General features: G+C 34.4%; 1 protein-coding gene and 1 long non-coding RNA gene across 2 annotated transcripts; both read right to left on the bottom strand.

The window, feature by feature from the left end:
• Positions 1-30743: 30743 nt before the first annotated feature.
• Positions 30744-44874, bottom strand: LOC123527731 (uncharacterized). Its single transcript, XM_045307368.2, has 6 exons — positions 44784-44874; positions 44393-44461; positions 35515-35850; positions 35143-35273; positions 32894-33122; positions 30744-32419 (listed from the first exon to the last, which is right to left on the bottom strand). Exons 2-6 carry the CDS (start codon positions 44451-44453, stop codon positions 32280-32282), a joined length of 897 nt encoding a protein of 298 aa, XP_045163303.2. The 5' UTR covers positions 44454-44461; positions 44784-44874; the 3' UTR covers positions 30744-32279.
• Positions 44875-55550: 10676 nt separating this feature from the next.
• Positions 55551-58668, bottom strand: LOC123528327 (uncharacterized). Its single transcript, XR_006681962.2, has 4 exons — positions 58590-58668; positions 57627-57715; positions 56651-57289; positions 55551-55654 (listed from the first exon to the last, which is right to left on the bottom strand). It is a non-coding gene; the product is annotated as an uncharacterized LOC123528327 (long non-coding RNA).
• Positions 58669-67161: the final 8493 nt, after the last annotated feature.

Here is a 67161-nt window from a genome sequence, read left to right as displayed (position 1 = left end):
ATTATGCAGACAAGGTCAAAATGAAACCACTATCGTGCAGACAAGAAATTGTTGACCTACGGACGGACGCACGGACGCACGGACGCACGGACACACGACGGACGAAGGGTGATCACAAAAGCTCACCTTGTCACTATGTGACAGGTGAGCTAAAAATGACGGACGGAACACAGATGATACATGAAAATTTGATGAAAAAAAAAGATGATGTAAGTATATTTACTTCTACAAGTTCATTTTCAAACGTTATACTCAGAATGTGTAATGCTCTTGTTTTCCCGCATGAGGGCAATAAATTGGATAACAAAGAAAGGACGTGTTCATCTGAATCTTTGTTATAGGATAATTATGGTCTACAATAATACGTTTCGGTACGTTTTAGAATAGAGTGAAGACTGTCATACAAGTCAGTTTTGGACGAACGGACCGACGATTGGCAAAAGACCATGCTAAAAGCTGCATAAGTGATTTTTTCAGGTGAGCTAAAATTCATTTCCTATCATGTGCATTTCTATGATATATTTTCAGGGCCTGCTAATCAACATTGAAGAAATGCTCTCGATTCTATGGATGTCACTGGTGACAGCAGGTGTGCCGGGATGCCAGAAACAGTTGCACAAGCTACAATATCTTATAATGGACGCTGATGGATATGACAGATATAAACCTTGCAGATTTTGTTTTCTTGGTGCTGTGTACGGTTACAGGTGGAAAATAATTTGGTTAGAAGTTTCGCAGAATAATAACAACCCTTCCTTTCTATGTATTATTTCGTAGCACTGGAGATGCTTAGAATTGTCCCTAGAATCTTCCGCTGTGACAAGTGAACGGAACATTCCACCTCAACAGTTCTCCAGCCCTTCTGTGTGTCTGGTCACAAAAGTTGTATTTATGGAAAACGTGTTTCTAATCAAAGAATAGAGGCTTGTTTGGGAAGTTTAAGACGTCAATGAATACAATGGTGGATTTGCTTATTTAAAGATCGGAAGGACAGTAACGAATATGATGAACTGAATCCTTTACATGTGAAATGTTTAAAGTTTTGTTACACAGAGCTCGACCGATTAACTGTTAACTGGAATCTGCATTCCATAGACATACAAAACAATTCTGAAACACCGAATGGAAAGCCCGATTTAATGTCCCGAAGTATTTGATGATCATGGTTTTGGCAAGAAAGTTGCATAAGAAGATATCTATATATTCTGTGAAATGTGTGGTTCCCATAGGAAGATATGTAGTCGAGACTTTGAATGTCTTGTAAGACTGCTCAAACTTAGTGTTCAAATTTCCATACATGTACAAGATGCTATACAGATAGCTATTAACAAATTGTTGAAAAAAAAACTGATTAAATCACTTGTCATAATAAAAGGATTTCTCATTTCATCGTGCCTTTTTTCCATTGCATGTTATTGATGACTGTGACGCACAATTTTCACTATTCGTCACTCTGATATTAGGATGCTGCAAGTGAATTTGCATTCACCGAAAAAAAGCTTTTGGTAGTATTATATATATATTATATTACCTGGCTGCTTGGTTATTTCCTTTAGAATACTGCAAACCTTTTATATGTAACTTTTAGCGTTAAATGGCAAACAAACTGTAGTAGTGAATATGTATACAATGGTCTACTCAATTTGCGATAAAAGTATAGATCTGTATTAGTTTTTGGGCTTGAAAACTCAAAGGCCAAAGGGGCATAACTTTATAAGAATGACAAAAAAAGTGTTGCGAAAACAGTTGCAAGTGTCGAAGATAAATGTTCAAAAGTTGATGTAGCTGTTATTTGTATCAGCCTTTTAAATCGTTTTTTTTTTCATCATATTTCTAAAGGGGCATACATCTTTCAAAGTAAAGACAAGACTAAAGATACTTTTACTTGTGGCAAATGTTCGGACAGGGAAACAAGTGTGTGACCGTTTGATAACATTCACCTGTAGCAACAGTCACTACATCAACATTTTTAATTTGAAGCGGGACATTAATCTGTGAAAATAAAGGTACTATCGGATATGATACAGATTTGGTGGGGGACACTTCTATGAAGCTTGAAGCAATTCCTTTGCCTCAGGAAAAGTGCATATAAATTTAATCTGGGCTTACGCAAAACATTGCTTTGTAGCAACAATGGCACGTACGCTTACGTCATCGAAAATCTCAACTGAAAAAGGGACACTAAACTGCCGAAGTGATGTAGGTTTAGTTTTTAAATGTCTATGTATGGTTTGGAGCAGCTATTGATACTGGAGAAGTTATAAATACACTGGAAGAAAACTTAAGTGCTTAGTGCAGCGCGAACTGCGACATCCTGCTAACGTCTTCATCAGCTTTTGCATATACGTAATTTCGTATTAGGTATTTCATCTTATAACTTATGTCTTATGACTTATGTACTTTCTATTGTGGCTATCGTCTTTTGTAATAAATATAGTATATAGTCTGTATAAATATAGTATAATTACAAACATAAGTTAGTGCAAGGAACACCAACTGTGCAGTTCACAAATGATGATGCACAAGACCTGTGTCCAAAGCCCTATCAGTGCAACTGCGCATTTGATGTTTGCACTAACTTTAGCTTTTATCTTTTTACTACCCTCGAATACTCCGTTTTGCGGCAGAGTGAAAGAATCGTAACCACCGAATAGCCCAGCATGTATCCTGACAAATATCAATTCCTAGAGTTTTACAAGATGAAATCTTTCCAACACTAGATACCAGCAATAGAGTAGTTTTGATCCCGAGCATTGCGTAATATCGTGTAAATGGGCCAAAGTCATCCTCATATAAAACAAGGTGTCAGTTACAACTGGTACTGATGGGCTAGTATGTCCAGAAAAGGTGAATAAACTGTCCACCGTAGTATGACGTGAAAGCCAACATTAATTACACTTGCTTGTAAACCTGTGCAGTTTAAATGGAAACGTAGGTGCGAAAAGAAATTTATTAATAGTAACATAGTAACTTTTTTTTACCTTGTCAAAATGAACCGAACCTGCTAAAGTCTTTTTCGTTTTGAGTGTCTATTAATTTAATTAAACCTAATATTCAGTAGCTTTAGGCAATCTTCTACCTAATTTGAATATATATATTAATGTCACGTTACATTGTATGTACACTGATGAGGCGATAAGCGAAACTAGTTTCTATTTTTATAATTAAATACTGTTGGAAAGGCATGTGAAGTCATTTTATTTATTTGATTTATAGACTTCCATCTTGTGCCGAGTCTTTTCATTGTCAAGTATATATATATATATGATACACGGTAACATCTGTGTTAAGCAAAAACATATTAAACAGGTCAAGTGTCATCATTGAAACAAAAATGTTGGATGGTTTTACAAGAATGATGTGGACCCCGTTTAATGCTGATCCGCCAAACGCTTCAAGGAAAATAAATATTCAAAGATATTTATTTCTTTAGCTCTGGTAGCCCCTTATACTATAAACGATTATACCAGATCAAGTGCTTCATCAGAAGAAGTTGTTGAAAAGTATTTCTATATCTCTCTCGAAGGGCCCCAAAAAGGGGACAAGTGCCCCCGTTTAAACAAGTAAAGAAAAGACCCAAAAAAGATGCTACAAACAAAGTTTGATGAAGATCCAGCAAGGACATCATGAAAAAAAAAATGTTTAAATGTATTTCTATGTTTAACTCTAGCGGCCCCTGCAAGGGGGGCAATGCGCTTTTAGAACTAATTTGGAAGATGACCTTACACATGTAATGATGCTACAGGCCAAGTTTAATCAAGATCCATCATGCTGTTCATAGCAGAATGTTTCCCGCTTGATTGAGAACTAGGCCAATCTAACGTTTAATAAGTAACACGTAAGATATAATACCTCAGAGGTAATACGTAACATGTAAGAGGTAATTAACACGTAACACATAATATGTCATACATAAGAGGTAATGGATAAAAAATAAGACAAAATGTCCCACGTTACGGTAATAGACATTTGTGAATGAAGACGAAGTGGAGTCTGAACACCTAAGACGATTGACTTTTAAAGGGGGCAGTCTCAATATAATTTGATTATATGATGTGCGGTAGGACAACGATTTTGCTTAGTATGCCACACTGAGCGGGGGCTGGGAGTGGGGGTGGGGGGCGGGGGATATGTTAGGTTTTGTCTGCATTACACACATCGCCAATAGTAGTGAACGCCGTCACGAAATTGTATAAGCATGTTATTCAACATTAGGAGTTGCACACCCGAGGTTTTAGCACAGTTGAGTACAAAGTGCTTAATGTGAGCTTCTGGTAGCACTGTGTCCATCGTCCGTCTTGTTCGTCGTTCACAATGTCACATTTAATACTCTAGATGCTACAATATTAGCCCAATCGAAATAAAACTTAGTCAGAATGTTTCTGTTAAGAAACTCTTGGCAGATTGTGAACCTGGGTCTTCTTGGCTCAAACACGAGGTCAAATCATAAAAAAAATCCTTGTTTACGCACCAGATTCCATTTTGTCTATTGGATCTATATCAGACCTGGTCAGAATGTTTGCCTTTATAAAATCTACATCAAGTTTGAAACTTGATTCTTGGATCAAAAATTAATGCCACTAGGTAAAGTCATAGAAAAACATTGTTAACACACTGGAGGCCATGATTTATATTCGATCTGTATGAACTTTGTTAGAATATTTGACTTTATAAAATCTAGATCTAGTTTGAAAAAAAAACAAAGACAAATATAAAACAGGGAATGCCACGTGCCAAAAACGCAGCCTCCCCCAAACGAAACCCACAGCAAGCAGACGTGCAAACCACAAGCACACACACACATACACATACACGCGCACACACACAAAGCCAAACCGTATCATGTGGCATTAGAATTTAGTTCATGAGGTTGCATCATAGAAAAAAACATTGTTAACACTTTAGAGGCAATATTTTCTGCTGAATCTAGAGAAACCGGGTCTTAATGTTTGCCTTTATCTAATGCAGGTTAACATTGAAACTTGGTCAAAAAGACCAGAGCTATGTATGAAACATAGCCATAACCAAGTTTGTCTTAACCAAGTCTAGGTAAAGATAGAAACTTGGTCATCTGGCGAGAAAAGCTAGGTCAGTCAGTTAGATAATAGAAAACCATCATTAACACTTTCTACAAGAAACTTTGTCATAATATTTCTCTTTATACTTACAGAGCAAGTTTAAAATAGGGTTATCTGGAATATGAAAATAATTTACTGAGCCAAAACGTACCTCTCTTAAGATAGATATATTTTCTACCTGATCTACATACAAATGGTCAGGAAGTTTTTTCAATAAAATCTGGTTCACATCTTAAACTCGGTTATCTTGATTTACTAACTAGGTCACCATGTCAAATCATAGAAAAATATTCTTTACTCTATAGAGGCAATATTTTCTATTTGGTTAAAATGTATGACACTTGGTCAGAATATCTGTCGTCAGGAATTCAAAGTTTTAATTTAAATATTGTGTTATCTGGGATTAAAAACTAGGTCACTAGACAAATGATAGGAACACTTGGTTAACCATCTAGAGATCAAGTAGCCTACTTTTGACCAAGTTTCAAATTCGTCCGACATTTATTAAGACAAACATTCTAACAGTTGCAATACCATTGGCCTACAATTGTGATCTCTGGAGTGTTCAAAGCGAAACTGTTTACGTCGGACGACGGACACAGGGCGACACCCTGACCACTTTGTCATAGATGCATAATTCTTAGTGTTCAAGAACATTTCATTACAGTGTTAGGACGGTAGGTCAAATACTTTTGGCGATATGTGTATGACAAATTTTCTCAGACGGACGGACGGATAGACAAAGTCAAATCTATATCTCCCGTCTAATAGTCAGACTTTATCACCTATATGGGCATATTTTTCTTAACGCACACAATATAATTAAATTATGTTGAGATGGTCCCCTTGAAATAACGATCGTTCAAGGTGTTCACAGTCCACTTCGTCTTAATTTGCAAATGTCTAATACAAAGACATGGAGCAATTTGCTTTCAAAAATATAATAGTTACGCGTTATGCATGAGTACAGTAGATATGGTTAAGCGAGAATGAAAATATCCTGAAACAAGTGTCGCTGAGAGAAATCCTTAAACCACCTTTACTCAAGGGAAACAACCCGTCGATAGAATATGAGCTGTTTAGTGAACACAGTTTGTCAATTCCTGTTATTTCAAAGCAACAATTTATGTTACCAGCAATACAGGATAAAACAGTCATGAATGTAGCATTCACGCGCCCTGCAGTTGTTTTTTTTTTTTTTTTTTTTTTGATTTCTCTCATATTTCTAGACAATTGCTGTATACTTTGACACATATGTATTTGCTGCGGAGACTCTTTTCAAAAGATGCTTTATCAATATATTTCCCCTCAGTTCTATTTGTTTCCGCAGGGAATTATACATAATTTAACTGCAACTACTGCCAGCAGTTATAGCAGTTAATCGCTAAATCTTTCAGCAGGTCTTCAATTCAATATTCAATTACTACGTTATCTTGGTAATTGAACAAAGGAGTGATGAAAAGGAGCAAAAATGTACGGCTAGGCAACAAACCAAGTAAGGGGGCATCAAATTCGGCGACGAACGGATATTCGCGATTTGTCTTGGCGGCGTCCAGTCCCGTAACTGTACCCGGCTTCCCATCGGATGGGCGTTGAAGAAGGGGTGGACGCTCACCACACCCAGGTGGTGTCCATCCTTGGAAGACTCTTCTTACCGAGGAAGGATGTGCTGATGTGTTTGGCCATAAACGCTTCAAAATGCTTTTAACTCCAGCAGTTGATTGCGTAGGCGTAACCGTAGAAGAAACAGGGGTCCCACCTACTGGTCGTTTTAGATGGGATCCGTGCATGCACAACGGGCATACCAACCACCATGGAAAACTCGTGAGGAGTAATCAAATTCAACCCTAAATGGCTATTTGCGATTTTTCAATACAACGTTACTGTTACTGTAGAAGAACTCGGGGTCCCACCGGGCGGGCGTTGTTAAGACGGAGGACGCCCACACCCAGGTGGTGGCCATGCTGGTAAATCTCTTGCTACCTAGCAAGGATGGGTTGATGCTGTTGGCCATAAACGCTTTGAAACGCTTTTTTGTGTTTGCGTAACAATAAAAGAAACAGGGGTCCCACCTGGTGGTCATTGTAGAGGAGGTCCGTGCATGTTGACCCGCCATACCAGCCACCACGGGAAAACTCTTGTTTTGTCGTGAGCAAGTCAATCGCAAAAATCTGCCATGGCAAAGTATTATCATGGCAAATATTCTAAAAATTCATGGCAAATTGAAATTTGACAAATACAAAAACAGCCTGTCTGACGCTTTAGTGCGGGGCGGGAAACACGACAAAACGACAGCTCGACAGAAATAACAATATATAAATACACGAAATGACGATAAATGTAGCCAGCTCGACATATTTCTTTTTTATTTTATTTTCTTTTTTTCTTTTTTTGGTTAAAATAAAAGTGCCGTTCTAGTGTGTTTAGTCGAGCTGTCGTATTACCGTGTCATCTACCCGCCAACATTGAAGAACGAAACTTCTTTTATTTGTCCTGTTGTTGTGCTGCGTTTCTGACGGGTCGAATGCACGCAAATACGGCAGCTCAACAGAATTTGCACGAAAAAAACGTCGCATGGTTAGTAAATCCTAAATGATAGCAGTACACAAAAAAATCTTATGAAAGGATAAATGTGTTCAATTGTTCTGTGTTGATTCTAAATGGAACATTAATGGATGTAGTGGCGTTGTAAACTACGTTAAGGTCAGTACTTTTATCTTACATACAAGTAAACGATGATAAGCAGCGCATAAAGAAATATGAGATATTGTGATTTCATGGATTTCATGAATATTGCGCCGCTAATGTCGCACAAAATTTCCACTGCATAACTCGTGCATAACTGTTTTAACTGATGTTATTATATAAATATCATATGGCAACGTGTGTGACATTGATATTGTCAACCAGAGGGGAAATGTCACCCGAGGCGAAAGCCGAGTGGTGACATTCTGTTTCGAGGGTTGACAATATCAATGTCACACACGCTGCCATATGACATTTATTTTATTATACCGAACTAAATTTAGTACTTTCTCGGTAATGGGATTTTATCATAGTAGACAAAAGTGAGGTATAACAATTCAATTTATTATACCTCTCTTTTGTCTACAATGATAAAATTGCATTACTCGAGAAAGAGATATTTTTTCTATCAAAAACATTTCAACCTTTTTGACACCTGACCAAGCGAAAGTGACTGTCAGGTCATGTGACCGCGCTGATATTTTGAATGTCATAAAAGGGCAATTAACTGCTTCACATTTTTAGCCATATTATTGCCTCCCTTGTACACTCCTATTAGTGACGTTCAATGTGTACACAGGCGATTACCGCGCTGAAGATGAAACTGTTAAATTAAATGATTTAAAATCATTTTTAAACATTTTTTATGTACAAAATTTTGTTCGGTATAATAAAATAAACATCATATGGCAGCCTATGTCGCCTCGGGTGACATTTTGCCCTAGGGTTGACAATATCAATGTCACACATGCTGCCATATGATAACTATATAGTATACTTGACAGGACTAAATAGTTTAAAATTAGATATCTGTAATATTATTTGGCGCTTGTCCAATTACTCTAACACAACAATGGCAGGTGCGAATAATTACGAAGCTGCGCCGTTACATTCAATAACGCAGTAAGACAAATTTGAAATTTGTGGACGACGAATGAATTTGATACACATGAATTCGAATAAATACACAATTTTCTGTCAAGGATCAAATGATAGATAAAAGAAATAGCTCGTAGCATTTGTAAGATGATGACAACGATATAAAACTAGTGAAAGTAATCGACGCGATCGTAAAGAATAACCTATTTATATCAATAATTTAATTAGAATTCTTAAATCCATTTTGGTAAAAACATATAAGTTCCTATCAAGACAAGCTTTAAACTGTGACGTTTTAAGAAAATTTGAAATAAACGGATTTTATAACTTACATATATTTCGGACAGAAATAATTTCGGATAACTTTTTTCTAAATGGTTAAATAATAAGTGGTCTTAAATTCACGTATCTTTCGTAGCGCGAAATACGCGAAAATTCGTCCTGCGTGAACAAAAATTATTTCACAGTATTTTTCAAATAATGGATGGCAGTCAGTGCTAGTTGGCGCACGTATTTAAATGGAAGCCGAAAACGGAGCGTGCGCCGATTAGCACTGACTGTCGTTCGTTACTTGAAAAATATACAAATGATATGACAGATATTTATTTGTAAACTCTATAGTCCTGTCGAGTATACACTTAAATAACATCAGTTATTTGCTGCGTCACTTATTTTCGAAATAATAAAAAAGTTCGCGATTTTCTGAGACAACCCTCGTATAGTGGTCATTCTTAGGTTTTATTCGTTTTCGATGTGCGGGCGGGGGAGTGGGGGCATATTTTACAGTTTACTACTTCCTATGTGAGGAATATGTTGTGTGCAGCTCAAACTTGCGTTAGTTGTTTACTAGAGGACACATTTGTAGCAGTAAATATTTTTATACCATGTTTTAAATTTTTACCAGAATAGTTGTAGAAGGGAAAGTGTTAGAAGTAGCATACATAAATTTCAATTATACTGCTTTGTGATGTCCTCGACTCAACTTATATCCCTTAAATGATTCGTTTTCAAAGAAAACACATCTTTAATCTTAAACTGGAACCAAACATTTCATACCATTTTTATAAACAAATATAAATACGGTAGCCTAAACTTCGAGTTATAATCATTTGTGTAACCAAAAGCCGACCGCTATCGTTCGAAAAGTCGTACAATATATCACCGCAGATATGTTGTCTTCTTATGAGCCAAATAATAAACACATTATAGCAGTTTTAAACTACAAACCTAATAAGTTTGTTCTTTTACCTGGTTTCATGTTTGCATAAATCAACTAAAAAGCAAGCCATAATGTGTATGATAACAGTAAAGAACTGACAAAATCAACTCAGTGTAATGACCTAAGACTGAATGTTCATCTAAGAAAAAAGGTATGAACGCCATTTGCTTATCTCTGGATAGAGGTGCTTCAAAGAGAACAGCGAGGTAAAAGTTGTGAAGTAAGTTTAATGTGCAATTCGGTAAAAATGATTTAATACAAGTGCCTAGAAAAATAATACAATCATAATTTACTGATACAAACTCAGACTTGGTGACTCCATTTAATTTGCATGATATTGCGCATGTTATTACAGTCAGGTATTTACATTTTTGTGAGCAGAATAAATTACTTTTTAATATGTACTGGACACTGTTTCCAACGGTATATCTTAAATCGAGTACTAAAGGTGACGCATAGTTATGTATTTGTCTTTTATTATACCTAATAGATGTTCACCGCCGTTTGAATACATCTGCGGATGTCTCTAAATTGCTTTTTGTACTTTCAGCATGTGTAAATGTTGAGTTCTGCTCAACCCGGGGCTAGAGGGCGTGGACGGTAGCATGCATTTCCACTACCGTCCATGAACAGGCTCAATCAAACCGAGCCTGCAACATTTTCATTTTTGTCGTGTTGAGCGACTTTTCTCTTATTTTAAATGGTGCACCATTAACCAGCTTTAACTCCCGCACTGGTGCTTTTGCTAACTGACCGTTCCAACGCCATGACTCAGTTTGTTCCGTCATATATTTGTTTGTTACTACCCTCTAATATATGTTTAATTTTTTTCTACGTTTGCTCTACGAGGGGACCTAAGTAAATGTTGAGACTAACGCGCTGCTGTAAAAACAATTACAGCTACAAGTTCGGCTATGTTTTTCTCTTTAGAATTTAAATGAAACTAATAAGCTACAGTAGTTACTGAGTGTTTTACTTTATGAGTGAATATACATACATAGTACAAAAACTGAAAGCGATGCATTTGCTTGTCATTACAGGCTTTCTCCAACTGTTTCGTTCATTACATTTGTTTGCAATATTTCTTGATAACGACGTAACTGTCAATTTGTGACTTTGTTCTGTCCGCTTAGTCCAGCTATAGTTGGGCTTAGGTTGTCCGTTTGAATAACATACTACAGTATCACCAAGAAAGGCACGACTGACATGATGACAATAAGAGGACCGTTGATATCGAAATTAAAATGGGGTTGTTGGCGGATCTGAAACGTTAGAATATATATCTACCATCAACTTACATTCACCATAATTACAAGTGTACGGTTTAAAGCGGTAAATGACGACACATTATCAAACAAATTTGTAATGGTAACAACTATAGAATAAATACAAAAATGTAGAACTTAGATAACACTTTCATGTCCACATAGGAGTCATTAGATACAATATCTCCACTTGAAACATTCATTGCATTTTCCGCTATGCAAAAAGTAACGTCTGAACGTTGACAATATTAAGTGCTTACTTTATTGATTTCTCCATCTGGCACTGCCTATTTGAGACAATGGAGTTGGATTTTTATTACAACTTATAAGACATAAACGCTTTATCAATTATGTCAGTTATTAGATAATAAAGCATGTCAGTTTTAGCAAATACCTTTTAGTTATGTAAACTAACTTACAAAATATGTCCACATAAACAACTACAATCACTACTGGATGCACATACCATTAAACATGGTTTAAAACCCTGTAAAATATCCATTTAAATAGGAAAAACCGTTAATTAACCCCATTAGTTCTTGCATCACTTTATTTAACAGGTTTCACAATATTAACGGGTTACATGTTGAAATACCATTAAAACACCCATTTTTGACCATGAATCATGCCATTTGAAATTTAGTTTGGTAGCTAAAAAAGTTAATGGCTTTGAAAAACTAGTGAAATTCTGTATATTTTGAATTTAACAGGATTATTCATGGCCCTTAAATTTGATTTAATGCCAATTAAATGTTCAGGTTCTGTACGATTTCATTTAAGAGTAAACTAAATGACCCTTAACAGCAATGTGGTGCCCATTAAATCTTACATTCTGTAAAATGTGATTCGTATATTTTCTTATTTTTTTGGCTTTTGGCTTGCACTCCCATTGAATGCTTATAATTCCAGTCCCATATTGTTCTAAAATGGACTTTAATCACAAAAAATACATACTACGCACACATCGTCTATAATATATCATGATGTTATATTTAGTTGCATTAAAGTTATTTCCCATTGATGCAGTTACGCCATTTTTTTTTTCAAATGTTTGCCAAATTGTGTTCCTACAAAATTTCGGATTTATTTCAATAAAAGTCGGATTGATAACATCAATCTACATTATTTTGGTATGGGTAAATACGTATTGATGCATGCCACTTTTTCTGTTTTTTGATGTTCCTGTCCAAATAAACAGCATTTGTATACGAAAATGGGTGGGGTAAGGAATTTACATTATAAAATGTGTTCAGACCAGTTAAGATTTTCTAATTTTCCAATCCTTGAGTAGAAAACTAAGGTTTATAGAGACGTGAGCAGTATACATGATTGTGAAGATTTACAGTCTGATTTAAATTCATTTGGGGCATGGGCAGATAAATCACTTCTTCGTTCCAATGAATTAAAGAGTGTGGTACGCTTGACTGGGGAGGAGGGAAGTTACTTGTGATGCAATCCCTCAAATATTTGCTCTTAGCTGTTTAAGTGCATGCACCAGAGCACAAAGTACTGAAGTAGAGCTAAATTGTGATTGCCCATTGTGCGCTGACATTGTCATCAACAGTTGCTTTTTGAATACACCTGATACCTAATGTCTGTACCAATAAAAACTTGGTCAGAATGTTTGTCAATATTATAATGTTGAATAGTTGAAACTACCCACATGGTCACTTGATCTATTAAACCGGTACCTATAAACCCTTTTCAGTACAACATAATACAATATAATATCCATTTATTTTCTCATTTCACATGAACATATGACAGAATAAGGATACAATATGATAAATGTTTGTACGAGGCTGTTACATGTGTTTATATTACAAAATAATGAGAGAAAAAAGAAGAAACAAATATTCTTCTAGCATTTTACAAAATGGTTCATATGTATAGATACTATTACATGTGTAGTAATACGTAGTTTAAATCAATATGGCAAATATAAATATGAAGTTGATTATCTTAAGATGTCTAACTCTGATGGCAAATTCTTATGGCCCTTAATTTGATATACCATTAAAATATTACGAACCCATTAAAATTGAATCTGACATATTTAATGAGACCATTAATCAACTTTTTAATAACTAACGGCCATTAACAGGGTATTGAAAAATTAATGGTCCCATTAGTTATTACTAATTAATGTGAAATTAAGGGGTACTTTTTAATGGCACATTAATTTCCTGCCAATTAAAATATTTCATGGATTTTTAAGGAGCCTGTTTTCTTATTTTAATGGTTTATTTTATTAATAAGCATCTTTTTATGGCCATCAAAGTCATTTTAACAAGGTATATTTTACCAGGGTTTTAATATACTTATTTCACCGCTTTTTAATATATGGCACTAAAACTATGGTCATGAAAATCCCATTAAATAGTAAGAAGTAATGGGTGAATTTTAATGGTGACCTGTTAAAACTGTTAAAAACGTTTGAAAAAATTCAGGCCAATTTCATGACCCTTTTAATGGCATGTGCATCCAGTAGTGAATATCACTTCCAGTGTCGATATGCATTGAACTGCATATGCAAGAACCCATCTTATTCCTAGATGTTGTCCATGTTACTTCCTCAACTGTGACTGTTTTTCCATCATTCAAGATTACAAGATTTCCAATATTTCGTTAAACCATTTCCAACTAACGGTTGCTAATGGATTACCACCACATACAGAACAAGAGAGTGTTCTCTATTACTTGGTATATGTTGTCGTTATGAGGACCTTAAATGACATTTAGGCTATCAGTTAGATCTGAAGATTACGTTGAAATACAAAGCGTGACACAAAATATCCTAAATTAATTGTTAGCTTGTTTGTTTTGGGTTTAACGCCGTTTTTCAATAGTATTTCAGTCATATAACGGTGGGCAGTTAACCTAACCAGTATTCCTGGATTCTTTACCAGTACAAACCTGTTCTCCGCAAGTAAATGCCAACTTCCCCACAGGAATCAGAGGTGGAGGTCTAATGATTTCAGAAACAATGTTGTTTATCAAATAGTCACGGAGAACATACGCCCAACCCGAAGATCGAACTCACGACCCCGCGATCCGTAGACCAACGCTCTACCTACTGAGCTAAGCGGGCGGGCTTCCTGTATTAAAGCAGATTTACATTTACAAAAATAGGACAGTAAGAAGTACATATATTTCACATTTCTCAACATAACGATCAAACTAGCACTCTGTTGTGTGCATATCTACACTTGATTTTTCTTAATTCAATGGTATTGTTCTTGTTGTTTCAACTTGCATAGACTACAAGACAGAGATAATGGATGCATTATTATGTATATAAACCATAGTTCGTGCCTATATGCACCGAAAGGCAATACGATGTAAGATTGTTACCAAAAAGGTAAAACAAGACAAAATAACAAAATTTTTACAGAAAATAATCTCATGAAAACAGTCTGTTGTTTTGTTGTTGTTGTTATTTTTGCTAAATAAATGCATAATATATATCTATTTAGCGATCTATATTTTAGTCAATGTGCAACATGATATTCAAATATAAAAAAAAGGTATCTCAAATTTTGATTTTAAACTGATAACAAATGAATTCATATCTGATATCACCTATTTAGGTCAAATTTTTTGATATGTAAACACGAATATATATTACACTTACAATTATTACATTTGCTTATATTCACTTAAAGCCCTGCTCCGCTGCTATTCAAATTCTTTTGTGTGTATGCAACCCATGAATACAATAGGTAACAGGTAATGGCCACATGCCACACTTTAGCAGGCAAAACCACAGGTATTTCATATAGAATTTTATATAGAATAGACTTTATTTTGACAGGCGTCACTGTTCGTAGTCAGGATTTTCATGCTTTTTCAGTGACAATTCAAGGTTAAAAGGTAGGACGGGAGCAGGGCTTTAAAGTTCCACCACGACCTCGTGACCTACTTTTCTCACCCACATAAACTTCATGAAAATCATTCTTATAATACAGGTAATAAACAGCTACACTCAACAAAATTCCTAATTCGTCAGTTTATATTGTATTACTATTTTGTTTATTTACAAGACATTTCGCATACCGACATTTGAATAGGTACTGCAGCTAATTATTGATTTATTTTTGACCGACTCACGGCCAGCGTAACCGCATTAAGCGTTTTGATCAATATTGCATATTCTGCACGTACAGGGCTTGTTAGGGAACACTTTTGGCATTACTGACGAAAGTCCTACTAGAAAAACACATATCATTGTGAAATTGACACAAGAGCAACGCGTCCGGGCTGCCGGAATTTTACAACAAAATTCAAAATCGGTCAATTCAATGTATTGTCTTTGGGTTAAATTTGCCAAAAGAGCGCAGATGGTAGATAACTAACGATTGAAGGTTCTTGTACTAAACGGAAATAAGGTTAAAAATGGAAATAACCATCCAAGTAATAGCTACAAACAAATTATATCAAAATTCTTTTGAAATTGCAAAAATAATTACACACGTGTCGTAAATGTGTCCCGGCTAGCAACATTCCGACAACTCGATCGCGTTGCTCCTGTGTCAATTTCACCATGATATGTGTTTTTCTAGTAGGACTTTCGTCAGTAATGGCACTAGTGTAAACGAACACGTGCATGTTGGTGCATATGCCCTGCACGTGCAAAATATGTAATGTTAGTCAAAACGCCTAATGCATTTACTTGTGAGTCGCCAAAAATAAATTAATAATTAGCTGCAGTACCTATTCAAATGTCGGTATGTGAAATTGTGTGTGAATACATGCTTTATTAACAAAATAGTTATACAATATAAACTGACCAATTAGGAATTTTGTTGAGTGTATGCTACAAGTTTTCAGGTGGACCATTTAGGCCCTTCCTGAATAAATGTCATCAGCAAACTTATTCATTAGTTTTTTTGTTTCAGCATAGTTTCAAAAATATAGATGAATAACTATCTTACATTGTAGAAACAAAATGTGACTAAAATCTAGTTAAATACACTGATTTATGTACATATTCCTAATTAAATTCAATAAAATGTTAAGACATTAAACACATTGTCTTGGCCTAATATATGTCTCTGTCAATTTGAAACAAAATTCTTGTATATCTCGTATTTTTCATGCAAATCATGTATAATTATCGTCATGGAAATACAAAAGAATACAGTTATTTTGTGGCGCGTCTTTAAGGATAATGATTGCTATAAATTATGCACTAGTCAAAGAGGTTTCAATTATTTTGAAAAATGTATTCTTAAGTATTGCTGTATTCACGGGGGAGGAAGTGTTACACGAAGGATGTAGTTCTTCTGATAACCTGTCATGTTTTCTTCTGATAACTGTTACGGAGTTCCGGGAAAACGTTACAGAATTCTTCTGATATCTGTATGACAAAACAATGAATCGGTCGACGAAATGGTAATTATCAATCTTTAGAAAGAGAGAATGGGGTGTACTGTAAAACTAAGGTCTGATGATCAAAGTTGCCTAACGTGTTGTGTTATGCCTTAGAAAAAAAACTGTTAAGTCTAATAATCAGCGCCACTTCTTTGAAATCAAGACATTTTGAGTAAAATGTCGAAATCGTTTGCTTATTCATACATATTTATCTACTCATTTACGTTCTTTATCCTCACCACACGCAATAGCCTAATTTTAGTGCAAAGCTGCAAACTTAAACCACTATTCAACAATTTTGTGCCCGATTTTTCAAATGTTACGGAGTTCAGGTGTTAACTCTGAAGATGTCACAGAGTTCTTATGATAACTTTTGTTACTGCCAGGATGTTTTTTGAGCTATGTTAAGATACCTTTTAGCTAATTTTATTATTTAGAAAGGGTGTTAATCATGTTCATGTTCTAATGTAATATCCACGTCACAGTATTGTGGTTAAATAATGTATGATGTGAGTCTTTTGTAAAGTCTAAAACTATGTGCAGTATAATGACATATATATAGTAAAATACGAATAGGTAACAAATGCAGTAAATTGTATTGTTCATGCTATCAATGGATGTGCCAATGTTCGTGAACAACGGTTTAGTGGATTCCGTTTGGAATGATCACTGAATTAAAATCAAATCCTAAATGCTGAATTTACAACATTGAGGCCTTGTGGCAAAATTAAACCATGCGTGACTATATAATGACAGGAAGGAAATGATTCTAAATTAAAATTGTTATTGTATGATATTTGTTGATTAGGGATCATAATTTGCCATGCGACAGTAGATTATACTCCATAATCAACAAAAATCATACAATAACTAATTAATACGTAAACGGCGACAAGAAAGTATACTAAAATAGAAAAAAAGTGTAAACTTCACAGGTCACTCAACACGACAAAAACGAAAATGTTGCAAGCTCGGTTTGACTGAGCCTGTTCATGGACGGTAGTGGAAATGCATGCTACCGTCCACGCCCTCTAGCCCCGGGTTGAGCAGAACTCAACATTTACACATGCTAAAAGTACAAAAAGCAATTTAGAGACATAAAACACACCAAACTTATAGGTTCAAATGTACATGACAATATACATATGATTTATGAAGGATAATTGTGTGTATGCGATTTTGTTAATTATCGCATGGCCATTTTCATTAAGTTATAGACCCAAAATATTTGACCTTAATCCGAACGCTTTCGCATACTATGTATACAGTTGTATTCATATCAATAGATTTTCATAAAGAATGTAATAATGATAATAGTAATGCTATATATTATCAGTAACATAATTATAATTTTACCATCATAATTCTTCTAATCCTTCATATAGTAGAATTTTAAAAATTGACGCTGAAAGAATACAGTCACAATGCGACATTACCCAGAAGGTGAATTTAAATGTGACTGGCGTAAATTCTTAATTGATATTATCATAGCATCTTACAGATTGCATATAATTTTCAATGCGCTAAATACTGCGTACCAAAAAGAGGCTTTTCATCCTTATACATGCAAACACTATTTGTCTTAAAGAATATTATAATGCATATTAATGTAAATTTTAAAGTGCTATCTATATCAATCCTTCACCAGAAACGACCTTTGCGTTTGCTAAAATGCTACAAGATGAATAGAAGTGCATTTTGAGTTTAGTTGGAAATATTATTAAGTAAGAGGAATAGTTAGCTAGATCATCATCACCTTTAAAAGTAACATCTAGTTAGAATTAAAATATAACCCTAAAACGTTATCATTGGAACTCAAAAACACACATACCATACATCATATAACCACAATACTGTGCCTTGGATAAATATTTTACATTAGAACATGATTAACACCCTTTCAAAATAATAAAATTAGCTAAAAGGTATCTTAACATAGCTCAAGAAACACCCTGGCAGTAAGAAAGTTTATCAGAAGAACTCTGTGAAATCTTCAGAGTTATCACCTGAACTCCGTAACATTTGAAAAATCGGGCACAAAATTGTTGAACAGTGGTTTAAGTTTGCAGCTTTGCACTAAAATTTAGGCTATTGCGTTTGGTGAGGATAAAGAACGTGAATGAGTAGATAAATATGTATGAATAAGCAAACGATTTCGACATTTTACTCAAAATGTCTTGATTTCAAAGAAGTGGCGCTGATTATTAGACTTAACAGTTTTTTCTAACACATAGCACAAATCATTAGGCAACCTTGATCATCAAACTTTAGTTTTACATCCCATTCTCTCTTTTTAAAGATTGATAATTACCATTTTGCCGACCGATTCCTTGTTTTGTCATACAGATATCAGAAGAATTCTGTAACGTTTTCCCGGAACTCCGTAACAGTTATCAGAAGAAAACATGACAGGTTATCAGAAGAACTCCGTCCTTCGTGTAACACTTCCTCCCCCGTGGTATTGCAACTCACAAACAAGTAAATGAAGCACATAAGATACAGTTTTTATCATTTGCCTGTTATTTATTTATGATAGTTTTTCTTATCAGGTATATTTATTTTTAAGGATCAAATTATACTGCTTTTTGGCTTTTCCGATTATAAATGCTGTCTTTGCAAAACATGTATTACATTTATCAATGACTGCGTATACAACAGTACATATTTTGTACCTATATAAAGGTAGCGCTAGAAATTTGATCAGACTATTACACATTGACAAAACAAAACAAGAAATGATAAGATCCAAAAGTCACAGTCGTATTCTAAGAAAGTAGGCCCTAAAGGGAAACCCATTATCTGTTCATACATGGATGTGATCATAATAGATATGTACACAAAAATGCAAGGACAGTGTAAAACATTGATAGTGTAAAGGACTGAACACAAACCTTTAACATATTAAACTGATACCGTATTGCTCTCAATATTTGTTTGCCGATAGCTCCATGTTTCACCATGATTTTATGCGTTCAAGTTTTTTCAATGTTAAAGAAAAGGTTATTTCGTGACATGTCCATTTAATAGATTCGTATTGTTTAAAAAAAGCCAGCAGCAACACACTTTTCATCAACTTTGACTATGACAGGATTAGTAAATGCAGCAGAATAAATTCATCTTGAGCTTGTTACTTCTTCTGTGGCTTCATACCAACACGTTTATGTAACATTTCCGTTCTCTATAATTTCTGCTACTTCAGGTGTCAATTTAACATTCTGGCAGAAAACCCCTGGTTATATATAAAATGATTTGAATTACAGCAGTAAATAATTAAGAAATAATTAATAGCAAAACCATGTTTTAACACTTATCTATACACGAAGGGCGGGTCGTCGTCGGGCGTAATAATCTTACGATTGCGCATTCCGAGTGAAATTATTTCGAACGATGTATAACCGCCCGAGTGTATAAAGTGTATAAATAGTGTTCAAACACGATTTGCTATAAATTGTTTCGATTTTGATATGTCTTTTATTGTTGAATTTATATGAAATATGCTAGAAATATTTCTTCGCGCATGCATTGCGCCAAATTATAGGTCGCCGCAGCAGGACCGGAAATAGTAATACGTCTTGCGGAAGAGTTCAATTTAATTATTCTGCAAAGCGAATATCCAACTCAGTATGTGTGTATATATATCTAGACAGTTGTGCAATGTGACATTTCATTCCAAACATTCTATTAAGGTAGTTATGCACGTTTGATGAGCCGCGAGTAATGGCGTAACGTCATTTATCCGAAAAACGTAGAATAATGCCTGAATTCAGCGTACAGAAATTAAAATTATTTTATGAATTAATGGCAGCCTGTGAGTAAATTTGGTTTGACACGTTAAATAATTCAAAATAATGCCTTAAAATTAGAGTGAAATGTGTGGTTCACATTAATCATTGTCAAATATCACACGGACCTATACATTTTATTTTACCACTATTTTATAGGCCACGTGTGTATATACAATCGTAAGATGTTTCATTAAAATCTACATTGAAGACACATTTCTATTCGCGAAAATGTTCTGGCAAAAAAAAAAGCACGACCCTTTCTTTTTTATTTGCTGAATTTACTAAAGTTACCGAAGTTTTGAAAAATTTGAGTTTATAAGACTTCTACATTGCAGAAAAAAAATTCAATCTGAACGTGCAGAACTACCTTAAGTTAAACATTTGATCGAATTCAAAAGTGCTATTTCTAGATGTATACATGGTGCTAAATCATGACGTCAACATGATATTGTTGTGATGATTTAAGCATTGCTCGTCATATCATTGCACTAGATATATATTCTAGAAAGAAATACAAATCGATATTTAAGTAATTTGGCCTTATCAGATAAATTCCCTGAATACTTTCGTCTAAATTTTACAGCTATAGAAACAGATATGTCTGTTAATAATTGATCCACTTTGCATGTTTAAAAATTCAGCGTGATGGAGAATTGTAAACGTATTAATATGTATACATACAATGGTACACATTAATGTACACAACTTTTCTTGTTAAAATAGAACTATAGTATTGTACACACTGTTGCCTTGTGTTGCTAGTACAGTACAACAAGGTACATACATGCTACATAATATGTCAGGAATTTCTTCGCTTTAAACTTCTACAGGTCCTATCAACAGATATACTGAATGGCTGAAGTAGAACATTTAACTGCACTGAGTACTAACCGTTGAGCAAAATGATACATGATTTGGTAGAAATAATTCCATTTAATTCATCTCACAATTAAATTATTTCAATACTTTTTCCTGTGACAACATGGGGAAACCGCTCGCTTAGCTCAATAGGGACAGCTTAGATCGCTGAATCATCGGGCCGCCGGGCTCGATCCTCAGGTGAGGTGTATATTCCCTGCGTCGATTTGATATGAGAAATTGCATCTAAAGTCATTCATCATTCACCTCAGTCTGATTCATATGAAAAAGTATGCAGTTTCTTGTGGAGAACAATCAGTACAGTAACAGAATCCTGGAAAGCTAGTACGGTTAGTTTCCCACCGTTGCATAATCTTAAAACAGTTGAAAATTGCGATAAATTACCCCAAACCTAGAACAGAGAAGTCTGCCTTAAGTCCCCTTTCCCAACCCTCGAAAACTGATTGAAATACCGATGAACAGAATTATGTTATTCAAACATACGACTAGATTTCAAAAGGCAAATTCGCGTGAGTTATCTTACAGTAAATCATCGATTGTATTTGTTTGTTTGTTTTAATATGGCATTTATAAATAAAGTTGCGCTTTTGCATGAGGTAGTCCCTTCTAGTCATAGTTTAGAATATTCTACTACGAATATTTTTCACAATAAACTTGCCTGACATCAGGCACAAAGTACACCAAATAAACCACTTGCAAAATTGTGCAAATAGTTTTTCTAGTATCATATTGTTTAGAATATTTCCATATTTACATTTCCTTTAAATACACAAATCCTATAGATCGAGCACTTTTCGTTCTTGTTAGGATATTTCTCTACTGATTTATATATGCAATATTTCTTTCTTATTTGTATCTCAAACGGAGATGCATACCTGTGTTGGTAGATAAAGACAACCACTTTCAACTTATTTTTTTTCGTTTGCTTTGACAAATACGATAATAATAAATTACCAATAACGATACTGATTATATAAAAATGTTAATAATATTAATGATCATGTTGACATTGTTTCCGTATCCGATGGAAGTTGAATACAGAACTTTTTATTCGTTAAAGTTAAAGCCTGTATCTAAACAGAAATCGTAAGTATATAATAACAATAGTTATGATAATGAAATTAATCACGCTAATAACAAAATGGAATATTTTGATTGCATATTAATTGAATATTTGATTAATACAGACAGCACAAAAAATACGACAACAAACGTATTAATAAATAAATCATGTCTCTTTAATATTCCAATTGGTTGAACAAAATCATGAGTATATGAAATTGGGATGTTTCCCTTCTGTGTAACAAATGAGTGTCAATAGTATAGTCGGCACAGAGTTGCGGGATTGGGGATTGGCGTTACGTCACGCGTGACCCCGCCCCATGATCTTGTTTTTGGCCATTACGAACAATGGAGGAGTGCTCCACTCTGATGTGAGTCATCTAGGTCAAGGTCTATTCTGACAATGGAGGGTAGGTTAGACATCAAAGAAACCCCCCAACTCGTCAAAGCTACCAATATTAGGCGAATCATCGATATCATCGATATCCCTAATTCGAAGCGGGTGAGTCACTCCTTGACACGTCAAAACACTTTCAGTGACATCACCAAACCTCCATTTTAATTATCCGATCTAATTCACTATTTTATTATTAAATATAAGTTAAATGGTGTTCAAAAATGTATCGGTTTCAAATGAGTGCATGGTCTAGTTTCATTGAGCATGTTGAGAGCACACAAGAGTGTCTATTTTCAAAAAACGAAATTCAGAAAACAAAGATGACCCGACAAGATGTTTGTCCATGTAGAGTCACCATACCATTATCGTTGTTTTTTCATTGTTACGCATACAATTAATCCAAATGATTATAGTTAAGCTAAAACAGTTATTAAATCTTTCGTAATTTTCAATCTCAACAGTCATAGAAAACTGAAAGTCTTAAGGGTCATAATAATCTAAACAAAACTCTAATTACAAACGGAAAAGCATTATTTTATATTTTTGTTATTTATTATTACTATTTGTGTAAAAAAAATTTTTTTCATGTTCTTAATATCTTTCGAATGTTCATCAGCTGTTCCATACACAATTTAATGTTGTTGACAACTATATTCATTTTTACGATGTTGGCCTAATATACTTAGCATGAATGGAACTTGCAAAGGATGAGAATGGAACATGCAAAGGATGAGAAAAGATCTAAAAGATACCTAAGTTTCCTAGTGGTAGGACATTAGTAGTATACAGCGGCCCGTTGGGGAATTTGCCTGCAGCCCTGCAGCCCGTCACGTGACCCTATGACGTCACCAATGACTGCGCAAGAACAGTGGGGAGGGTATCCTATGACCGCGCAGGAACAATGGGGTGGTATCCTATGACTGCGCACGAACAATAGGAGCCTCGGAGGCGAGGTTATCACGTTACGCGGAAAAACCCATGACGTCACAATCGCGCAACAAGATGGCGAACAGGTCAATGCCCTAGAACAATGAAGGTCATCCATTACGTCATGACCGCACCCAACATTCCAAAATAACAATAGAGACTAGGTGAGTCAATCGGAAATTCCCGTGACGTCACGGCTGCACCCAACATTCCGTTACCACCCAGATCCTCTATTGTTAGACAATAGAGGATATTATATAACGGTATTCTTTTTATTGTCAGCCTAGTTTTATTTTTCATCGTCAATATTTCATTTTTTTATCTATAATCATTTCTTAATCTATTTTCTATTGTCCTATCATAAAAGAATTGTATGGACATAAACCTCACCCAATTTCACTTTATATTACGAGATATCAATTACAATCAAATTTATTCAATTTAGCCCATTAATTGATATACAATACCCGCGGATCAAATGACAAAGTGGCCACGGTCTTTTCACAATTGACTATTAAATCCATCTCAGTTATACTGTGTGCGGTAAGGCGGAACATGATCTCTTCTAAAATATAACTGGCGAAAAAAGTCAACATCCTTTGTAGTTGTTAATGTTACTTTATTTTGTTTTACACTTGTTGTTATTTTATCTTTTACTTCTTTCAGGTGAGTCTAACCCGTGTCAATTACATTGTAAGCGATGAGGCAAATCAAGCCAATTAGTATATATAAACATTAAGTTACAATAGTAAAAAGCTCGAAAAAAAAAGCAGTCAATTTAATAAATTGATATAAGAACCACGATATTATTGAACTCATTGAGAAAATGTTTTTAAATTTGTTTAACGTAACTTTTATTTCTCATTATATCTGAAATACCAGATAATTATAGGTAAATTTCAATTTTGACACGTGACTAGTATCCTATTCAATTACCTGTTAGTAGACATTTGCGAATTAAGTCTACGTGGACTGTGAACACCTAATACGATAGATTTTTCAAGGGGACCGTCTCAACATGATTATTTTAATTTATGTGTGGTAGGAAAACATTCCTATAATGATGGTAAGGTCTGGCTTGTTATGTTACCGCAGAGGATAAGATTTGGATTTGTCAGTCCGTCCGTCTGTTCGCCAGAGAAATGTGTTGTTATATATATCGCAAAAAGTATTTGATCTAGCGTCATAACACTTTCCTGAAATGTTCTTCAATATAATAAGTTGCGTATCTGCGACAAAGTTGAAAAGATGAGCAAGTCTGATCGCAATGTATCCGTATTCAATCGTCATCGTCGTCCGACATGAAAAAAATCTAAACTGGTTCAGCGTGGATCAAAATGTAGGTCAGCGGGTAAAACATTGTGAAAACTGTAGAAAACGTAATATCTTGCGTCTCAATTCCATTGTTGTTATTATACGCCCGAAGGGACGTATTTTGTAATACCCCAGGTGTTCATCTGGCCGTCTGTCTATCTCTCTGTCTGTCTGTGTGTCCGTATCTCCGTTAGCAATTTCGTGTCGAATCCGCTCTGTAACTCGTGAACCCCTTGAAGGATTTCAAACAAACTTGATTTATTTATTTTATTCATTTATTTGGGTTTTACGGTGCACCAACACAGTATAGGTTATATGGCGCCAAACAGGACTACAAGTTTTGGTTTCACATCTCATTTACATCGAAATAAAAACATGATGTATGGAATCAAAATTTGCATACCTGCTGGAATCACAGAGTTACAGCAAAACCAAGTGTAAAGACCCTATTAATCGCCTCTTACGATCATACAAGGATAAGGCAGTGGTTCCAGTTTTTTTCATACACAGATCGTCCCAGAACCACATGGGACTTCAAGCAGTTCAAGAGTTACCTAAGAGTGACATTGACCTCGTAGCGAGCCATCCAAAACATGCGCTCTGCACGTCTCGTTGTGGTGGACATTTGTGCAATGTTTCTTTAAAATCCTTTACACAGATCAAGAGTTACAGAGCGGTCACGAAACAAAGTCATATGACCTTGACCCCTAAGTGTGACCTTGACTTTAAAGCGAGCCACCTGATACAGGCGCTCTGCACGTCGTCTTAATGTGGAGAACATTTGTATCAAGTTTGTTTAAAATCCTTCAAGTGGTTCACGAGTTACAGAGCGGAGTCGACACGAAATTGCTAACGGAGAGACAGACACACAGCCAGATAGACAGAGAGACAGACAGACGGCCAGATGAACACCTGGGGTATAGCAAAATACGACCCTTCCTTCGTATAATAACAACAAAGGTATTGAGACGCAAGATATTACGTTTTCTACAGTCTTCACAATGTTTTACCTGCTGACCTACATTTTGATCCCCGCTAACCCAGTTTAGATGGTTTTTTTCATGTCGGACGACGACGAAGATGTAATACGGATACATAGCGATCAGACTAGCTCATCTTTTTAACTTTGTCGCAGATGCCCAACTTATAATATTGAAGAACATTTCAGGAAAGTGTTATGACGCTAGATCAAATACTTTTTGCGAGGTGTATGACAAAACATTTCTCTGGCGAACAGACGGACGGACTGACAAATTCAAATCTTATCTTGTGCGGTTACATAATACGCCAGACCTTACCATCATTATAGGAATGTTTTCCTACCACACATAAATTAAAATAATCATGTTGAGACGGTCCCCTTGAAAAATCTATCGTCTTAGGTGTTCACAGTCCACGTAGACTCAATTCGCAAATGTCTATTATGTGGCTATTGAGAGATCAAAGATACGATAAACTACCTTATGAAGTCAGGTCAACTTTGTTGTTCCTCGGTTTGTAATAAAAGAGACCTGTAAGAAAAGCTCAATATCTATATATCTCTTAATTATTTACACCCGATAAATGATTAAATATAATAGATTGGTACGTCAAATGTATACTTTATATAAATCCAGATAGTTTTAGAAATATTCAAGTGTTTTAGTGTAAAATCTCAATTACCGTATTATTTCAAACTGAAGCGCCCATTAAAATTCTGAAAAAAAAATCATTTGTTTAAAAGTACCACCATCGTATAGATCTCACCAGGACGATTCCAGAGATATATGTAACTCTATACCCGCGAAACATAATTTTCGAGTAATTCTAGATCGAAAAATCCAAGATGGCCGCCAATATTAAGGTTATCTATTAAAATATCTCTATCTCGCTTATTCGGTATCGGATTGACTCGAGGTTCGGTTTATTTTATTAAGAACATTGCCTCACATCTTTTTAAGTGGAGTGGGTTGGGTCAAACAGTCAAGCATGAGTGATTTTCAAGGTCATTCAAACGATATGAATTTCAGCAGCAGTGCAGCGTATCCACCGCCGCCGCCACTTATGTGTAGCGAAGCGTATCCGCCGCCTCCGCCACTTATGTGCAGTGAAGCGTATCCGCCGCAGACGCCGCCGCCGCAACCAACAACATAGGAGAATGATGATGAGGAGGAGATGAGAATATGAGGAGAATGATGATATGGCGGCGGCATCTGGGTGGTAACGGAATGTTGGGTGCGGCCGTGACGTCATGGGAAATTCCGATTGACTCACCTAGTCTCTATTGTTATTTTGGAATGTTGGGTACGGTCATGACGTAATGGATGACCTTCATTGTTCTAGGGCATTGACCTGTTCGCCATCTTGTTGCGCGATTGTGACGTCATGGGTTTTTCCGCGTAACGTGATAACCTCGCCTCCGAGGCTCCTATTGTTCGTGCGCAGTCATAGAATACCACCCCATTGTTCCTGCGCGGTCATAGGATACCCTCCCCATTGTTCGTGCGCAGTCATTGATGACGTCATAGGGTCACGTGACGGGCTGCAGGGCTACAGGCAAATTCCCAAACGGGCCGCTGTATACTACTGACATTCATGTACTGCATCGGAAACCACAAGTTTGCAGCTTGCATTAGAATCCGTTAGTTTGCTTAAAACACATGTATGGGTGTCAAAAAAGAAGGTACTGGTATAATTTTATTGACTTGGGAATCTTAAGGGCCGGTCTTGTTAGCGTTAAAATAATACACGGAATAGGTTTTCTAACAATACTTTCTGCTACTGTAACAGTGTTACACTTTTGATTTAATTAGCATTCATTATATGATTCATTCACTGGTTATAGCTGCAGATGGGAATTTCCGGTCTCGAAGGCAACTGTTTAGGCGGTAAATGGGCTCTGCACCCACAACCAGTGATAGAATCTTTTTCTTGCATAACATATTCAAGAAATAATAATAGTTATAAAATTAATCGAACGACTTTCTTTTCAGAACTATTTTTTTATAGCAACGTATTTAAAAAGAAACGCGGTAAACCAATGTCCGTAAACAGGAAAGACGTCATGACGTTTCAAAGACAAATTACAATTCTTAATTCCGGTTTTGTTTTAACAGTTGCAGCGTAACGTTATGAATTTATAATAAAATGTCGTTTTTTAATCGAGAAAAAGTCAAATTCAAATCGCTGCTGTTTCCTCATTATAGAGGGCAATTTGACTCATATATAATTCATATTTATAAAAATTAATGCGCATAATGTACCATTCGATTTCGAATGAGTACATGTCTATATGCTCCATTCCGTTTTCTTTTTTGTTTATAAGTATACTAGAAATTCTGTGTTTACCATATTGTACCACATCGCGCCTCTTCTTACTATAACATGTATCAGTAATTCACATTCACCTGACGTTATTAGTTATTATTAGATTGATAAGCTTTAGGATTCTGCAGCTGAAAATTGCGTAAAATTTTTATTATTTCAAAAAAAGCCTTTTAGGAAAATTTGAAAATGTATATGAATATCATTAAATGGGTCAGTTTCAAGTTAACCTAGGTAGAGCTACCTCTTCACTGCCCCTGTCAAATAAGAGTGTTGCATGCCCGAGAGATTATTTACAGTACACTTTCAATGGAAGATTATGTGAAGTGCGTATTGAATAAACTGACAGTATCTTTGTTGTTGGAGTAATTAGATTAACAGTTTATATATCAAGTATCATTTCTACTCTTATTTCAGAGAAACAATGTAGCATGGTTAATATTGCTGTGTACCACTTTGTAATGAGTTTGTAGGAGTCAGTTGTCTAAAGGACAAGGCATTTAAAGACAAAGAAGACAGCATAGCTGTAAAGAAAGGAAGGCAAATAATGGAATCAATCAAAGCATGATGTTGTTTACTATAGGCATTTCAAACTAGAAGACTACAAAACAAATGAAAAAAAGTAAGTACACATTTTATTGAAACCGCTGCATCATAGCACAATTTAATAAAATATTTTTAGTCTTAGCTTCATTGATGTACTAATATTCTTGATGTTTAATTCTAACACTTATTGACAAAATAATCCCTGATTGATTATAAGTTATTTCAACTAATTATCAGACAAAATAATGCGTTTGAAGAACGGAGAAGTTACGTCTGTCTTCTTTGAAAGGATGTCTCACAAGATTACGAGCACTTTATGATGTTTTATACATGCTCAGGACCTGCAGTTGTTCCCTTTAATAAGAGAAACAAACTGAAGCCATGTGATCAGCTTTTTGTAACTTGAATGAAATTGCGTTAGAACAAAGATGACTACGAAATTTGATTACTATCTGGTTTGAGCAAAACAAGAGCCTTTCATTGTCGAAATGTTTCGGTAACTAGCTGGCGCGTGGGTTTTGTTTTCAAAGAAAAAAAGAGGGTTTTAGGTAACTTTCATAAAGGAAGCGACGTTCGTCACACTAGCATAAAAGATCTACAGCTGCAGCTGCAGCACAAGTAACCCGTGATGCACTCCGTGCTGTGCACAATAAATTCAGTTCTCCGGCGACTTGATGCTCTGCATCAGAATTTTACTTGTATTGCCCTGCAAATCTGAAACATGAAGGAGGATAGAAATGGTAGTTTGTGCGCATTCAATCGCTTTATGCATGGTATATGTACAATCACATTATACATTTTTGTTAGGGATCACTAGACATTTGTTCAATAAATAGATTTATGATATACAATGATAGAAAGGGACTGCTTGATACTACGCCGCTATGTGACAAATCGTACAGATTCAACTTTCCTTTGGAAGCATAGAAAGAAAGCAAAACATTATCAGAACGGTTTAATTGAGTCTGTTCATGACAGTAAGTATATCACAAAATAAAGTTATACAGTCCAACCTGTGTTGCTTTTTAGGACTTTTCTTTATGTTGTCTTGGCCTTCGCACGGATTATGCAGCATATTTCGTTGTTTCGTCCTGGCATGGGCCGACGTGCCAACACGATACTAATAACGCAATAAAACGAACTATAGAACGCGACAAAATAAACGGTTTATTTTGTGATAAAGCGCACCATCAATGAAAGTGTCGTATACCAAGAGAAAATGAAATGTTTTGTTGTTTCACACCATTGATAAAGATTTAGATTTGGTGTGTTTGCGTGCACGCACACCATGTTGACACTATGAAATGTGCTACATGGCAGCGCGAGCCAACGCGACAAAACGAAACATTATATTTCGTCTTTGCTTGCGCCAAAAATGAAATATTGATTTGTCAATAGTGCGCACGCCATTGCGAAATAAAATCTTTCGTTCGTTCAAATAAAATCTTTCGTTCGTTTCGTTCGTCGACTTGAATTTTCAACATTTCTTTTTAGGCTCGTTGGTACGGGTGCCAGAACGACACAACGAAATGTGCTGCAAAATCCTTGTGCACACCAACGCGTTATAACGAATGATTTGTGTCCGCAGGTAGTCTTCGATACAAATTTTACTGTATTTAGAAAAAGATGATTTTTAATAATAGTTACAAACAAGATGTAGCCAAATGCTGTGAATAAATAGTAATCGCATTATAACAAATAGTTCTATGTTTGTTTGACTGTATGCTCTGTATTGCAATAACGAATAATAAAATATGATGGCAATGTATCTGTAGATGTAATAATCAACTATATTAATGCCTTGAAAAGAGACACAATATTACCCACGTTGTTTTTACCCCGACTTGTATCAGAGACTGAAGGAACAGTAGTACAGTAGATACCTTACTTTTCTGATGGTTTGGAAAGTACAAGACATATTTATTTAGCATGGTATAATTTGAATTAAAAAAAAATAATTTAAAACAGTATATATTATATGCATTTATGAAATCTATATATTTTAAATTCAGTTTCAATGTTATTAATTTTCTAATTCATACAATTAATGAATGAGATATATATTAAAACACTGATTCACAGTTCATTCACTTTGTACATGTACATCTGTAATTTATTATCTATTAATTCATCCCGCTGTCTCAAGTTCTGGTCTCCACCTACTTCCTTCAAATAGATACTAGAGTTTACTACTTTGTCTTTTATAAACATATAATTATATTCAATAATCAGTAACAGACAGACATATAAATTCATTGAATGTCTGAGACATTGGCTGTTGGAGCCTCCGTGACAGAGTTGTAAATGTCGCTCCTCACTTCTGTGTGTCCGAAAATATTTGGTATACAATAGTTTATATGGGGATGCTGTCCAGTTCGCCAAAGACAGATCTGTAATTTTAATAGGATGTCCTCTTGTACCCTGAAACAACGCCCGAAGGGGCACCCGGGTATTCCTCCACCATTATAAGCTGGAAAATTCGCCATTGCATAGATATGACTATAGATCCAACCAAAATCTAATGCATTTATATAGAATTACCAAGAGTTACAAAAAGCATCTATACCATTACAACAGCGCCCACCAAACATTAATATTAACGTTAATTTGCATGGCATTGTCATTGCATCCAAAACATCATGAAGCAGTAAAGTACAAGCCTACATAGCGAACGGAAATTAAACAACATCACATAAAAGGTCATAACAACTACGAATATACAATCATAATCTACGTAAGGTGTTTAACTAATTTTTTTATAGACTATACACAAAAGTAAATATAAGTCCATCTACTTGTTATTAAAAGGAAGCGCGACTGTGTTAAATCATTCTGCGACGCTTGGATCAAAATGCCAAAGTATTATTTATAATTAAAACCAGTTTATTGACGTTATCCTGATGGAATTAACGTTGATTCTTTTTCACGAATCCAAAATTGATTTATGAATCAACAGTTGATTTTCAAAGCTTTCTGCAATGAAATTGTCATAAACGGGAAATTCAGGGATGGAAGTCGCGGCCCCTCGATCCACAGTCCTGTGCATCACCTACCGCGGTCATAGTCTTTTGTGCACGAATCTAAAACGTTTTAAGTTAATATTATTCAATTAGTTGTTAAACTAGGCTCTTTGTGAATACGTCAAAGCCATATTGTGTATTACATGCATGTAATTAGAATTGTATATTATGAAATCACAATTTTACAACTCAAGTAGACACAAACATACCTGAATAAAGTGTACATTTAATTGTATGCTTGTTTGCACATTAGTTGAAGAAAATCAGTAATGGGTATATTGTCAAGCTGTTGTTATCTGTAATATAATTGAACCTTGCCATTTTTTGTGCATTAGGTCTGTGTAAAAATAATCTCGCCGTCCGACTCGTAAAAGTTATATAAATGCGTATTCAGATACCTTTTGATGTGTAATAGACGTGTCTATTTCATACAGCAACGATTTACTTGCACATGTATTTAGAGGAAATAATAAATACTATTAGTATTTTAAGCTGAATTTCGACAATATTTGAATAACCAATAAGCGCCAACAAGCAACAGAATTGGTACAAGGAGACCAACACACAGACCTACAATGAGACCAACGTTAGGTTTACTTTCCTCTTTTTCACCAGCAGGGCGTGTAACTGAAATAATACAAAATAAATGAAATTGATGTATCATCAACCATTGACATTCAATCATGGTACCCATACTGTTTTAGCAAAGTTTAAATTCAAATCAAGATTGTTCTTGGCCAAACTTTATTGAAATCTCCAAACGAGTCTGTGTATTTTAAGTAGCATTTGCATACACGGTTGGAGACCGAGTAATACATGCAGATGCATGTATGTTAATTACATGTATTCATATCAGTTTTGTTAACATCCTATGTATTAGGTAGGCATTTTTTATTCTCTAATCAATTAATGTCCATTCAAATGTAGAAATAATTTAAGTTATTGTTTGTTGTAATAAAAACCTTTAGTATAAGGTCATGGACATTTTAATTATCAAAATTATAGACATAGGCAGTATGTTTCTTGTCGGTCTATATCAATTGTTTTAGACTAAGACTAAGTTTAATTTCATCAACTATCTGCTTACTAAATGCTACGTACGTTCTATTCTGTACGTTTCTGTAGAGTCAACAATAACACTGTCTTCAGCATCTTCGTGTTTAATTGCAATTTGAAAATAATATTCCTTGCCAGTCTGTACCTCCGGTATAGAAAGTGTACTTGACATCTGAAGTACTCCATCTCCGCCGCAAGTTTCAGGTGTGCATACAGTTGAATCTTCAGCATCAGTTGGTGAACCCATCTTGTACAGTTCAGGTGTTTGACCTGCCTGATTGTTATGCAAAGAGAAGTTTCATGACAAGATCGGCACAGTCTTTGTAAAATCATACATAAAGACTATTGTTATAGTAAACATACAGGACTAAAGGCAGTATATACGTTAATCCAAATTTTATATAAGATGTTTTATCCAACAGACTTATTTATTAAGGACGCTCGCTACAGTTTCGTAATTTTTTTCTCAATAATAGATTTTGATGAAATGTTTTGTATTAAAAGATTATGTTATGATGTATTGAAAATGAAATAAAGATACCAGGTCACCAGCTTTGTTTCAGTTTAATTTGCCCCTAGATATGGTGCTGTTTTAAACATTTTTCAAAATTTCTGTAATCCTAAAATATATTTTAGTAAAGTACAATAATCAGCATAAATTTGATTATCTAAGCATTTTTATAACGGAAAACAATATATCTATTTGAAACATGCTCAGAGAAATCAACAGAACATGATTTTGTAAAGAAAGGAATACTTGTTCAGCAGAACAAAGGGCTAGTTTTGCATATTTTTGTCAGTTTTAAGTTGGTACTTCTGCTATTTTATCAAGTTTCACATAATAGTATTTAATCAAACTCTGCAAATACCTTTGGTTATATCTACCTAATCTAAAACAAAAAGAAAATTGATAGGTCACCATATTAGATGTCGCTTAATTCAAATTACAACGAGGTGGGGTGTGGCGGGCATTTATACAATGCAGGCTGGTACGAAGTACTCTTTCAGTGTTTGAGCAAATGACTTAGAAATATATATATAAAATTATCAAACGGCAGATTTCTTAATAAGCGGATTTTAAGGTGTTTCTGAAGCATTTTGATGGCATAGAACGATGAAAGTTTCCGCCTTTTTTTAACAAAACCTATAGTTTACGAATGTACGGTACGGGATTAGAAACAGCTGTGACTCAATGCAGAGTTTGAGCGCTGGTATAAATAACAGACTCCAGTATATGTCGGATTGAAGCAATTTGAACTAAAAGTACTTTAAATGTATATATTTTGTAACCATGGTGATACTTACCCTAACCTTTAGTCAGTATATTATATATTTTGTACATTAAATGCATGCGAACATACAATAATTTGCGAATTTTTGCCGTACACGACATTAGATAATTACTTCCGGGCATGCACAGAAGACCGCACCAACTCTGCAGTGAGCTACATCGATTAGAAACACAACCAAATTGGCACGGTGTTGGGGTAAATATCGACCCGTCCGGAAAAACTGTAGCGAGTGCCTTTAAATGTAATATTAAATTTTCGAAAAGAAAACTCGAAGCAAATGCAAAACAAAAACATGCCAATAACAAAATGATAATGGGGTGCTTTAACGGAAATGTTTGTTTGACATAATGTTAACACAACCTCTAAGAAAATCATCTGGAAGTATACAAAGCAACTAAGGAAAACTGTTTCAGAGTCAGATTCACTGAATGTTTCATAACTGCTGAAGGGAATATAATGAAATATGATCCAAATTTGGATTGCCGTAAAGATGCGTGCAAAGAGACCGAATCATATCTCTATCTTGAGTGTTTCTAATTATCTCTTCTACGAATCGTAAGTCTGTCCTATATATTTTCAGAATTATCTTCCTTATTCTACATAGAACCTGGGGACAGAACCTTTTCAATTTCTGAATGGAGTCAAAACAACAAAAGATAAATATCCAAGTCTAGTTCCAATAACGGAACCTCCTCAAACTGATATCCACAACAATGTGAACATACATACGCCACGCTAACACAAAGGCAGAGACACAGCGGCGGATATATTGGTGTCAGTCAGACTGCCCTTGTTCTTAATCTAGTTTTCTTTGTGATTTGAATTACTATTTTGGTAATAAATATGAACATGCATTTACCGCTACAAAAATGGGTTGTTGAAAAGCGGTTTCGATATAATTTTTCATAAATACCCCGGTAGCTGAATATATTTGAAAATGCTTTCTTATGGTGAAACAAAGCCAGTATGCAAAGACTCAAAAATTGGGCAGTATATTCATACCTCGTAATAATACCACTGCATTGTTATTGCTGAACTTGGAAAGACACATCCTGACACCGCAGTTATCGTGATCATCTTCTGGCTGTCATCTTTTGATTCGGAAATTGTTACAGAGTCTTGTTTCGGGAGAACTAAAATAAATCTGTATTTAGTCCTGTCGTTGACAGCATTCTTGGTATTAGGCGTTTATCGGGAGTTTTGATTTATAAATGATTGACAAGCTTCTAAAATAATTTTAATGACATTTCAATGAAACATATTTCAGAAACTGAGATACCTTAGTTGAAAAGTAGTTTTTTTACTGGTAGAAAATGAACATAATACGTCTTTAAAAAAATACCCGAAAAGTGCCCAAGTAAAACTATAAAATACCTTTTACTTCTAGTTGAACTTGTACAGCATTCGAACCATCCTCACATTTTATTTCATGTCCATTGGCTTTAAACGTTACAGGATTTATTGTCATGTTGAATACTCCTCTAGTGGTGTCGGAGGAAAATTCAATATTGTCAATTCTGAACGGTGGGTATTGATCAAACTTGACGGTTGTTATATATTCGGCCTGTATATCAGAGTCAATTGACCAGGTCATTGAGTAATATCTTGGGATTGAACAGATAAACGTGACCTTAGAATCACACTGGACCGTCTTGATATCTCCCAAACTACCAACACTGTCTATTGTGATAGCTGCTACAGTTGATACCTCTGTAAGAGAAACGGAAATAGGCTTTGTCGGAGTTTCTGTCATTACAACGTAATGTAAATGTTTTAACGACTGAGATAAGGTTTGAAAACCGGACTACTATTGGAACACATTCCTATGCAGTTTCTTTTATGTTGACAGAGAAGATGTGAGAGTTCTTGCGCACTTTTTGAGCAATGCTTTGGATTTAATACTGAACAATATTTATACAATGTAACCTATAAGTGTTTGGTTACTTCTTTTTGTTGCAAAATATTATGCAAATTTGTGGAATCGATTCGGATACACAGTGTCGGAGTACTTGTAACCATTATAGAGAGTTAGAACACCAGTGTCGGATAAAAGTCTTCTACAAAGATAAAGTTTTGTCTTTGGGGTTAATATGGTATAAATAAAGTCAGTGTGCCGCTTATACTGTATGAGAAAATGGTTATCAAGAAATATAAATATATCCGCAATGGTCAGTGAAAAGCTAAGAGGGAATTTTGTTACTTCATAAGTAACGAAATTTAAGCATAAATAAGAGAATTTATTGTGTTATCCCTGGTATTTGTGTGGCTCATGCTATATGTCATTGGTTTTTTTTGTTGTTGTGTTGTTGTTTTTTGTTATTTGTTTTCGCACATGCATCTTATGGATAATGCTTTGTTTTTATGTACACTTTTACCGAAATAAACCTACATACTAACCTGCCTGCCTGCTACCTGCCTACCTGCCCACCTACATACCCACCTACCTACCTAATTTTAAGCCAAAGTTACTATATTTCCACCGGAACAATTAATATTTATACTGTTCAAAAAACAAAGTGTGCATGACCCTTTCTCCTGAAACTTTGTAACCAGTCCAACTATGGTTGTCGTAGTGTCAATACAGAGGAAGCGCACTCAATTAAGGCTATTTTGACATTTTCATTATCTTATAAAGTGTCAGTGGCTCATATGCAATATTTAGCACGTCGTTTCTTCCGATTTCGTTGCAATGTCGTATGAGCATTTATGATGTTACAACCACATAATGTTCCAACGTTTATCACAAATAAAGGTGTATCCTAACTAGAATGTCGGGGCTTTACTTATGCTTGGCACTTGCACTTTGCGCAAAAATGCTTTATAGCGACGAACCTCGCTCTGATATATGATTTTCAACGATAGATATGTCTATCATCGAGATGTTACTTTTAAATTATTGAAACGTTATTGTAACTTTATTGAACTGATGGGTGCATGACTGATTAAAGGTATGGTGTAAAATTCGAGGACACATTTAAAATGGCATAAAAGAAAAGTTGTATTTTTGTTGACACAGTATCCGTTTCATGTACCGAAAAATTGTACTTTTTTGCAGATAAATTTTATCATATCCCACTCAAATTGCTTCTAATTTCAGTCTCTGTCTCCTTATGTCCACGTTATATTTGGGAGGTCTTGGTTTATAGCAGTATAATCTGTTGATTTGTGTAATAATCAAAATCATCTCATTACTTCCCTTTATTTGTAAAAATAGAATACAAACTGATATTTCTATTTAGATTGGCAGCATATTATTCTAATATATTACTTGTATATGTAAAACTTCTGTTATATTATTAGTAAAAATGACACAATAAAAGAAACTTAATAAACCTTATACATTTTTAATATTAAAAGGTTGCTATAAAGTAACCTTTAAAATCTGACTTTTGTTGAGTGATTACAATTAGTATTACGCTCACCTGAGTTATAAATACTTAGCGGAATTTTGACGTTCCGCCTGACAAGGGTGGGCAAAGTTACAGGAGGCAGAAAATAGTTACCCTTCTCACTGGCACCAGAACAGAAAGAAAATGCCTTTGTAAGAGGCAAGAAAAATTATCAGAAGTGTAAAAACCGTGGTATTTTATTAGTGACCTTCCCCTAAATAGTTTTTATATATTTGTATCTTTGTAGGTATTTCATATCTTCATAGCTTACATTACAATTCTATATCTCATTCTTTGTTTTTTAGTTCGAAATTTGGAAATGCATATAACAATTCCTAAATGTAAATTTATGTATTTGTTCTATTCTTGAGACTTAGTTACTTCTTACTCCCCCGCCCCCTCCCAAGATGGAGTAGGATTTGGCAGCCGCCTCGTAGCAAGTATATTCATAGTACATGTTTTCCGTGAATTGATAGTTTGTGAAGTTGAGTTGAATGTGTTATTTTAAGATGGTCTTGCAGTTTTGTTTTACAGTAGAAATGCGTGCAGATTTCGTTTAGTTTGAAACACAGTATTGAAGTACATACACGATTGTGTTGGTGTTAAAGCTAGAAAAGGTGTAAACAATGCAGATACATGAAAATGCAGATAGCAAATCCTAAATGTGATTTTATGTATTCGTACTCCATTTTTCCCTCGATTAACTTTAATTACGGGATAAATAATTCATTTACGTTTGAGTGTAGCGAGTTATTAGGAAATACAATCTTTGTTTACAATAGAAGGGGGCAATTTTTAGGTTGAAACCACGAAGTGTTGAAAACCTATAATACCGATTCCCAAAGCTTGCAAAAATATCAACTAACCATTTTCACTGAATGACAGATTAATCCGCTGTAAGGTTTTTGCCCGTTTTTTCGGGCTCAATCGACAGATATTCTTATTGATATAAACTGTTTTCTGAACATTGTTCTACAGTCGGTTGATATTTTCATACATATGTAAATACAATAAGGTTAAAGAATGCTCATTTCGTATTAAAATTTAAATTTTAAAGTCTGTTGATCCTCAATATGGCTAAGTGAAAAGCGAAGGTGTATTCCTTTAAAACACTTAGAAAAAAAAAACAGACGTGACCGAAGCGCACGAAAATATGCCATGACGAAATAGTTCAAAACGTATAATAAAGATTTCTGTAGTTTAGCCTTAATACATATTGCACTCGTCAGTAATAAAACAGCATATGATCTGAATCATTTTTATTAGTTGTATTTCTACCTGTCCTGATTCGAATGACAAGGGAGATCACTGTGTATGAGTAAGCTAAATGATAAACTGCTTTATTTCATTTAAAAATAAATTTGCTTTCTGAATTACTTCCCTTTATTCTTATTTATCCTTATTTTTGTACACTTTTATAATGACCGATTCATATTAAATTTTTTATTTAACATTTTATTTTAATCGTTTTAATATCTTTGTAAGATTTATGTAAAACTGAATCAATATATTTGTTTAAGATTTCCTTTTTATAAATAATTATAACTGTAGTATATTAATTGCTATAATAGTCTACTTCAGCACGGAAAGCTACACGTTAAAAGTTAAACAAATCGTCAAGCTGCATGTGCACGTCTGGTTAACTTACACATTGTCCTCGATTTAAATGTAACAAAATATTTTAATACTTACAAAAAAATAATTGACATCCTTCAAATCCTGAATATAAACAATATTAGCGGTACATTTCTAAGACTTTTAACAACAATTTCATCAGTTCCGGATTGTATTTTAATTGTTGTTGAATTGAAAAATTCACATGAAAGTTGTCATTTTTGATAAACGTTAATAAAACAAGGGAAAAAGCTACAGAGTTCTTAAAATAGATTATTAAGCAAAATAGAACAAATCCGTACATTACAGGGAAATTTTTTGTCGGTTAAAAACTCATCAGATCTTAGGGTTTCTTGTAATTGTCTTTTCGACTCAAATTTAAATAAACTTTTCTTAGAATATCAAGTGTGGGTGTTTGCCTGATGTGAAAATTTTCTCGATGTTGGCCTACATTGTGTCCTCGATAAATGAAATGTTTGATTTCTTTAAGCAAAATTGAAATCAAAGCATAGCAAGGGCATTTGCGCTTCTTTCCCCGACGATTTTCATGTGTATAGTTCTTTTTCTTATCTCAAAACTGCATGGAAGTCGAAACAGCAGGAACTTGGGGTAGATACAGGGCTATTTTCTAGCTTGTTGGACCCCACTGACTTCTACTTTTTAGCAGGTCGTCGTTTTGTACAACCATTTTAACAAGTAGCGGGGTTTAAAGACAACAACCCATGAATTTAAGAAGAGGGTTGCAACATTTTTAATGTTTTGGGGTCACGATACTTAAGTCGTGACATCAGTACATTTTAATTTCTAAAGGGGGGCTAAACAAGAAGTTGATTCGCAGAAATGTGTAGAATTAAAATAACCCTTGCTCAAAGAATTGTGAAAGTTGGTGTATTATGTGAGATCGTGTTAAATTTTGAAAATAATTAGATTTTTCAATTCTGCCGATACTTGAACCTACTACATAAAATACTTTTTAAAGTATGTCTCTAGCTAATAGACTAAGTTTAAGAATAAGATTCTTATTTGTCAAAACGTTATTCTATATATCTGAAAATTATATTTTTAATGTGTGGCAGTCGACAAAATTTGCCAAGAAAACATTCACTCAAACATTATATGTACAATAGACTGGTGAACACAGAAAGTATAAATTTGGGTTTGGTCAAGAATGTGTAAATTTTTTGTTGTTGCCTGCTGCCAACTGTAGATTTGGGTTTTTTAGTTTTCGAAACGCTATACTAACTGGTAATCCAAAGACCGACACGCAGAGGTAAAAATCCAAGATGGTATAAAATGTGGGAAACTTTTTTTAATTCTTAACCTTCTAAACAGTTTTCTTTTATATGCCAATCCGCTAGAACAAATCATTTTCTTTAAAATTTTTCTATTAAGCCTCACAATTTAGCAACTGTAAAAAAAAACACTTGAAACCTACAAACAGTCATGGAAGGTGAGCAAATTTAAAATCTTTTGGGGATGAATTACTTGGAGAATGATCTTGGAGTTTAACTTTTGATGTGTGAATGTTTGGGGTTTAACTTTATGTGTGTTGTGCCTGCATAAGTGCATTCTGATACGTACGTGTCATTGCCTGTAGTCTTCTGATTTTACAATATTATTTTCTATCCTCTAATTTACGCTTGATAATTCTTTTGATTTACTAATTTATCACCCCCAATTTAGCAATTCTTGGAAATATGCTTCAACTTACAATTACAGAAAAATAAAACTTGACACATAGCAAACATAAATAATATTGGGGGTTGAACTATTGGGGATCGATTTCTTAGAGAATCGTTTGATACCCTGGGAGCATAGACCACAATGACACTTTTTTGTTTTATCTTCTTTGATATAAGCCAGTTTGGAAAAAAGGGAAGCGCATTTATGTACACATGATTGTAGTTTCTGTTGAATAAACTTATGGAAACGCAATTATGGTATAGTTTAAAAGCAGAAATACAAACTTTACTTTTAACTTTAACCAAACAGCTTCGACTAACTTTTTGTAGCATAAACGTAGCCAAAACATCAGCAACATTCTTCTTAAAACAAGCATAAATAAAGCTGATTTGACATAAAAATAGGTTTTACTATCGGAAAAATCTATTGATATGGACTAAATTCGAGTAGACCAGGTGGCATATCCGGGGGAATAACTACCTTCATGCCCTTTAAAACCAGCCCCTGTGAAAATGAAAGTTACATACACACTTCTTACTAGTTCGATAAGTAAACGTTGGACTTAAATATTTTACGATTTTGACATTCATATAGTTCGATGTTTAACGAAGTTTTTCCTAAATTTCCCGTAAACCTTTCCGCAAAATATTTGCGGGAAAGGGTTTTACAAGTTTTACGGTGGAAGTGACTAAAATGTGATAGGTAAATACCAACAACGGACAAAGAAACCCTATTTACACATCCATTGAACATACGTCTTACTGAAATTAGCGAAGACCTGTCCTCACTTGAAAGTGAAATTTACATGCATTCGCTTTTTTCATCACAACACAAACTGTCCAATTTTCTTTATTAAAAAAATGATTTAGACGCAAAGATTCTTGTCGGATTTTATATAAAAAAATGCGGCCCCCTTACTAAGGTAACGTCTGTGTAGTGTGCATATGATATAATTTATGGGTTTTAAAACAGCAACTAACGTTTTTGTTAAGTTAAAATTTTCATTAAAGTTATGAGTTCATATAAAAGCGGTTTAAACAACTACAAAGCATTCGGCGTACAAGTGCGTTAAATAATGGCCGCAATTTTTTACTAGTGCGCTTATTGCTCATGATATTTAATTAAATTACGCTAGAATATTCTGTGCTATGTGTAGGGAATAATTCCTGGCGCAGTTTAAATTACGGTAAACCAAATTTAACACGTGTTTTGATAATTTTTCCTACATTTTCACTTCAATAAAAAAGGTTGAAATTTTTGCTATGTAAATGGCTGTCATTCAATTAAACTTGACAAAGGGACATGTTGAACGTTCAAATATTAAAGGGAATTCCGATAGTTTTTTATGCGCATCTTTCTGCGCAGCCGATACTTTCTATGGAAAACTGAACTGAAGTCAACATTTGTTGAAACATGTTACAGACAGTCTTAAATATGAGGAATCTTGAATGAAATAACATTTTTGATAAGTTTTATCAGTAATCAAATGTTGATACTGGTTTATGTTGTATTGACAAGTATCATGCCTGACAGGTATCTTGGTATTATTGTGGTTGTGTTTTTACATCGCATTTTGGTACAAAGACAGTGTTGTTCATATAATGTAAGATAATTGACTTAGTACTGATAAGACAATATCACCTTTCAGATTATTTAGTATTCAATTATAGAAAGAATTAAGAATTTTTAAAACTTTTTTTTAACTTCTAGCAGACATACATGTAATCAATTTGGTCAGGTTCGCGCCATTTTCCGTCCGAACAGATGTATTCTAGCGGTCTTAACATAAAATATAGCCTGGTGACCCATACATTTTTAGCCATTTTTATGCTCACAATACAATTATCTATACACAAGAAAAACAGGAAAAAATTCTATGAAAGAATTTTTTCAAAATTTAAAAAAATATTCTTCACTATGGGTATTTTTCACTGAAAAAAGTTCACAAAAGTAAATATGAAACAATATTTTTTTTTCATTTGTACCCATTATTGTAAGGATAGAGTATTACAAATATGACTATGATATCAAATAAGTATATAATAAAATCTGTAAAAAGAAAAAAACCTTATTGTGCTGTCTTGATGTATATTTTGGTTGGTATTTATAAAAAAGAAGAAGATCATGAAAATGTTGAAAAATCGCTAGCAGTTTCAGCAACAGTGGGTGTGTTCAAAACATTTTTTCACAAAAACAAGCCTGGTGACCTATTGTTTTTATTTGTTCATTGTTTTCAGCACAAATTTTCCTATCATATATGTGAATTTAAAAAAATTCTATGAAAGGAAAAAAACTATAGGAATTCTCTTTAAAAGGCACCCTGTGCAAATTTAATGTTATTGAACTAACTTCTTACCAGAACCACGTTTTTCGAAAGGTTTCAACCTTTCTGTGCTTTCAGCGCTTTGATTGCCAATAGCCGTCTTCTTTAGCACGACAGGCCCAACGCAGCTGCATATACAATGAGAATTAATACAGGACAAAACGTTTATGTTTAGCCATGCACCGCAATGCCCCAGCATAATTTTTTTATCTTTTTTGGGAGGAAAGTCAGAAAAAATCACGTTTATTGAACAACCAGCAATCTAAATAAGTTTCTGTCTCAATCGAACAGGGTTCCCAATGACGTCATCAGACGATACGTCATTCAATGCGATCTCGTTTACTGGCAGTTATACGCCGAAGAGGTGGTCACTTTATATATTAGCTACTAGTGATAGAAGAAAAGCGCTGTGTTAAGCATATCCTACAGTTTCCTGGTTTCTTTCTTTTAAATATGTGAGTTATAAAATTGATCCTACTTTATAAAACACCGATGAAATACACGTTTTTCTGCAAAAGACGACATCATATGAGCCACAAAATTAACCTTTAAGTTGATACCAAATATGCGCATGTATACACTAAGGAGCTGCGTACATGGTTGTACAAACTTTAGGCACAGTTTCGTTTTTGAATGGGATTCATCAAGCAATTTTCAATGGCCTGGCATTTTAAATTATGACATGCCTGGATGTTGTATTATGAACAAATAAATACTGTCTCGCGAAGTGCATATGCAGAATTGCAGAAACTGATCTTGAAACTGATCTTTCTTATGATTTCGAAACAGTAACTGGTCAAGCATCACTGCCCATTGACACGATAGGACATAGTTTATTTATACTGAGACACAAACAACACACTTGTGAAACAACGCACATTTTCCACCCTTAAGTCTTCAGAAACATTTCTCTTAATTTACTTGTATTCTTATACTAATATGTTAAATTCACCTTTGTACTACCGTGTTAAGTTACACCATGCGGCAGAAATAATCATTGTTTTCTTGTGTTTACTTTCAATGTAAACAAATAGGATGTGTTACACCAAAACAGGTGGCAGCCATTTTTGTATAATGTTTTCTATTTTTACAGTGTATTGTTTATCGTATAGTATAAAGTTTAATATAATTCTACATGCCAATACAAGACAATCATTTAACATTTTTAACATCACTGACCATATTTCAAATAATTAGTTCTTACTTGTACTACCGAACGAGAAACGAAAGGAAAATGACTTACCAAATACAACAGCGTGCAACCAAGTAAGACAAATCAGTATATATTTTTCTTCTTGTCTCATTTTTCAACCTATCGAAAACATATCAGTTCCATATTGAGTGAATAATTGATTAGTATATTATATAGAATACTATAAAGAAGGACATGCAAAAACTTTATGTTGCATTTTTAAACACTGGATAACCACTTAAATCGAAGTCGTTGTGATAGTCGAACAGTTTATTATATCTAAAACTGTTTGAGTTTTATTGACATAAAGAGTGTTAAATTTTAATTCCTTTTATAACTAAATAGCGTTGAAGAAATATGCCTAAAACAAAGTATATTGCAAAAGGTTTCTACATGAAAACAGTTTTACTGAAGAATAACCGATATAAGAAATAAATATTACCTGCCATTTAACTCCAGCCGTAAGATTTTTTCGAACGAATTTATATTTAAACGACTATTGAAACATGGATACCTTAACATTTCATAGTGGAATAATAAAGTATTGATTGTAATTATTTATTTCCTCGTTCGGTTTACACTAGTAACTATAAGTAAATCACCGTCAAACTATTCATTAAGTGGTATGTTACATGATTCCTTTTTAAGTTTTTACTTTAGTGTTGAATATAGATCCGTCGTATAGCACAAAATGTAGACTGGTGATTTATAAAGGGAGTCATACATTAATGAACGTCAGTATGCCTCGGCAAATTTCCCATTCTAACATGACTCGGTTTGATTTCCAGTTAAACAAAGAAGGAAATCAAGCTCTGTATATTCTGCGATAAACAACGGTTGATGCGCGGACCGGTAAGAAAGCATTATGACGTCAATTGTGACGTCAAATTGCCGCATGACGTCCGATACATTACTCCTCGCGTAAATGAAGTCCAGTATAATATCTATTAAAATATATCAATGAGCATGTCAGAATGAAAACAATCAAGGCCTTCTTGTTATTTATCGTCTAATTTACCACGGTTCATCGTTCAGATGCTTCAGTATTTAACCACTCGGGCTAACGCCCTCGTGGTTCAATCCCTACGCATCTGAACTCTGAACCGTGGTAAATTAGACGATAAACAACTCGAAGGCCTTGATTATTTGTTAATTAGTTTACCTTGAATAACATATGAGCCGCGCCATGAGAAAACCAACATAGCGGCTTTGCGGTCAGCATGGATCCAACCCAGCCTGCGCTTCCGCGCAGTCTGGTCAGGATCAATGCTGTTCGCTTTCAAAGCCTATTGCAATTAGAGAAACCGTTAGCAAACAGCATGGATCCTGACCAGACATTATAGGACTTAATTATTTTTGCTACTGACCATGTATTTGTTAACCCTGCCGATTTTTATTTTCTAATGATTTGCTCCCCGTGTTAAAAATGGCGAAAATAATGAATTTTCATTTGAATCGAAACTATGATCATCAGATATGAAATGATTTATGTAAGAAAATAATTGCTCCCACTTACATGTGGCGGTTAGAAATAAAATTTGCTGTCGGTTTTTGCACTGTAGCAACACTGAAATATGCGCATAAATACAACAATTTTAAACAAGGAGTTTATCGGTATGTGAACGTCTCGGCTTAACCATCAAATTGCTTAAAAAAGCTAACAGCTAAATTGCCATGTCACAAATTTGTGGTGTTCTCTAGTAACGACACCTACTGTCTTTATTTTACTGGGTATTAATTATCTAATTCTTAATGGTTATTTCGATAAATCATTTAACTCATTATGATGATTTCCCAGTAAACGTTTGACATGTATACGTTTTCGTTATAATGGAATAAATATTTAATTCCTTAGAGCATAATATTCATCCCTCCAAATATGAATATAAACCATAGCCGACGCCTCAGTCGAATTTCATTTATCACGAGATAGACATTTTTCATATTACCCTTCTAAGGAATGCAATATTCACAAACCGTATTTTTTTGGTCTTGTTTTTGTTATATAAAGGACAAGGTTGGCTTTTTGTAAAGGTTAGTCAGCGGCCCCTTTAGTATGCTCGTCTTCAACAAGCGTCTTTCCTATATAATTCACAGATCTAGCCTCATTTTGATTTAAATATAACTTTCAAATATAATTCATGTGAAAACAGTTAGTATAGTAGATAGTAGATACTAAGCTGGTTGGTTTCTGCCAAAGTCGTCTTTTCGTTATGTCGTCCGCCAAATGACAACGTTTTCGTAGTCATTTCCTTTTTGAATTATTTTCATCTTTTCGTTATGTCGTTGTTTCGCCCGCGAACACACATAGTCAAAAAGTCTACGATTTTGTGCTTCATCCTCGTCGCGGGAACGCGAAAGAACGAAATGACGACAATTGCAACTCGCAACGGGCGAAAAGATAGTACATTGGCAGAAATAAGCCATTATAGTATCTACTATCTACTATACTAATTGTTTCAACAAACACAATGAAAGATAATATAAATACCTTTTAAAATGATACATTCCCTGAGGTAGTGTCTGTGGGCTGTTAAATAGGCTTCGAACGGAGTTCAAACGTAAAACTTAAGGTAAAAGATTGAATAGTGTACCCTATTCAATATCATGGTAGGAAACTTACGCCTACATGTATTTGAGACAATATAAATACCTTTAGAATGATGTTGTTTAATATGCTTCAAATTTCTTTCATAAATCCTTATATCAAACATTGCTTATTATACCCAACCCAGCTACAAGCTAAAAAGCTGACACGAAATACGTTTGAAGTACATAACCAATACATCTGAGAATGTGTAAAGTGCTACTAGATATTTACACACGATCTGTTCTAAAATGGGATAGCTATACACTAACTTGTTTAAGGAAATAGACAAGAAATCGGAACGTCGGATTGTTTTTATGTATATGTAATGATATGTTAAATATATATTAATTATAATGGTATCTCAATCTTTGTATCAGACATATTGGTTTATTCAAATTGCATCTGTAAACTTGGACGTTAAGTTTTTTTTATTACACGGACCGTATACTGGATTCTTGTGCCGGCAAATGCTTACTGTGTTAACAGTTACAATCAGGTAGCCATATAACTGATGTTATTCATATTATTCATATTATTAGTTGAGTTGCAATGGAAAGTCCATATTAACGTGTAAGTTTTATATCCGGTTTGTAAAGTCACTAAATTAATGACACAACAGTGAATACGGATGCTGGAGGCACAATAACTCATGTTTTCTCAGTCTAACGAACGACATGTGTATCGTTTAATTAGTTAAGACTAACATGAACAAAACTTTAATAGCACTGCATCGAGATGCCCACGCTCCTTCTCTTCATAGAATCGCGCGATACCTCCACTGCAGAACTGATGCACATTTTTTGATAAAAATATAATAACTTACTTAATCGTATTCCAGTCAGAATACGGGTTTCTAGCTTGTAAAGTTGGTCGCAAAATTGTTTAATTCTGACGGTGGCACTATTAGCCATATAACGGTCAGCATCAAGTTGCAATTTTTATTTTAAGGTTGTCAGTGCTCAATGAATTGTTGTCGTGTTTATTATCGTTGTTATGTGTTATCTGAATCAAACAGTCATTGGAAGAGATAACTACTTAAGAAGGGTGGAGTTAAAAGTATCAACATTCGGATAAGAACCTTGTGCTGCTTTATACTATATAAAATCCGTAATATTTTTACTTGTTTGTTTGTCCTTTCACTTTGTTTACATATCTTATCATTTTTTATTTATGTTTTCTTATGTGTCAGTTTTTATTAGCCTAAGAGAGAAAACTTAGATTTGGTAAGGGAGACAACTCCGTCAACCTTGTACCTCTAACCTGTCAAGAGTTACCTAGTTTGCCACATTTGGTGATTTTCAATTGACATGTGGCCTCTTTGGAAAAAACCTGGACAGTCAGCCATTTTAGTCTTTATTGTACAAGATGTGTTTTACCTGTGGTCAACAATTTGTGTTTCCAATGGTTTGTATTTGTCCTGTTGTTGCTTATTGATAGGTGTACATTAACATTCTGTTCGGCAAGGTAAGAAAATAGTCAAACTGTTTACTCACATTATGCACTAAACTTGGATGTTACAAAACCCTTCTGTATAATAGTCCGGTCATCATACGAACTCTTTGCGCTTGTATTGCGGTATATAAATCTGAAGTGGTTTTCTAAACTGTAAATCCGCAGCGTATTAGACAGAATGATGCATTCTGATGTAACTACACTGCCAATTACGATACCACGTTCAATCAACCCATTTTATACGAACAGTTATACTTTGATTAGCAGACGGTCTGTTGTACTAGTCTCTACATATCCTCATTGGCAGGATTCTTTATTTGGGAGATATTAGATAAAAGGGTCGAGTTAGAAAATCACGCAAGTATACATGGCAATCACAGTATGTTTTAAGTTTTGAATTGTAACATCAAGTATGGATTAATCTATAACCAGGATTGAGTGATTGCTGTTTCCTTATCAATACTGAGCTAAGGCAATAAATAAACAAGAATATGTAATCACAATAAAATAAGAACCAATCATTTTAGAATATGTACAATTTGATTTTTTTCTACTTTTGACGCTAAGACATGGTGGTTCCTCTAGTTGCAGTCTAAGGGACTGGCAGTGTTGGCTGCTCTCTTTCGGTGATTACACTTATAACTGCAGCATCGATTTATTATTTTGATCAGGTGCCATTTATATGCAAATTATCGTTTATAGGCGAAGGAAAAGATGAATTAACAAGATGGATTACTGTTACTGGCTTAAATTCCTCTAGCATATTATGACCTGTCATATGCAACATGTTTCTTTTATAGATTATAGTGCCACCAAGACAAACAGCCGAAAAGGCCAAGAAAAGTAAGTTTCATTATTTCATTTCTGTGTTTGTGCCTGACGTAACTCCTTTGCGTTGTTAGTCATATACACTTGCTGCTTCTATTACGTAGATATTCACTTTGTGGGGCTAAATCTATGTTTTGCTGTTTTGCACAAGTACTTGGCGTATTTATGTAGTACTATAGTTCATATTCTATCGGATACCCTCTATTTGTAGGCATATTTTTCATCCAAAAAGAAAGCAAAAAACACACACAAAAACAGATATACAGCAAAAAGTCTAAATTAACACAACACACTGTTTATTGATCTTTTGATAGGTTAACAAGATTAACTGATTGACATTCATGACATAAAATGTCAGTAATGAAGAGCAAGGACAAAAGTACAGGAATAGCCACATTCAAAAACGCAGCCAGCCGTGCAACACTCTCATGGAAATAATGGAAGCGTGTAAACACTTACACACATTCTCAGCACATGTATACAAAAATGCAATAATAAATAAACCTAAGTAACGAATATACAGGAAGAAGGAATACACCGGGTGCAGTCTTTAGTTAGTAACTTTTAGCAGGCTGGTAAAAATCCGAAAGTGTGAAATATAATCAACAAAATACGGTTTTTTTTCGCGTATATAGAGTACAATCGTTGTAATATCAAATATCGCTTTAGCTTGTACACAAAAATGGAGTTTATGTATGTTTAAAAAGAATATGATATATAAGGAAACCTTAATGAGACACACCAGTCCTGTAGATGTAAATCACTATACCATGATTTTAAAAACTTTTAAAATTTTATTTCAAAACACCAACATAGTTTATTTAAATTTATTTTAACTGACTTATCGAAGACCTCAATCCACCAATAATTTTGTTTAGTGGAGACTACACTCACAGACTGGGACTTTTTGTACTGGGTCTTGTCTTTTTTATCCCCCGCTGCGAAAGCGGGAATGGAGTATAGTTATGTAGTCTATATACGATGAAATAAACCGTAGCATTTAATAAAAATTAATATTAAAATTGCATTTTTTTATTATTATTAAAATCATATATAGTGGACGCATCTTGACCCCGATGGTTGACCTTCTTTTATTATAATAAATAATGAGGCACAACCTATTATTGAAAAGGAGTGTGCGTAAAACACGAGCTGTCTGAGAAAATGGAAATATAAATTTGTGTGAATATACATTAGTGTATTTGAAAGTTTTAACTGATCAAATGTAAGTATACAATTTAGATACTGTACTGTTACAAACTAATTCCATATAAATATACACGGCTACCCTAAGCAACCCTTATTTCTGCTATGAAATAATCGATATGAATAATCAGCCTAAGGTCAACCATCGCGGTCAAGTTGCGACTACTATACACAGTGTGTTTTATATCAACATGTAAACAAAAACTTTTGATGACTAAATAGCCTAGGCTAACTACAATATTGTTTTAATGGACCTTATTAAAATGCTTATCATAGAGATGGAGTTTAAATAGACATATCGTATTAAGAATTCAACTGCTCAAGTCTAGCAGGATGTGTAAGACTTGTTATCAACGAGAATACACTACTTGTTCAGATGTTGATTATCAACAGGTAAACACTACTTGTTCAGATGCTTATCACTATTGCTTCCGATTGTGATTATAAACGAGTAAACACTACTTGTTTCAGATGCTAATTATCAACGGGTATTAACTACTTTTTCAGATGCTGATTATCAACGGGTATACACTACTTTTTTCAGATTATGCAACGGGTAAACACTATTTGTTTCAGATGCTGATTATCAACGGATATACACTACTTGCTTAAGATGTTAATAATCAACGGGTATACACTACTTGCTTAAGATGTTGATAATCAACGGGTATACACTACTTGCTTCCGATGTTAATAATCAACTGGTATATACTACATGCTTAAAATGTTGATAATCAACGGGTATACGCTACTTGCTTAAGATGTTGATAATCAACGGGAATACACTACTTGCTTCAGATGTTGATAATCAACGGGAATACACTACTCGCTTAAGATGTTGATAATCAACGGGAATACACTCCTTGCTTAAGAAGTTGATAATCAACGGGAATATACTACTTGCCTATAATGGTGATAATCAACGGGAATACACAACTTGGTTTAGATGCCTATTATCAGCAAATGTAAACTACCTGTTTAGATGCTGGAATACACGGCTTGAATACATCTGCGGATGTCTCTAAATTGCTTTTTGTACTTTTAGCATGTGTAAATGTTGAGTTCTGCTCAACCCGGGGCTAGAGGGCGTGGACGGTAGCATGCATTTCCACAACCGTTCATGAACAGACTCAATCAAACAGAGCTTGCAACATTTTCGTTTTAGTCGTGTTGAGCGACCTGTGAAGTTTCCACTTTACTCTATTGTAACAGATGCTAATTGTGGTAAAACGTTAAAACCATAAACATGATTAACATATCATTTTATTGACATCGAGGCTTGTGTCATTTGGGATAAAAATGTCATACCTGAATTTGTGTTTTCTTTACAAAAACGAACAAATGTTAAAACTGATTTCTACATATTGCCCGCCGTAACATAACTGAGTACGGCGTTAAACCCAAAACAAACAAACAAATCGAAATACTGTACTTAAAATCTATGTAAAATGTATGTAATTATGTTTTCTTTAAAGTTCTTATTTGTTTCAAATTAATGTTAAAAGCCAAAACCCAATTGCATTGTTGAATCAAATCAATAAGTGATACATGTATATCTCAGTCGTAATAAACTTAGAACCTGGCCAGTGGATTTGTGTCATTTTGTGTTATTTAAATTCACCGTAATGTCTGAAACATGCCATTTTGGTTAACATGCTGAGAAAGTGAAATACCATGAACCGATATTTTAAAGAAAACTGAAGAATATGCGAGACACCTTAAACGTGTTGTGGAAGAACTTCAAACACTCATCTTCGATGAGGTACATAAGAACTGTTATGGATGTGTAGTGGATCATCCCAGTCAATTACAGCATCAACTGTGATTGTTCACATCAACAGACGAGTGGAAGGAGTTGTATATTGAAAAAGCTCTCAATCAACTGAATCTCTACAATGTCATGGAAAAATGGTATCCAAAACTAGAGCTCATGGACGTGCATGGCAGTGAGAAAGTACAAACCCTGCATATGTGGGTAGATATAAGGAACATGTTAGCCCAACATCAATTAGATCCACGGGAAAGCTGGATGAGTATATGGGCAGATCTAGTGAAAGACGCCTGGAATCATGAATACCCATGAACTTCAATACATATTGGATAAATCGTTTATATTGAGAACACTCAATGGAGAAGTGTGTCCTAAGGATCATCTACCGAAGCAGAAACCCTGTCTTGTGAAAGCTTACATAGTGAACACTCAGATAAACCTGGAGAACATTGGTTGGCTGTTAGCTTCAGAGAAAATACAGCCATCTACTTTGACTCTTATGGAACCACCATTAGAGGAAGCTATTCGACCCTTCTTGGACAACAATATCCGAAGCTTGACTAGGAACAACATACGACTTCAAAGTGGAAGCAGTGCCATGTGTGGTGTTTACTGCATATTTGCTTTAGACGCTTTAGCCAGAGGATATGATTTAGAGAATATATTGACTATCAAATATCGTTTAGAGCCAAGATATTGGCATCACAATGACAAAGATGTAAGAACTTGGTTTTAACAAGTCTATGGACACTTGTATGCAAAAGCTAGATCACTAGCTAAACCTGAACATTGTCAGTTTCTTTCACTACTGACTTAGATGTACACTCTGTTACAAATGAAATGCCAAAAAATTAAAAAGAATGACTGAAAAATCGAGAGATTATTTTCGATAATGAATGAATGAATGAATGAATGAATCCGTCTATGATTGTTGCTACTACTCAGTTGAAGACTTTGAAAGCGTGATAATTTATCATGCTGTCCATTTTGATCATGTTGTTGTCGTTGCAGATGGTGATTATACAAAGAATACTAAAACGGATTTAGTAGATTTATGTACAGAAAAGGATGATGTTGATGAACGCGACTAGTGGTCAAGACGATTCTTATGTTGATGTTTGAATGGATGATTTTGATGATGATCACAATGCTTATCATTTTATTACTGATGTTATGCATTTCGGTATAGCATATTGTATATATAAACATTATCATGCTTTGGGCAATCAAAGTAAAATCCACCATCATTACATTGAGAATTCGTTAAGCGTCTTGGCCTCGGATTTTCAGTAGCTGCATTTGCCTAGTACTATGCATTCTCCTTGCATTGTCTAGTACATGTGCACTTATCATAAATAGAGTTTTAGCATCATAGCGTTGTCTATTTTGTTTTTATGCATTTTGGCTAGAAATTTATCATTTCATGCTTCGTTTCGTGATACTTCTATCTCATACAATATGCCATGATAATTCATTAATTTTCTGTAATGATATTATAATAATAAAAGTCACGGCCTTATCCCATTCAATTAGCATTTGTTATTTATTGTCAATATAGTCAGGAGCGACAGGCCGCTCTTACTGATATATGTTTTAAACCTAGGTCACTTCTCACCAGGGTTAAAACAACATGCCTTTCAGAATGCGGGCGAGTCTCTGTTGCTTCTTATATTCATGTCCTACTGATAAATTAAACAATACATTTTCAATACACAAAATATGAAAACCGAACGAAATTGACTATTTGCAGGATTTGTTATCTAAATATTAGAATGCTATCTTGAAAGTATTTATTTTTTCTGTGGTTTGGAGAAATTTGATACAAACAATGAGTGGAATTTTTTCTTTGCAAAATACTTCCTATAAATGAAAACAACAGATGCAAACGAATTTGAAGATAATGTAATGTTTATTAGAACACAATACAGCTATCTATATTTAATTACCAGATAAATATTTTCATTCATTTTTTCTTCTTTTTGTTTGACCTATCCATGTTTCATCCGCTTTATCAGATACGAAATAGTGCTAAAAGTTGGTAATGCAAAGTACAATGTCTCAATATATACGCTGGTGTCATACAAAGTCTGTTTACACTAAAACAAAAAACATAGTTTATTTACAAAATTAATTGCGGAAAATGCAACGCTTCAACCTCAGTCAGTTTTGTCTGTAAGCTTTCAAACTCAGCCTAAAATGCAAAAATTCATATACATGGTTTAATCAAAAATGCTTAAAACACTCTAGAACTTTAATTGAATAAAAGCCGGACAGTTATCCCTTACATTCACCTGATCATCTTTGTAGTCATAATTTATGATAAATGAAACAGATATATGTTTTTGATATACTGCTTAGACTGTTTCATACTGATATTCTACAACTTTTCCTTTGTTGCCAAATTTCTCGTGATCTTTCATTCCTTAATGTGTACCTACATTAAGCATTAATAGTACTTGTTTAATTGTCTAAATCAAATTTTCTTACCAACTTAAACAGATCCATCAGCTCCGTTAGAAGTTGTGGTACAATTCCTATTGCAATAATCGTCAGTGCAACAAGAATGACAGACAGGTGTTGCTCCTTTTGACAGGTGATGAACCATTCTCGTTAGAGGATCGCACTGTGAGGAAAAGAAAAACTCAGCAAATAACTGTAACGTCATCTAGGTCTTTCCTATAGTACCTTGTCCGTTATGTAAAAAGTCTGACTTTAATTTTCGACGTTGGAAATTTACATGTTTGTATCCAACTACAGTTGATAATTATAGTAACACAAAAAAAATTCGTTCGTGGATTTGCGTTTTAATGGTGAAATTGAACGTTTAACTTATTGAATAGTTTAAAGAAATAATGATATTACTGATATGAATGATATCTAAATGTAAACTATAATAAACATATTTCCATTGGCACTTCTGTGTTACAAAGTATCAAAAAATACAAGCTTAAAAACACATACACGTTCCTTAAAATGTTCCAGTCAAATTAATTACGGATGACGTATGTCGGTACGAGATTCTAAACACAAAATTAAATTCATAAAAGAATACAGAAACTGTCTTACGAGATTGTTTGCACATCCCATCTTGTAATGATAGCCTTCACCCCATGTCAACTTTTCTATACGACATACCTGCAAAACAACATATTACCAATGACGTCAGCTGTTGCGTGCTTCTGATACTTTTTATTGCTGGGTACACAATGTAATTCTATATTATCCTTATCGTAAATGAGATTGTTTCAGGATAGGACTGATCTTGTTGAGTCATATGCACATATACATGGTGTACTTTTATTCCATACGCACTTTTAGAAAAGATAGGTAGAAAAATGGTGACTGTATATTTAGAGAAAATCTACCTAATGCTGTGAACACAACATCACAGAGGTACATAGTTCAGGTGACGACACGTGTTGACAATCGTAGCATACTGGACCTCTGTGGTCACGGCTTGGGATCCCTAAAATTAAAATAGCGTAAACGAAACGACAACGCGCAATAAAAAAGATAGGAATGCCTGTATGTCTTATAAAGTATTATTTCATACATTCAGGCGGATACTATGAACGTAGAGTACCGGTCATTCATTTCCATAAATTGGTAAGCCTAACTTGTTTCCCTTTTGTAATTGTATTATTATTTTATATTTTATCTTTTGTAATGCTGAAGACACTGTTTATGGCGATAACGAGTTAGTTTTGTATTACCGGTTAACTGGAATACTGGTCACTAGAATGGTATAGAATAATGTCATGTAAAAGTAACGACTAAGAGTTTATTTTATCTTAAGAGGTTAGCAAATGTTGTGTATATTATTTGAAATTTTAATTGTATTGTAATTTAATAAGCAGGATACTTTAAATATTGAAATGCAAAACTTGCCTTTTACACGAAGTCTCAGTAAATATGTTTATTATAATGGAAGGTAGGCCTACCGTTGTTTGAATTTTCATAGGTTTAACGTCAAAGTCCAAATTTCAGATTTAAAGCGTTGATGCGTAAAGCCCAAGACCACGGGTGTCCTTACAAGTTTCCCTATTGTACGTATGTTAATATCTTAATAAGAAACAACCATAGGCTTACACATAAACTCATTTATGTAAGTATATACACTTAATTACTGTAACAAATATTGAGAATTTTTTAATGACAACAACTGTATAAAATATTTCAAAAATGACAACCTTATTCCAGGAAAAGCTATACATTTATACTGAAACGGGCTTATGATACAATACACGTATCGACAAACTAATTTATTTCGATATGTCGTTACACCATTAGAATCCCTGTCAATAGTCATATTGTTATTAATTCTGTTACATGTAGTTCCGCTCAGAGTTCTACTTATGAGTGGTATTTGGCTTTTAATAAACCCCTCATGAGTAGGTTGAACTAAACCAAGTCTATTATAACCTTCCCAGGTAACGTAGAATTATGTTAAAAATTGATGTACCTGTACTTCCACACCCTTTGTTGTTACAGAAGCTGCCACTGCAGCATTCAACACAGAAGTTGTCCTGAGACAGTGACTCTTGGTGCCCGCTTGCACATACCTTAAACATAAAGAAACAATCCAAAAGGAAACGTCACGTTTCAAAACCAGCACTTTCAAGAAAGCCTAAACTTGTAGTGTATGTCATTAATGAATTAGTACATACATAAATGTTCACGAATATACACAGACGAGGGGAAACATACCGGACACGATAAAAACACAGAGAATGTTATCAACACAGTGAGGACTGCTATGGAACAGCCAGTTGTTGTTGCTGTATTTGTTGCTTCTTTTTTTTTTAAATTCCTCTTATGAGTTTGAACCATCTCACTTTTATTTTCCAAAGTATAAATAAAGACTAGATTATATTTTAGTATTTTAAATAGTTTTCTTGACTTCATTTTTTATATTATTATCTCATTAAAATCCAGACCCAGCTCTTTTATCTACGTCTGTTTAGAACACAAATAAAGAGACTGATTCAAACAAAATATTTGAAAAATGTATAGTTTTTGCTTTTATTCATACATCGGCAACTAAACATCCAGATCTGTAAACGATACGTCCTGATTTGTTCTGTCTTTCCACAAAGCACACCTAGAGAAAATAAGAGCGCATTATATGGAAAGATATTTTACAGACATAATAAAGATAACGGGTAGCTCTTGTTTCCTTTCACGTTCTCTTTTGTCTTTAATTGAGAGATATTCATTTTCTCGGTTCCTAAAACATTATACATGTACTGGATATTAGATTCGCTCTCTGGTCAGTTGTTCGCATGTTGAAATTGTAAATGAAAATATGAAAAAAACTTGATTTCATCATATCAGCAAGACATTTCAAATTTCATTTAAAATTACTATTTGTTTTTTGTTTTTGTTTTTAACTTGTATATATGTCATGGTACAATTTATTGTCATTAGATAATGTCTACCTCTTTTACATGGCATGCTTTGACAGTGTCGCAAAGGTCAATCCGTTCAAGATCTTCACAAATGTAGCACATTGTAACGTTGTTTTGATCTGAAATATTTATAAAGACAATAAGACAATTTAATTCGACTAAAAAACACCTCATGTTATGTTTCATGGACTTAAACAATGTACTTCTACCAACCGCTTATAACTTCATTACCTGATCGTAGAATGTGTGTTCTTTAGTACGTAAAACATAAGTTATATTGATCTTTAAACAAAATATGTGTAGCCCACCCGCTTAGCTCAATAGGGAGAGCGCAAATCTACGGATCTCGGGGTCGTGAGTTCGATATTAAAATGGAGCTTAGTGAAGTTTTTATGTGCGCTATTTATGGAACTGTGTCAGGTCATGCATATGAATGAAAGTAGTCCGGCAACATACAATACGGAAGGTATAATACGAAATTTAAAAGGTACAATAAGAATTTTTCTGCCTGTTCATATCTAATTGTGAAAAACAGGCCGTAAAATATCGGCTTGAATTTCACAATTACATATGAACAGACAGATAGAAATTCCGCATTGTACTTTTTAAATTCCGCATTGTACCTTCCGTATTGTATGCTGCCGGAATATTTTCATAAATATGCATGACCCGACATATTTCTATAAATAGCGCACATAAAATCTTCACTAATTCCATTTAATATCGATAAACATTGAAGATTTCGTTCAAGAACAAAACAAGAATCAAAATGCTAAAGGTATATAATAAAAGGGGGTCATTATAACAGTAGCTAGATCTTGGACTTTGTATTCAGCTCTCGTAGATTTTGCAAGGTCGGATCACACTCGGCGCTTGCGCGCCTCGTGAGATCCGATCTAGCAAAATCCACTCGAGCCGAATACTGCATCCCACATCAATCTACTGTTATAATAACACTAATAATAATATGTTTATATAAGCTAAAATTCTTACCGGGACCTTTTGTACCGGTTGAGCCTGTAAAGACATGGGGTACTGAATGTGTTGTTGGTTCAGTACCAGGGTACTCACATTGGCCGCCTAGAATATATTAATAGTTTGTGTTACACTATATTTACATTACAAGCCGAAAATGCTAAATGGGTGCCTTGTATTTGAAGTTGATCAGCTTTTAGAATACTTTGATTAAAATGTATAATAACACAAGTTTATAAAATGTATAATGGTATTTATGTATAATCAGTTAGGAAACCCGTAAAATATATAACAACCAATATAAATTTAATGATTAAAAATGTTCCAAGTTGTACAACAAGACCAATGTCAATGTGTTCTGAATTTTTATAAAGAAAATTTTATAAAAGCATTAAAAAATGAAACTGAATATCAAAAAAGAGATCTACAACATCGAATGTATTTACCTTGTAAATTGAAACCAGCATAGAATTCGTAACTGTAGATGTATTCTTCTATACCGCTATACCAGTAATGATTTACTGTTCCTAAGCCATAAACAAGCAGTCCAAACTTCACATGTGACAAACGGTGACGAACTCTGTGATTACCTTCACTAATTTCAAATGACAAAACGGTGAAATTACTAAACGGTGACGGGACGGAAAACTGTCTTTTCGTTCTCGAGTCTCAGGCACAGGCACGCCATCTATGAGCAAGTTGTCTTTGAACGTTGTTGGAATAATAACTGCTATGTAATTCTTCATAAGCAGCTTCGTTAAATTAGAGTGTAGATGTGGAACGGTGAAGCGGTAGTCATTGATGTACTGATCAACTCCCGGCACCAGAACTATAAAATCATCATTTTGATACATTGTATTGTTGACATGGAAATTGTTTTGCGAAATAGTGAATGTTTCATCAGCTGTTAGAACCACAGATGTATTTACGAATGATTGGTTTTTTATCATAGACTGTGATGAGTGAGTATTTGCACTTATATTTACTCGGGTAAAAAGACTCTCTGACCGTATCATTAACGAAGCCGTGCCAGCATGTCTCGTTTGGGGCACTATATATCTGTTTGCCCAATACTTGATTGGAATCCCGGAAACGGTTGAAGCCACCCATGTGAAGTATCGATCTCCTTCTACTCCAGCTACTACCGTAATATCACCTTCAGCTTCAATAAGGATGCCAGTGCCGCCATTGTAGTTGTCGGAGCTGTGATACTGATAAACATCAAGCCTGTCAATTATTGTGGCGTTTAAGAGACCGGTTGAGGTCTTACAAAATCTAACAAGATTATTGTCAACGTTACTCGTTACTAAGACAGTACTTGACACTGGCCAATGACTATTCTGCCGTTGTGTCCACGGAAAAATTAAGTAGCGCCTCCCCGCGCTTCTTGTCGGGAACGCATTATAAGATTCGACAGCGGTGACATTCAATGACAACTTTTTTACGCATGTAACTAGAACTGATACATCAAAATCCGATGTTATAAGTATACCCCTTTTTCCGTGGAAAGTACCAGATTTTTGTATACTGTGATTTATATTTACAGTTTTACTCTGATCAGGTGGTATGTCGTGGTATGTATCTATATTGGAGTACGTTATTTGAAGAGGAATCCTGTTATGGTTAGGCGAAGCGTTAGTTATATGTAATTAAATGGTGTCGTTGCTTTTGGGATTTGAATCGTACCATTCAACCTCGCTGTCTGTATGATACCAAAGATAAATTCTCGACCTTCTATGCCTGAAATGGATTTATGTTTCCTGTTGCACTTATTGACTTATACACAACACACCTGTGCTGCAGTTTGGACCGGTAAATAGCATACACTACTATCTGGCGTTGTAAATAAGGGGTCGTGTAATAAAACAAACTACCAATTGTAACACCATACTGTAATAGGAATAATATTAAATGTGAATGCAACGTAGCATACTATACAAACAGAACTGTGAAAGGCCAGCCTATGAAAAAGCATTTTTATCTTTGCTATGAGCACCTTTCACCCACATAACTGTTGTAGTGTCAGCAAACTCCCTTTCGAAGTGTAAAAAGCGTGGTATGCCTGTTCTCTTTTAATATTGGTGGCTGGTTTTGCAACACATGTTTTGCCATGTCTCATATATGTAACAGTACCTTCCTGATCACTTGGGATCAACAACATCAGACGATGTTTCAAGAAAAGCTATAATGTTTCTAGTAATACTTGTGTCTATAAACTTGTTTAAACAAGGTTTTTAATATTTTGATCCGAGCCGGTAGCGAAAATAAGCAAACAAGTGCAATAACCATATGCCTGTATAAATAGCACTTCAGAATGGTGTTTTGTTAATTTCATATACCGACAAACCTATATATTTACCGTATTTTGTATTTGTAATTATTTCCAGACATACCAAAATACCTAGCTTATTAGCTTATTTGTGTATTTTTTGAGATATGCCAACATCATTCCACATCGGCCGTATTGTATTGTGTATCTGTCATGCTACCAGATATGCTAACAATCCTAATTATTTGCCCTATTGCCAAACCTAATGTTACGTACTTGTCGGCCTATCAGAAAGTTGGAGTGACATCATTTCAATTTCACTTTTTGAAACCCGGGTTTGATTTAGGAAAATGACTGTTCATTGCGTACATAAACAGAACATATTTAGAAAAAAAGCCATAAGCCTTTTGACTCAGAATACAAATATTCTTTACACATCAATAAATTACTATATTTCAAACGTACGTTTGGATCTCTCCCACCTTTTTCCTGTATGTATCATACACTGTTCAATAGATCATTACAGTTTTTTTAGTAATTTAAATATGTAAACGCTTATCGTAACTTACTTTTCGGTATATTCATTTGAAAGGGTCTGGCACATGGCTGAATTTTGTTTAAATGTAGACGGATTGCGTAAAGTGACTTAATCCCCATACAACTATGACTACGCCTTCATAGCAGTATGTTTTTACCAGGCACGTGATGTAGTTATCACCATAACCTAAAGTATAGTTTGTTGACGGCCCTAACAGTACACCATATGTAAAATACTTTAGGTAGGTTGTTAAAAAATGAAATGTCACATTTTTTAAATATCAGCGAATCTAGATTTATTTCAAGACTTTTCGGCAAAATGCAAAACGTCAAGTAGAAAGTCAGCGTTCCACGCTACAATAAGCCACATTTCTTGTCAGCAGCACGCTACGATAAGCCATGTAAGCAGCTATATGCCATAAACTGGATCTGCAAGTGATTTATCACAACAAAAAGTAAATAAAAACTTACCAGCAACGGCAACAAAAAGCAACCATTCTGTCTGTTATAGAAGAGAGTGTTGCTATGTTCTAAAACAACACTACAGCTGCCTGACTGATTAATGACAATGTTCAGATAATATACCTTTTTATAACGCTGTAACTAACAACGTACGTATTCATTTCAGAATCGCATTTCAACTGTTCCAGGATACGTTTTAACATTCATTACGCCCGTACATACTTGTTCAATGACTGAGATATAAGTATAGTACATATCAACTGAAATACGTTCTTTAATGTTTACCCTTTCAAACAAAATAATGATCATAACTAAAAGATCTCATGACAGTGTAAGTAAGTAAATATTTTATTATAGTGACATGTGCAACAACAAATTACATATGCATATACACAAAAACAAATAAATGAAAGCACCCGGCCCAGTGGGCCTATATGTCACCTATATAGATATATACAGAGATGAGAGCGTACATTTATACAAATGTATAACATTTACATTTGATGTAATGACATGGTAAAACATTTATGACATAGTTATATTTTATGATATAAATATGATACAGTGTATGTTGAGACGAAAGATTGAGAATTTTGAAGAAGAGTTTTTCTTGCGTATAATATCATAATACCCTGAAATCCCGAAAATAAGCCGCGGCTTATTTTAAATTTTCGTAAGGATTTGATGGCTTATTAATATACAGAGACCGGCTTATTTTTGAGTCCCGCGAACTTTTGAGTACATAATTTTCAGTAACGGTTTAAAAAAATGCGTATTTTCGAGTAACGAAATACTGAAGATACGGATGTCATATTTTTGCTCTTTAGTTAAAACATTGACGTCGATAAATACTTATACTTCTGATATATCTGTTTTGTTACAATTTGTTGCAATTTCTTATTGAAACTAATCCGATGCTAACAGATAATTACAATTCATTAAAAAGTTGTATCTGGGGCCATATTCATAAAGCATCTTAAGTATAAGTATGAGAAATTGATTATTTACTTAAGTATTACTTAGGTAAGAAATTTATTTTGCTTAAGTATATTTGTTATTCATAAAACAACTTAATAAGTAATTCTTGGCTTTTATTGTGGACGAAAACATTAAAAAAACACATTAATTTCAGACAGATACAACATGCACAATTATGTTTAAAGTGTTTTTATCTGAAAAGCAACACTTTAATCGTACTCAAGACGCCATTTTGTTTTCTGACTTAAGTCATTTCTTACGTATCTTAAGTTTAAGCTGTTTTATAAATAGGACTTAAGTTTTTTACCTAGACTGAAGCTGATATCACCACAAACTTAAGTAAAAACTTTACCTTAAGTCAAAACTTATACTTAAGATGCTTTATGAATACGACCCCTGGTCTAACAAACAAAAGTATAAATAACTTACACAATACGTGATAAACACTGCATTGTGTTATAAAGACCATTCATTTTAATTAAAAGAACTGAAGCGACAAGAAGTGTTTGAGACAGGAATTTCGTTGCTTTTAAAGTTTCAGTCTGTCCAGGGATTTTAAAAATCAGCACAACTCGCACTGTTTAAGGTGTTTTTATTCCGAAGTATGTTTTATTGCTATTACATTTGGAAATAAATTGGTAACTTTTGCTATCTTATATGGTGTCCTAACAAAGTCATTGATATTATTACTGATACAAAAAAAATGGACGGCTTATTTTCGAGTGTGGCTAATTTATGAGCCCTCTTTTGCCTGTAGTGAAATGGTGGCTTATTTTCGAGATCGGCTTATTTTCAAAACCGGCTTATATTCGGGATTTCAGGGTATTACAATTCAGATGTAGATTATGCAGGTCGACTTTGATAAAACTACCGGTGGAGAATTTCATTGTACCTGTAATAACTTTTTTTATTTTATTTTATTTATTTATTTATTTTTTTTGTTAAACTCTGTTTAAATGTTTTGTACAAATATTTGTTATTTAAATTTCAACGCAACGAATGTTTTTGTTTGGCATCAATGCAAAAATTGTGGAGAGTGTCGAACTTTGTTAATTCAAATAATATAATATAGGTAAGTGTAGATTTCTCGAAGGCACAGAACACCACAAACACAGCTTCAGATCCATTCATTTGCAAAGTAGGCCCACAACAAAAAGAAACTGTAACGGCAAAAAAATATAATAGACGGGTCGCTTCAAAAATCCAACACGTGCATTTTATGCAAAATATAGAAAAGCAGGGTTGCGAAGCATTTAGTACCGTCAAACCGATAATGAAAACTTCGCATTTCCTGAAAATTGGTTCAACCCAGGTAAAGCTGGAATTTTCTTATCAGAATTTAATGTTGAACTTCATTTTAGGAGAAACATGGCATGTCATTTGCATATTTATCACACAATTGAGTGTTTTTCCGGGAAATTTGCTAAATCCTAATTTTAAGTTGTTCTAACGCCCTTGTTTCGATAAGGAAAATCGTAACAGAAACTGACAGTTTTCCGAGTACTTACCCTGAAAAGTATCAGAAATAACGATAACCATTTAATCAAGCTTAACTTTTGCAAAAGGGTTGACAATTGACTTATGTAAAATAATTATTGTAACGAAATGATTCCGAGACCTTTGTAATTCGGACAAGTGATTGTGAAGAATTTCATAAATGTTTGGTTCTGCATGTTTCAAAAATGATTTTATGCTCAAATATATCTTGTTCAAGCTCTGTTTTTTGTTGCACATTTGACCCTCAGGCAATTTTGAACGCAGACTTTTACTTGGAAAATAGTGTCCAACTCTCACAACGGGTGGATTGTGTTACTTGTACAAAATATGATCTGATTAGAGTTTAAATTTTCTGCAGCATCTCGTGACCCTTTGATGTTTGTTTGATAAAAACCATATCATATTTTCATGAAACATGGTAGGGAATATCGCGCGACTTACAATTGAATGCACCGACTTTTATGATGATTTTATTCATTATTTGAAAACAATTTTGATGTATTTCAATTTTTTCGTTGAAGATGCGTTTTCTACATGCCTAGTAGTAAAATTGTTCTTAAAAGCAACGAAATGTAAGAAAGTGCAATAAACGGCATATGAAGAGGTGCCGGACAAGTATATTTAAATAAAGAAAGGCACTATTTCTAATTCGTGAAGTGCAGATTTTCGTCTAAGAGGCACATGACATTTTCGCTATTAAAAACAAATAAGGTACAATGGACTCTCCAAACATTTAGTGGATTTTATAAAGAGGAAACAGTTAAAGCTAAAAGAAGCAGTGGGGAATATTCTACATCAAATATTTCATGTAAGTTGTTCAAAGATACCTACAATGGTACGACTGCAAAACGATGCCTGAAATGAGGCATTCTGAAAACACTAAAGAATTCTTTTGGACAGGCCATAGATTATTGAGAATAATTTGTCAGATAGATTCATGCGTGGCTTATTACCGTCAATGAATGCATTGGTATATAGGGCTAAATTAGAACCAGGGATTCTAACAGAAAACAAGAAATTATGGAAAAAAGCAATAAAAAATACACCAAACTCAGCAGACATTTCTATGATTTCTTTAAGAATCCCTAGTTCCACTTTTAAATTATCACTACCAAATGCAATCGACTTTGTTTGAAATCGTTTAATACTCTACTCTGTCTGACGGAACAGGAAGACTGGTGTCAGATGACGATGGATTGTTGTAACCTATTATCGCTTTTCCTCCTTGAACAAGTCCCGGATGGGCAAAGCCAAGCATGAATTGTCAAACTTTCTTCCAATAATCTCTGGCCTGTCCAAAAGAATTCTTTTAAAGTAGCTTTTTCATGATACCTTATTTCAGAAATGGTTTGCAATCGTACCATTCGAAGGTATGTTTGAACAACCTGTATGAATTACTTGATGTAGAATATTTCCCATCCCGGGAATCTTCACTTTTATCATCGCCGGTATATGTATGATTGCTTGTTAAATGTACACTATCAATTGTTATAATATTTTTCTTCTTCTTAGATCTTATTGGAATGATTTTCGCTCTTTTTTTTTCTTTTGTAGTTTTCACTAATTTATTAATGCCACTTTAAGTTTTGTAATGGTAAAAAAGTGAATGATGACCCTCCTAGAAAGGATCTTGTTCATCTCTTATTTTAATTCTGCATATCTGTCACCTCTTCACTGCGGCGTGTAGTGCACTTTTTGCTTTTCGTTCATAGCAGAATGAAAACTCTTCAATCTAGAGTATGAAAAGGACATTCAAATTATTTTCAAATGATTCTTAAATGAGATCGTCTTATGGAGTTTAATAAAGTCAGTGGAAACAATTGTAAGTCGCACATTATACTCTTATCAATTTTTCACGAAAATACGAGTACAGATTTTTATCAAAACAAATTTTATTTCAGACCATCAAAAGGCCGCGTGATGCTAAATAAAGTGAACAACCCCATCAATACAAAAATCTGTACATGTAACACAATCGACATGTTCCGAGATGTCAGGATACTGGTTATATGACCCAGGGATGTGCCTACGCCTTTAGTATCTTGAACAATGGTTCGGGTCCAATCGCTAAGGTGACTATGTCTTAGACTAGCTGACAAACGATGTAGAATGTCCTTTGTTAAAACGTAGAGCTGGTTAGACCAGATATCTCATATATAGAATTTTCCTCTGGCTACCCTGCCTAAATGATTCGTGTACCAATGATTCGTAAATGATTTCTTATTATGAGCTAGACAATTTCAGAGATCAGGCAAATCACTAAGTGTTTCAAACTCACAATCTTCAATTAAAAATGATTAGCTCAAACTCCTATAGGCCGGAGACTCTATACTTGACTGGTCTTTTTGTTGAAGTTCCCGTCAGACAATGTCTTTGAATCAACAACATACGAGTCCTATCGCATAGATGCTCGGCCTCTGTCCTCTCAAACTCTATATGATTGCCCCGACTCCTGGATGCTCAGCGCCTATATGCTATCATATGTAGCATTCAACTACCATATAGGTATATCCCCGATGCCTTGGCTGTACTTCGCCAATAATGCTGAACCATCTATAAGCTGGAACTCTCCTACTATCTCAGTAGATTACCAAACTCTGGGTCTCTGTCTCAGCTTCCGTATGCTCAGCCTATATATGCTATCGTCTATAGCATCCAATTAACTTTAAGGTAAAACCCCTATGCGCTGGTCCTATAGTTCGAAACCTTATCGAAATTCTGCTACTCTTCTTTAGTCTAAGAACTTCCAAAGTCTTCTTTTTAATAATTTATCCGCCCTGACAGGGTAACTGCAATAGTCTCCTTCTCAAGGTACTGGGATAAATTATTAGTTGAATCCTCGGTGTG

The sequence above is a fragment of the Mercenaria mercenaria genome, chromosome 14, assembly GCF_021730395.1.
Source record: "Mercenaria mercenaria strain notata chromosome 14, MADL_Memer_1, whole genome shotgun sequence".
NCBI lineage: Eukaryota > Metazoa > Mollusca > Bivalvia > Venerida > Veneridae > Mercenaria > Mercenaria mercenaria.
Note: the sequence above shows the minus strand (reverse complement) of the source record. Positions and strands in the feature narration are given on the sequence as shown.

Bases quoted from the DNA above. Each gene is read 5' to 3' on its own strand.
- LOC123527731 (XM_045307368.2), bottom strand. From the start codon at position 44,453: ATGAGACAAGAAGAAAAATATATACTGATTTGTCTTACTTGGTTGCAC. The intron at 35,274-35,514 runs GTATTTTATAGT...GATTTATTTTAG, and splicing joins AGTTCAACTAGAAGTAAAAG to TTCTCCCGAAACAAGACTCT. The intron at 33,123-35,142 runs GTATGAATATAC...CATAACAATCAG, and splicing joins TGCAGTGGTATTATTACGAG to GCAGGTCAAACACCTGAACT.